The sequence below is a fragment of the Pelmatolapia mariae genome, linkage group LG15, assembly GCF_036321145.2.
Source record: "Pelmatolapia mariae isolate MD_Pm_ZW linkage group LG15, Pm_UMD_F_2, whole genome shotgun sequence".
Lineage (NCBI taxonomy): Eukaryota > Metazoa > Chordata > Actinopteri > Cichliformes > Cichlidae > Pelmatolapia > Pelmatolapia mariae.
Genome location: NC_086240.1, coordinates 2,965,165 through 3,028,095, shown reverse-complemented (window position 1 = coordinate 3,028,095; position 62,931 = coordinate 2,965,165). Strand labels below are relative to the sequence as shown.

The following is a 62,931-nucleotide window of genomic DNA, read 5'->3' as shown; positions in this document are numbered from 1 at the left end:
GAAGGGGACAGAGGGGGGGGGATGCCTCCTCTGCACCCTGGTGACACACCCCTACCCCAAGGCCCTGCATGTGTGGGTGATTGTGGTGGAGCGGAAAGAGGGAGGCGGCTGGAGATGGGGAGGGAAGGAAGGGAGGGGCAAGCGACCCCTCCCTGGGGCCAGCTCCCCCGCTGACCACAGTAGGCACCTCCATACTCTGCGACCCGCCAGGGAAAGGGGGCCCAGGCCCGTCCGGACCGGGGCCCAGTGCAGCAGTGCCGCCCGGCCCCACAGAGCTGTTTTCTTGAACAATTGAGGTTCTGAAGACGGTTTTCTTGTGAAATGCTCGTAGACGGTCCATGACGAGGCAAACTTGCTCTCAACCCGCATGGAAATGTTGTGCTCCTGTCCTCTTGGATGCTGGGAATTTGGAAACAGAAAATTTTAAATTGCAAGAGCTCTTAATCTACTAATACGAATCATCATTGCTATAAAACACTTGGCTGGACAATATGAACCCATGAAATGTCAACAAGGAAAAGAAAGCCGTTTTTATTGTAATTATTTTTATGTTGTAAATGCCATGACCATAACCAACAATAACAAAAATGTAATTGACAGAATTTCTATGATGAATGTAGGCTATGCAACAAAAGTGCTTCCTTAGAATACGTATGTTAGGTCACCCCGTGACCCATGAGCTATATGAATTAAATTAATACACCATAAGAAAGTTTAGCAGGAGCAGGCTTGTGTGGCACTGTGCCCTGTAAACTTCAGTGCACGATGTGACGCAGATGCAGTTTTGACTCATCACAACTTTTAAAGCAAACTGTAAATGGGGCAAAGGCAGGGAATTCCTTCAAAACATAAAACAGGATCAATTTTGCGCCACTACGTAGATAGATGTGCTTCACACATCAGATCCCGCCTGCCTTTTCCACTCTGCTGGCGAAGCGGGAAATACTCCCTCGGTTCATGCGATTACACTCATCTCCAGGAGCGCCGGGTAATTGCTTGAGTCAGCACAGAATCTGACGTAGGTTTGATGAAGACACACGTACAGAAACGACGGGCTAAGTGATGCGAATGGGCATTGTGAATCAAATGTGCACTTATGTTCGCTCGTGTAAATGTGCAGGCTGAGCATTAAGCACATTGCGCGGTGCTTAAGCGGGCTGAAAGGCTGTGACTAAGTAAGCGTATAAGCTGTTACTTTAACTCTCCTAAACCGATTTCTTCTCTCTCAGTCCCAGCAGCATTAGCCTGTGCAGCATCCTATTTATAGGACCCAGTATTGTGATCCATATGATTAAAACAAAAAAGTCTTATGTGACTGATTTTAGCTAACTCAGACACAATTATCTTCTTCTTCAGGCTGACACAAAGCTAGAAGCGGTGATCCATGATTACTATCTCCAGACGTGGGTGGTGATATATACGCACACCGTGGGATTATTTTGACATGCTAAGCCGAGCTGTTGATTGCTTTTTAGTCACAGTGTGCTGGGTGAATTCACCAGCGTGAAAATCTGAGGCGGTTTAATACACTATGGTTTCTGATTTACGTGGATCTTTTTTTAGGTCACTTATTTCAAAAAGATTTAAGTGAAATGTGATTTCTAGAACAGGCCAGCAGTTTATATACATCATCTGCCGACTGTAAGCTAAAACATTTAGCCGCAAAACAAATTTTATTTTTTAAAATTATTTTTCTTTTAATTTCATTTAGTGGTTTAAGCTTTGTAGATATGACTTTTTCATCTCCCTGCCATAATATTAAAATGTTTTCTTATATGGACTCCTTTTAAAGCCCTGCCAAGGTTTTTCAGTCAGATTGAGGTCTGGACTTTGGGCCAATGCATCACCTTGATCCTTTTTCAGCCATTCTGTTGAAGATTTGCTGTTGTGCTTGAGGTTGGTGTTCTGCTGTATGACCCAGTTTCAGCCAACCGTTATCTTACAGACAGATTGGCCTCACATTAGACTCTAGAATACTTTAATATACAGAGTTGAATCAGTGGTTGCAGGGTTCAAACCAAACCCAAATCATCACCCCTCCACCACCGTGCTTAACAGTTAGTGTGAGGTGTTTCTGCAGATATGCTGTGTTTGATTTTCACCTGACGTGGTGCCCTGCATTGTGACAAAACATCTCCACATTGGTCTCATTTGTATATTTTTTTCAAGTCTTGTTGTTTGTTAAGATGCAACTTCAAAACCTAAGCTATGGCGCCACGTTCTTTCTTTCCTTCTCTGAGAATTGCACAGTCTGAAGATTTTGTCATTTTGTTAACACACCTGAGTGTTCCAGTCCAGCAAAACCTCTACTTTTATAGAGATGCATTTAATTGGCACCACATGGCTGATATTTACAGTCCAACCTGGAGGTTCCTTCCTATGGAAGGATTTACTTAGATTTTAGAGAACTCTAAAGTGTTCTTTTTCACATGGCTCGATTTCATAAATATCAAACAAGTGATAAACAAACTCCTAAAATGATGAAAATAAATAATAAAATAATAATAAAAAATATTATTATTATTATTTTATAAATAATAAAATAATAATTAAATAAAACATAAATAGCTTTTTTTTTTAATTCTCTTTATTCTTTCAAATATTAGATCATTTATTAGGCTACAAACAAAGCGTTATATCCAGGACTGCTACAGTTCAGGCTGAATTAATAAGGCCTGTGTACTTACAAATGATGACCAGCAGATGGTGCTCAATGACAGCTTCCAAATTTCCCACCATTCCTTCTGGCCTTTTTCTTTAGAGAACTAAAGTACGGAATACATAGACTGGCTAGAAAACACCCTAATGGTTTCTACTTTAAAACATAATTTTTTTTTATCAAACATTTAAACGAGAGTGTCGTCTGTTTTTTGTTTCCACCATTTCCTGCAAGACAAGATCGCAAATTCTGATCTAAGGAATCCAATAATCCTCATCTGACCTTAAATACCACTTTCTTTCTATTTGTTTGATACGATCCAGCCACTTTTACTGCTACGGCTGCTTCATACCTGTGCATATTGTTCGCAATAACCTTCAAGCTTGTCTGCATTCTTATCTTAAAAAGAACAAGCAATCATATTTTGGTCCAGGATCTTGGCTCTGTGTAAACGCTGGAGGCTGGGGGCCGTTTGATGTTGTTATGGCTGGCTGGCTGCCGCCTCAGTACTACTGGATCTGCAGGCCCCTCTCATGTCCAAAGGTATTGTGTTGGCTGTTCTTTTGATTATATTATCAACAGAGAGAAAATTAAGACTCCCACTAGACATGAGTAAACAAACAAAAGTTTGTAGAGTCTGGTTCATCCAAAGAATGTCAGCTATTCAGACTTCTCTGAGGATATTGATGTCCAGTGTTGGGATTATCATGCCGAATATTATTCTTACTTGAAAATGTTATCAGTCCTTGGTTTGCGAGAGACATGAAAAGCATGAAAATACTAAAGAGGGAAGGACATGTATCCCAAACTTGCCGAACCCAGTTTTTTTAATCTCTTAAGCTGGAATGTGACAGCGAGGGTTGTTTGTTTTCAGCTGAAATACATCAGTAATAACTGGATATGTCTTTGTGAAAATTTGACCGGGCATATTTAGGTTCATCTCTTTGAAAAACTGTCGTGAAGATACCTTTTAAAATCTTACGTATTGATTGTGATTTAACTTGTGACAGGATTATATCATGCCTAGAGGATCACCTAATTATTTTTTCCCAATCACCACAATATTGTTATCAAGCCAAGCCAATGCTGAAAACTGCATTTGCTTTAGCGGCCACTTGAGGCCTCTTGTCCTGTTGCCTTTCATATTAAATTAATTGATATAAAACACAGACTTAGCTTCTGGGTCAGACACATGAAGCCAGCATGAAAGTGACTTAAACCATTCTTTTTACAGGCCACCAGGGGTGGTTGCAAAAAGACCTACAGTCCTATAGTATCTACAGGCAAATAGCCCTCTGCAAAGACATCTGTAACCACTTTACTGAGGAGTTCATGCCCTCATTTTGGGTCATACTGTACAAAACATGAAGTTTATTTTGTAAAATTTGGGTATTCTAGGCATCCGAAATGAGGAACAACACACCAGTGAACTTGTAGCTTCACATGTCATTGGTGTCACCTCATCAAAATGTGACCTAAGAACCAACTGGTGATGCCATGGTAACTAAATCCCTCTTTAATGCTGTGTATGGTTAAAATGGCAAATATAACAACTTTGAAAGGCATATTTATCATACTGTAAGCATGCCTATGGGTAATTTCACCAACAACATTCTTGACAAAGAATGTCACTTTCCGAGTCGCTGTGAGTCACTCTGTCTGCAAACTGGTGACTCAGAAGTTTTCTGTGGTTATTCTTGCATCTAGAAAGTTTTCTTGACTTCTAGTATTTTTGTAGTCTGCAAATCAAGCTAGCTAGCATGCTCCACCTTCCCATGTCACTGTAATAATCGTAGTGTATACTCGTCCTTAACGGGTGGGCTAACCTCAACAAAACCTTTCCCAAGCATCATCACACATGCAGCGACTATTAACATTTATACATTTTAAAAAAGATTTACTATAGATGCCAATTCTTTGGATTTTATGATTTTTTGAATATGGTGTTCCAACATGCAAAATGAAGCTGGCAAATGTGTCAACCAGTCACTGTTGACAACATGCAATTGCCATTAAGTCGGCCTGCTGGTGTTAGCATTTAGCTTCAAGTGCATTTGTGCTTAAGTAGTTTTATATTTGCAGGTTTTTCAGTCTGTAAGAGTGGAAGTACAAATTGTGTGAAGCTCCTCTTTTTTCAGACTCTCCCTGGGATAGAGGCTCCATTTTCAGATTAGTTTTGTTGACCACCTGAGAACAAGGCCTTCCTCTGTGTCAAGCTGGTCAAGGAATGGGATAATTCAGGCCTGCAGATAATCCATCAGTTCCACTGATCCTTTGGTATTCTCCAAGTCGCATAGGTAGAGCTGCTGAGGCATGTGTATGGGTCTGTTCGTGTGTGCAGACATGCATATGTGAATTAGCGTTTAATTAGGTTTGTGAGCGCGTCCGTAACGACCGCTTTACTCGACCTTACTGAACCCTTTTCTGTCTCGGTGAATATATGTTTGTTTGTGTGGAGTTACCCACGTCACAAGCGATCGGCGGGAGAGCTGGGGATGAGGCTGCCTGTAACAGGAGCAGCGAGGCGCTTGAAGGACCGTGCTGTTTGCAGGTCGACAAGCCGCAGCACACCCAGCGGAAATCTCATGTTCCTGCCAGCCTGCAAAAGTAAACAGATCTGTAACCACCGAGGGCTGGCACCAGGCCTGGGCCACCAGCGCTATAACTAAAGGAATGAATCACATAACACACACACGTTCACGGCCTAAAATTAGAGTGCACGGCAAAGAGCGTATTCAGAATCCTCCACGCCGGTCCGGTCTTCTCACATTTCGTGCGTAAAATCAATCGCCCTAATTTGAAAAACAATGATTTTTGTCAGCTTGAACTTCTGTGCAACCACAGCACACTCCCTCTGTGACATGATCCACATGCTCTCCATAAGCTGTGAAGTGTATTCACCCAGTTTTAAACGCATCTGCCCGGAAAAAACTCCTGCTTCATTCAATATTCCAGATAACATCTTTCAGCTACAAAGCTTTGAAACCTCCCCTCCCTTTTATCTTCCCTTTCCCTCTCTGTTTCGCTCTCCTCTGTTTTCCCTCTCCCTGCTTTCTCCTCTGTCTACACATCTGCGGTTATTTATCTGTTATTCTGTGGGAGCAATGTGGTCAACATGTGTCTGGCTTCCCTCCACACAGCACTCATCTGTAGTCAACTTAGGGATCACTGGACGACCATAGTAGATCTACCAAACTCTAAGTAGATACTCTCCATGAAGATGGAGACTGATTTTTATATGTTTTTTTAAGCATGTAGACATGACAGTAAATCTTTCTGTAATGGGGGCCCACTTTTAAACCAATATTCTTTTGTTTCTTGGGTGAATGTGGGCAGTAAATGAAGGTTAGCCAACATGACCTACAGGAATTAGGGGATCTGAAAGGAGTATTTGGATTGCCTAAGCCTATGGATTTGCATTAACCTGACCTTTAAACTTTTAATCTCAATGTTATTTAATCCTCTGGAAAGAGTATAGCCTCAGACAATGTTATGGTACGGGTAGGTCAACCTAGGCCACAGCAGAGATGGCTGACATTGATGGCGGCTGTCAGCTAAGGCATGCAATGGCTTAAGAGGTTAAATTCACGTGTTTAAGAAGGTATATTTTTCTAATTGGTTATTCAGAAAACTAGCTCATTGTATGCAATTAATGTGGTTGAGTAGAGCCTCTCCACAGTCTGATGTCTTTTGCTGACATCCAACTTCAGGAGGCTGTGGCTCAGGAGTTTGAGCAGGTTGTCCACTAGTTGAACAGTTGAAGGTTCGACTACCAGCTCCTCCTGTCTGCAAGATGAAGGATCCTTGGACATGATATACGAGATGCCGCCAGATGCATTTGATCGAGTGTAAATGGGTCAACTTTCCTAGTAAGAAAATGCTCTGTGTGCTCAAATAAAGCAGAAAGTGCTATATAAGTACCACACTATTTACCCATTTTCTGGAACATCAGTTTAAAGGATTTTCTAGCCAAAAACCACCATCAAGCTCATTCTCTCCCTGTCTTGTAAAGTCTTTCAACTTTGGGCCCAAACCACAATTGATAAATCAGATTCGTGAATGATGCGTCATCCTCGTGAATCACAACTAGGACGGCTACAACATGTTTGTAAATCGTGACCCATGCGTGGCTCGATGAAGCTGTGGCTGATTGTTTGGAAGTCTTAGAGAAAATGTTAGTATGACTTTTGACTTGTAGACGTGAAGTCAACTCTTGAGGCAGACCACTGTTACACTGAGAACAAGCAAACACAATCAACAGAGTAGGCTGATGAAATGTTGGACTGTGATGGTGCAAGCAGTGACTCTTTGCTAACATGCTAGCAAGGTGCCTCACTCAGTATGTACTTGGTGACGGAGTTGGGGAAATTGGGTCCAAATCAAATATAGTGCCCAGTCGCTGCCCAGTTCATTATCTATATCTGTTTAACTGCTGGGGAATGCAGATATCTTATGAGCCAGTCACATGGCTGCAACTCGATGCATTTAGGTCAAGGTGACCTGCTGAAGTTAAAACTCAGCATCAGAATGGGAAAGAAAAATGTAGCATGGTTGCTGGTGCCAAGAGGGTTGGTCTGACTGTTTCACAAACTGTTGATATACAGTGATTTCTCCACACAATCATCTCTAGGGTTTCCACACAATGGTCCAACCCCCCCTCCAAAATATCCAGTGGGCATCAGTTTTCAGGGTGAAAATGTCTTGTTGATGCCAGAGGTCAGAGGAGGACAGAGGGGCAGGGATAGGGATAGCTCAGTAGGTAGAGTGGTTGATCAGAAGGTCGGGGGTTTGACTCCACTAAACGGCTACCCTGAGGTACCCCTGAGCAAGGTACCGACCCTACACACTGCTCCCCGGGCGCAGCATTGGTGGCTGCCCACTGCTTCACTGGGTGAATGGGTTAAATCCAGAGGAGTAATTTATGGGCTCAAAATGTGGTCATAAATATTTTGTACTTGTAAATCAGTTTTGTACTTGTAAATCAGGATTTGTGTGTGTGTAAAAAAGATTTGTGTGTGCGTAAAAAAGATTTGTGTGTGCGTAAAAAAGATTTGTGTGTGCGTAAAAAAGATTTGTGTGTGCGTAAAAAAGATTTGTATGTGTAAAAAAGATTTGTGTGTGCGTAAAAAAGATTTGTGTGTGCGTAAAAAAGATTTGTGTGTGCGTAAAAAAGATTTGTGTGTGCGTAAAAAAGATTTGCGTGTGTAAAAAAGATTTGCGTGTGTAAAAAAGATTTGCGTGTGTAAAAAAGATTTGTGTGTGCGTAAAAAAGATTTGTGTGTGCGTAAAAAAGATTTGCGTGTGTAAAAAAGATTTGTGTGTGCGTAAAAAAGATTTGTGTGTGGACTTAGCCAAAAAAACCCTGCAAGTTACACGTACAAATTTTGACCCTATTTTTCTTCCTTTCATCTGATTGGTCAATGTCATGTCAATCACAAATGTAATAATCCAATCAGAGAACAGATGGGTTTACCTGTCGGAGGGGCGCTTTTTACCCTTTTCTTTGTGGTCATTTTAGCCTTTTTGGCCAGGGTGAAGGGAGTATCTGCCATCAAACAGAAGACAGCCGCATATAACTACGACGGTGTTTGCTAGTTCATCTATGTGCATTAATTTAATAACGTGGTTAGCCTACTCAACGTAAATTACACACGAACAACATTAAGCTACTCACGCAGAGAAGAACGGCTGCTGCTGCCATCATCATCCTCATCATTTCTGCTACACTGGCAGGGCTAGGGGCCAGGACTCTACTCTTCGAGTTTTTGGGGGATGTTGCTAACTCCGGGTCCGATAACAGGCACCACACCCGCAGTAGATGTGCTCGGTGTGAGGTCTCACAGCAAGCTATCAAATACGGCGCATTTCTCGGCTTTAAAAAAAACCGCTATGCGTCGCCAGGTGTTTCATCAGATTCGAGGTGTTACCTCCTTTGACAGTATCACAGTATCAGCTTAAAGCACTTGTTGCAGGCTGCTGAGTTTGCATCTTTTGCTGCGAAGTACAGCCAGACTTTTGACCGCTTCGTCTTGGGCATTTTTAATCTGTAGCTCTGCTCTAAAAGAACGTACGTACCTGGGCCCGCCTACTATCCTCGGAAACGTAAAATGATTGGCTAGAATTGGCTCAGGAAAAAAAAGCACCGAAATGTGCGCTGCTTTTCGGTCTGGTTACTACCGTTTATGTCAGATGGCACCGGACACCGGTACCCATCCCTACTGAACACACAACGTGTCGAACCTTGGAGCAGATTGGACCACACCAAGTGCCTTTCCTAAACTAAGAACGAGAAACTGAGCTCACATAGGCTCACCAAAATTGGGCAATAAATGACTGGAAGAAAAGTGTGATGAGTCTTGATTTTCTGCTGAGATATTCAGATGGCAGCATCAGAATTTAAGCATGGATCGATCCTGCCTCTCCAGTGGTGGTGTAATGTGTGTGTATAGGGGGGATTCTTGGCTGTAGATTTCAAATCTGCAGCACCTCTGCGATGCTGTCATGGCACTATGGACCAAAATCTTTGAGGAATGTGTCCAGGACGTTGTTGCGTCTTTGTCGCAAAGGATGAAGGTAGATCTGAAGGGAAAAGGGGGTCCACTACCAGCAAGGTGTACCTAATAAAGTGGTTAGGTGAGTGTATCCTTCACATGTTTTGGACTAAGTCTGTAACCTACATAGTTTTTTTTGTTTTTTTTTAAATTTTAGATATAAAACTGTATCCACTCCAGGCATTAGTAACATATTGTTGAACTCTTACATACTGTTTTCCCCACATTCAGTTTGTTGGGGATAAGGTCACCCTCGTGGGCCTTGGCACCCCTAGAAGTGTCTGGATTAGGATCCAGGAATTTTTTAAAGGATTGTTTACCATTACTAGATAGGAGAAAACTGCACATTCAGAATAATTTCTTTCCAAATGCATATCGAATAGAAATTACTAAAAATGACAGACATCCTCTTTATATTGCTATATCACAAGCTGATCTAGATCCACATGACTGTCTGGATACAGGATTCAATTCATCAAATCAAATCAAAGTTTATTTATATAGCACATTTCAGAGACCGAAGTACACCAAAGTGCTTTCCAATAAGATCATAGTACAAATAAAATCAATATATAATAAAATTATAAATATGAAAATATAATAAAATGGTTACATAATCCAATGCAATCCGGATGCAAATTGCCCTAATTGACCTTAAATACAAAATCGAACATATTTGTTTTTAAACGTGATTTAAAAGACTGAATAGAATCCGATGCGCGTATATGGAAAGGAAGTGTATTCCATAACCTAGGTGCTGCAACGGCGAAGGCACGATCACCTCTGGTTTTCAGGCGAGACCTAGGTTGCACTAAGAGCAGTTGGTCTGATGATCTTAGTGCTCTTATGGGGCTATACGGGCAGAGAAGATCAGCTAGGTAATCAGGTGCCATATTATTTAGAATTTTGTAAGTAAGCAATAAAACTTTAAAATCAATTCTAAATTTAATGGGAAGCCAGTGTAAGTTTGCCATGCATGTTGTTGAGGGAAATTTCAGCCTTGGCGGAGGCGTGCAGTCTCAGGCTGCTCATGTTTTTAAAGCATTCAGCTTGGCTCTACTACACAGTACCTAAAGAGTGGAAAAAGAAACACCACAAGAGTCAGATGATGAATGCAAGGTCTTTATATATATATTTCTTCAGTATAATTGCAACATATTTATAGAGTACTGCAGTAGAACAGAATAAAACACAGACACCTGTTGTTGTTTCATGTAGTGATATGAGGCAGGAGGTTTCCCTTTAGTTAATGGGTGCCTTCATTATTCAGTCTTACTAGTGCACCATGATGAGAGTAGAGTCATTTCAAAGCTTCAGCAAACTTAAAAAACAAGAACAGACAAATAAATACTGTACAACACCATATATGTAATACTAGATTCAGAAGTCACAAAAAGGTCATGCTTTTCTCAACAGAACAGTTATACGTATATATGCACCTTCATATAACAATGCAGCATTTCTGGCGAGTTTCCCTTCACAATAACACTCTCATCAACAAATGGCAAAAGTAAAGTGCCTTTTCTTTAGAATTGGTGATACCAAAATGCAAATGCACGATTGCAAAAATGCATCTGGATGCAGACTTCCTGAAAAGATAAAGGTTTGGAGCAGACATCCATAGAATTAGACTGGATAGAAAGGACAAGTGGCACATGAGGTCATTTTGATAGGCTGTTATAGGAATGAGGATTGTTTAAGTGATGTGCAGTGTTTAAAAACCTCTGTAGCTACAAAGCCAAAATATATTCTGAGAGCGGTTAAACAGTCGGTTTATCAGTCTCACAAGCGACACCTATGAACATACACCAAATAACGGTAAGAGACTATTACCAGTATCCTGCGTCAGCCTGTTTATGGGTCGCTACCTGAATGACCTCTCAGGGATGTTTATTTGAGAAGCAATGTCCTTTCTATCCAATCAAGCACTGTACATAAACTCAAAGACCTTAAACAACAAACCACACAATTCATCAACAACAGGGATCAAAGGACTCCAACTGCACTAATGCATCATCTGTTCAGCAATTATTGATTACACACCCAACACGCTTCTACTAATCTTTACCCACAAGACTGTACAAGATCCAATAGTGCTCTGCTGTCGAGGTAAATGAGCAAATTTGTTGTGATGGTCAGCTAGTCCCCCCCTGAGAAGATAGCAGAGACACAATCTAAAAGAACGTAATGTTTTCCCCACATTGCGTGGAGATACGGAGGTGGGATTTACACAGGCACCAACAGTCAGACTTTTGTTTTATCTCTTTGGCACCCAGATCACATATACTTCCTGGCAATGAAAGAAAATGTGTGGAAACACTTGAAATCAATCGGTGTAAAATAGCATTTGAAATCAAATGTTCTGTTCTTTTATAATTTCTACCTGAAGACTAATAGCATAATTCTCTCTAGCAAACTAAGCATTTGCAAATGAATGTTCCAAATCCTTTTAGCTTAGTTGTCTGGCTGAGACCTCAAATTTCTCAATAACCTCCTACTACAGTTAAATAACTCAGAGGACTGGCTGAATGAATGTGTCCTGTGAAACTAATGTCTTGTTCCACTTTATAATGCCTTTGTAAAACCTGAAGGATTTTATACTGTAGCAGCATAGTTAGTTATCACCTGGACTGTACAAGCCATGTGCTTGTTCCATCAATCAATCAAGCTCATATTCATTATATTTCCTCATGTAAAATCTACAATAAGCATGATCAGGATGTTTTCTTAATGTTGGTGTTGTCAATCACAAGCGCTCAAAGATAGCATCAAAAAAGCCAGTAGGCAGACATCATGCTTACACACACCCAGGAGAGAGTACTGAATATAAAGAGAAAGAGCTTGGTGTCATGCCAGATGTGTAACAGGTTGGCAAGTGATGAGACAACAATGTATTTTTTGTTTTAGTTCAGCTTGGTTGAGGCCGATATAAGGATACTGTGCCAAATCCTAACTTGAGGAAACCAGACTTCACCAATATTCCTAAACCTCCGCAAAACTCCTAACCTGTAGATTTCCTTCAAGTCATGTCTATTTAATTATTTATAGGTGGCTTTGATGTAATATTTCATGACTTTTAAGGTAGGCTACCTCCCCTCAAATTAGGTTTGGGCCCCCTGACTCTCTGAGTGAAGTGGTAGTTTTGGCTGTGGTCCTTCAGTACTCCCTGGCCTCTTCGAGTTCATTCATGAACACATCCTCATGGGGGTTTTCTGGGCAACTCAGTCCATTGTTGGGTGGCCGCACCGCATGGAAGCGACTCCAGTCTCCCTTGCACAGAATCCAAGGCAGCACATCCACTTTGAAGTGCAGCTCGGGCGAAAACTCGGTGCTAATCAGGTTCGGCGTGCCTGCGCCTTTTCCTCGTGTGATCAGCCTCCCGCGGTCGTCGTAACAACAGTGCTGTGCCGCAAGGGTAGTCGAGTCACTGGAAAGTGCCGAGCGGATGCAGCTGCGCGCTGAAGGCTTGTAGATGTCCAGGCGCTCCTTGGGGCCGCTGGCATCGTGCCAGCGGAACGGCCGTCCGTGAGCGTCATCATAGACGCTGACCACAGTGTACGCGGCTTCGAAAGGGTAGGAGCAGGGGCAGTTGGGCAGCTCAGACAAAACCTGATGGAGGTACCTCTGCAGGAACTCACTCTTACAATTGAGCCATTTCTCACAGCTGTCTACATCTGTTGGAAAGAAGACAGCAACACCGCATTAATCTTTGCCACTGCTGAGAGCATGAACAGATGAATGAACAGACACCATGGAGTCAAGTCTGAATCCTATACCTGCATTTGTATACATCTGCATTACACCGCTGAGTAAGCCCAATCTAGATACACAGTTCCAGTATATATCTGATTGAGAAACCTTTTTTACGGTTATGGAAAACTTCCCGAATAAACACTCACCTGTTCCAAAAGGCTCTGTGCCATTTTCCATTTCGAAAGGAAAAGGCTCTACCACAGTGTTGACATCACCTACATAGAGAGTGATAGATTAGCTGATTAGTGAAAAAAAAGCCTAGAAAATCTGAATAAAAATCTGAATCATTTAATGCAGGTGTTCAAGTAAAATATGCTTGGAAGTAAAATATTACCCGGGCAGGGCTCCAGGTCACATTTAGAAGCTTCTGTCAGAGTACAGGAGTACCCACAGGACTTGGTCCTCTTCCTCTCACCATGTCCACATGTCACTGAACAGGGAGACCAGGGTGTCCAATCATCTATGTCTTTCTCTGTGGAAGAGAAAATGTAAACATCAGTGTCAGGAACCCAAAGGTACACAAGTAGTGCTTAACAGATTTTAACTTCACTCATTTATTTGCTCTTATGCACACAAACATGCAAACGTGTTTCAGCCTTGTGGCTTTCATCAGAGCATCAGAGACTGAATATGTAAGCATTTTCTGTGAACTCAGATTAAGTTTTTGTGACTCATTTCCTACTGATCAAAACCTATTCCACACAAACAAGAAAAAGCCTATTAAGATTAAAGCACAACAGAATTTACACAATGGGAAAAGTGTCGTAGAGATTACGAGAGGTGATGAGAAGATTAGAATAGCAGCTCTGCACCTTCCTTTTGTAATAGGTGGAGCTAATTGGAAGCAGCTTCGAAGTGTTGATAAATAATTACAAGCACAAGAGGAAGAACCGGCAAAATACAATAACACAGTTTTGTGTTGCTATGAACTAAACACGCACTTCGACAGGCTAATCCAAAATGAGCTTTCAAACCTTCCTGACTGCCTCAGTCCAATTTTCTCCTGGTCTAACCTTTCCCATGCAAACCCATGTTCTTTTTAAGAAGGCTTCAGTAAAATTAGAGAGAGAAAAGCTGTGCTGTGGCTGTCCGCCTCCGCGCCATGCTTCCTTGTGGTGTTAATAACACTGAAAACAAGTCATTCTTGATTAAAGGCGAGGTGGGTGCAGAAATACCAGCTTGGGTGTAGCGAGCACCCAATTTTACTTTGTGGGCGCTGCCAACTCGCCATGTGGCCATACAGGAATGAGGTCTCAGGAGAGTCTTAATTATAGAAGAAGCTAAGGCAGACATCCTTGATTTATGTTCACCAAGCCTTTAGATGTGACCACTTTATAGGCATTGTTGCCTTTGCTCGCTCGTCTATACGCACAACAGTTAAACAGATGGAGCCTATATACCGATATAAAGGATAGAGGAAAAGCGTTACAGTAAAACCTAGTTTTAAGCACCTGCTACTGCATTACAATAAAACAGAGGAGTTTTGTGCAGCGTCAACCTTCATAACTGTTCAAAAACACAAATAGATTAATTGTGCACAAATTTGTATCTATGGGAAAACCTTTGACGACTAAAACTTTCATGCTGTGGTGAGTCTATGGCTGTGCACTGAATTAATTTGCTTTTCATTCACTGTACAAATCTGACCTCTTCTCATCTCGCACTATTTACTATTTTTACAACTGAACAAGTTGTCTGTGCAAGCTGAGACACAACACTAGTTATGTGGATCCTTTAAAGCCCCCCGAAATTCTTGAACTCGCTCAAAAGGCCAAGCCGCCGAGGGTACTGAGGACCATCAGGGTCTGAGGGGGGCCCGAGGGGTCCCGGGGAAGGATGAAAGGCCCGGACAAATGGCCGCTGTCATTCTCTGTTCCCAATCTGCCCTCTAATTGTCTACAAGCAGAGGGCTGTTTTGTCCCAGGGAACAGTGCCGGCCTCACGCTGCCATTAGCAAAAGCATCAGACCCATCTTCAAAAGGCAGGCCTCTGCGACCAGCACAACCAGTGTCAACTTCAAAGTACCCATAACCCACAATGTCCTCATATTCAAGTGCTCATGCAGCCTCACTTGCTAGCATTGTTTGGATCTCTGTGACTGTGACTACTTTCTAAGCTACACTTCTTTCTCCAGCTCTACTTCAGGACCATCTTCATCGCTTTCAATATGATTTACTGAGCTATTTAGTGTCCAAAGGTTCCTTTTTTAAGCCTTTTTTTCCTTTGGGAAACAGAAACAGTTGTGTTTATACGGCCTTAGTTACACACAGAGAGTGTACCACTTGGCAAAGCCTACCATAGTAACTCTGCATTGGATCCCAGCCTTCGTTCCAGCGAGTATCATAGTCTCCGCCTACTCCGCTGGGTAAGGGCTCCTCACTACCGTAATCCAAAGAGTAATCTTCCTCCTCCTCTTCTTCGCCAGTTTCCTCCATGCCCGACCGGCTGTTGCTGTCCTCGCTGGAATCGGTGTAACTCCAAAACAGGGGCCAGAAAAGCTTCTTGCCTCCGAGCAAATCTACTGTGGATGAGGGAGAGGAGGAAGAGGAAGGTAGCCAATCTTTTTCCTTGGCAAGGTCCATCTCCACTTCCATTTGAGGATCATCGACTACTTCAATGGTCACCTGTGTAAATTAAGAGAGGGTCCCTGTTCATCAGACAGAAGGCACAAACACATTCACCAGTATCACTGATATCACTGTGGACAGCATGAACAACGCTTAAACGAATTATTTGGAGTCAATGAAAGATAATCAAATATTATCCATCTGAAATGTTCAATATCGCTACAATAAATCTGCTTTTGCGGTTATAAAAAAGTACAGCATATACTTTTTGCAGCTTTAGTGCTTGACTTACAACTCTTCTTAAGAAATCAACCATGTCAAATCCTTGGAAGGGTATTTTAGTCAGGAAACCCGCTCTCCGGATCTAAGTAGGCCAGTCAGACGTGAGCATGAGCACTCAGTCAACTAAACGATCCTCTCAGGGAGAGAATGCGAACCTTTATTCTGGATAACTACCTCTCATTACCTCGATATGACTCATCCTAGATTCACAGTACTTCCAAGGGCCCACTTCAGCTGATGTAAAGACCAGACAGCAGTGAGACTAAAGAGAAAAGCTATGTTTCTGTAATTGTTGTAAAATGAATAGTTAGAAAGTAGCTTGAAGATCGAGTACTATGGTCATTTCAGTATAGCTGGGTATATTCTTGCTGTTATCCTCGGCCTAGGGTAGGTCTTGTAGGTCTATGTTACATAAAATTTCCTCGGAAATCAAATGTCTCTGTACTTATATTGATGTACAGAAGATCGGTAAAACCATGTCTCGCATTCTGAATACTCTGACCAAACTGGAGAAGATAAGTGCCTGCAGAGATCATAGAAAAGACTAAATCTGTGTCTTCATCTGTTTGTTGTAGACATTAAAGGGTTTCCTTTTAGCCTCTAGACATATAACATAGAGGTAATATCACGTGACTCCCTTGTCCCTACTAACCTGTATGTTGGGGTTCTGTGAGTTAATGTCAGCATTGGCCAGGTCTGGAAAGTTCTTCAGATCCAGTATAAAAGGTTTGGTCTCCTCCTCAGGCTCAGGTTGTGGAAGAACACCAAGGGAGCGGTGCTGGGGGTGAGACCACCTCCTCTGGTGGCTGTGGGGCTCAGGCAGCAGACTCTGAACCTGGTTCTGCTGCTCCAAAGCCTCAGAGGCAAACTGGACACCACCACTACGAATTGACTGGCCATGAGCCTGACGGAAAGAACAGGTAAATGCAGGTTACAGTGAGCACAAGTTATCTACTGGAATAATTTAAGAAACTAACCAAAAGAACACTTGACAGAAAAACTCTTAAGGTGCGATTCTGCTTGCAAGGTGACAAAGTTTGCAGACACCACCAGTGTCTGCTGCTTAAGGGCTGGTTGCAGAAAGAAAGATCTATTATTAATAGTGGCTTACTGAAGGGTCTAAAAACAATTAGTGTTCAGTTTTCAGGAAGAAAGCCTTTACACCATCCACTGCTTTGCAGCTTGGTCAGCAATTCCAAAAGGCCCCTGGGCATCCACTAACCAGCCAAGTCATCACCCAGCCTTCGGTTCATTTTCTTTTTTTTTTCCCACAACAGTCATGCCATCCAGGCCGTGGACAAAGAGGGTCCTGTGCCAGAGAGAGATCCGCTTTTAGCTTTAATGAGAGGGCCTGGGAGGCGTGGGACCCCTGGGCTGATGCGAGTGTGTCTGAACCTGCTGTGCTGCCGCCGCTACTGCCACTGCTTAATTTGACCTTTCAGGTTTTACAGTTACTAAGAAGGAAGGCCGGCAGGAAGAATCGCTGATCTCCGAGATTAATGGTGATTAGTGGTGACATTATAATAGTGGGTAGTTGCGGAAACATGTACCAAATGTAGAATGTAGTCTCTAAAATGTGATGCTGTTTTTTTGCTTAGTCTGTTTTAAATCTAATAGGACACATGACTGTTTCATGACAGCCACTGGTAAAGAGAAAAAAAACAAAAACCCCTAATGAACCCTTGTCTGCCATTCGTTCATGTTTTTGTCATCCTGTGAAAGAGCTAACTGGCCCAAACATATGATTTGACAAGAATTTCAGATTGGACCTGTGCCAGTTTGTGGTACGCTCAGCACAACAGTGGCAGTCGGTGGGCTAAAGAGCAGAAGAAACGCTTTAATGAATGACCAGTCAGTTCATGATTTATGGTTATGGCCTCGAGAACAGGGCAGATTTTCAGGGACCGCCTGTGATCATCCCATAAAGAACTTATATAGTCAGTCAAATCCAAGAATGTGAACACATAAAGCTGGTTAGGAGGCGGCGCCTGTCGGGGATGATAAATGATGGATAAAGGTGAGCCCTCCTCAAATATGTGTAAGCTGGTGGTGACAAACAGATACTTTTTTCTGGAAACATTTAGGTGTTTTCTTTGCACTATTTGCCACATTTCTCGCAAGAAATGACACCAAAAGTTGACTGAAAATAGCGATGATGCACATTTTTTTAGCAAGAATTTTAACATTAATTGTAAGAATATAAGTAGCGGTGAGTAACACTACAGTTGTATTTATATTACTAATGCAAAACAGTTATGTTTACTGGATTTTAGAATTTTTAGATGAACATTTAATGTTCAACACAACACCCCCCACACACAGATCTTATGATTCCGCATCTTCAACATTACATCTCATGTCTGATGTGAGATTTCACTGGTAAAAATTCACCACCACGTTGCTGCGTTTGTCCCTGTACCTGACCTTAGTCCATACAGGTCATAACGGGCTTACACAAACCAAACACAAACAAAATTTCAAGTCCAGAGTCATGAAAGAGACCGCATACTTTCACACCCTCCTCATCTCGTCCTGTTACACATCTGGATCCTGTATTCTTTCGCCCTGTATATCACTCTCCTCCTCCTCCTTTTGTCCTCCCCCTCATTCTCTCGGATCGTGATCTCCTCCTCTTGGTAGTGGGGCTCCTTCTGATCAAAGGCATCATGGCTGATGGCATGCAGTGCGTTTTAACAGGGACACTGCATGATGCACCGGGGGTACTCGGCTCTGGCCTGGGGACTGGATTTTCTTCTTGAAACAGCCTGACAATACACCCTTTTGGCAAACCGCAGCGTCCTGCTTTTAAGTGCCCGGAAAGACTGAATGTTGGGCTACTGTCACTGCTACTGCTGCTGCTGACACACATTTAGGTTAGGGAGAGGAGGTCCGGAGACTGGATGGGGTGAGCCAGAGTAGAGGGGTAGGGACAAGATCCGGTTGGGGTTTGGGGGAGGGGGGTATGCAGTATGGCAGCCCTGATTTATGCGCCCGCAGATATCAAAGGGTCCTGCACTTGGCTGTTTCCAAACCATTACAGAAGAACAATAAACTATGGACTCTCTTTGATCACCATCTTTGTGTAAATGGAAAGAGGACAACAAATGCATGCCTGGTAGAATCAGGGTGAGGTAGTGGAAGCTGGTATGTGTAGTGGGGGTACAAAGCAGAAGAGGGCAAACAGGTCCCAGTATCTGAAAAAGAGGCCACTTCAACACAACGCCCCTCCCTCTATTCTCCACCGAGGCATGGGGGTAAAGGCAAAAACAGGAAATTCCACATTAACACAAAAAAGAGCCAACGTAAACAATCAGATGAATGACACTTGACCTGAGCTCCAGTGTGAGAGATGCCTAAGGCTTCCCTTTCTCTGGTTACATAAGCATCTTCTTACTGGGCACCCTAACCCATACTGAGCTTGTCCTCCTCCTCCCGCAGTCTTCCTCTGCTAATCTCCCCTCTTCATCCACCACTCACACATGCAGGGGGGTCACAGGCAGAGAGAGTCGCCAACATTTGGCTTTTTGGTGAATGAAATGAGCAGTCACAGCAGCCACAGTAAGATTTTTATTTTCTTCTTGTCACTAATGAGTCCCTCCTTGTGTCTTTTTGCTTTGACATCAATCAGGCAGATGATGAGAGAGAGAGAAAGTCCCAATAGGGCATCCATGGGAGGCCACACAAGAAGGAGAGAGTTCAAAGGCAAAAACTGAACCCTGACACAAACACACACAAGCGGACTTTGATATCCAAATATGTCCATGTGTAACACAAACATTCCCCTTTGACACACCGCACAGTGTGTGTGTGTGCGTGTGTGCAGATAGTTTGGATTTATGATAGCAGAGTGAATGCCCAGAGATGGCAAACCTTACTATACATGGAGAGAGCAGTGGAACAAAAGAAGGCAACAAATTTCTAATGTGGAAATTCTCATTTCAACCCATTTAGTTGATTAAAGAATGACTGGAAAAAGAGGGTGAGCACATTTCATTAAGGTGTTTGTGATTTTTAAATTTCAGCAAACAAAATTACAAACAAATGCACAACATAAGTTTTAAATGTTGCAAACAAAGTGAATAACTTAAATAATTTGCACCAAGCAGTTATATTACCAAGAGGCTGAATGGGAAATTAAAGCTAAGCACTAACTTTCTGATATTTTATTGTGCTTTAGTTTTAAAATTATGTTGGTACAATTTTATAAGCTATTGTAGTAATAAAAGGAACAGCACTCAGGAGACATTTTACAACCATCAGCAAAAACTTCAAAGCATTAGCTAATTGCCTGTCAGTGGCAAGTGTGATTTATGGCTTTTTCTAACTTGTTGCTAAACTCTACGCCACAAAAAAGCCAACACACACAAAGGGAAAAGAAAAAGGAAAAAATGGAGAAGAGAACTTACTTTGTGGGCAATATTCTTGCGTCTGGTAGGTAACCCTGTCACCACACTCACAAGAAGTATTGACCAGAGCACAACCAGCATCTGAAATCTTCTCGGGACCTCTTGACTCATCTTCTCCACTTCAAAGCTTCCCGTGAAGCTTAAAGGCGGTAAAAGTGCTTCACTGTGCACTGTGTGTTTTAGGTTAGATTACAGCTTTACAACAACCACACAAAAAGCGCTTGTGTCCTTTTCGTGTTTTCTTCTCTCCGACTTTTGGCTCAGGACATATAAAAGTTTTCAGCCTCGTCTATCAAGAAGTGTCGCAACTTTAATAAGATGCGCACGAGCGTCCGCAGGTATCCCGCGCGCTATCCATTCCTGACACCAGCGCCTCGCGCAGCAACTGTCAGTCCGTGTGGCGGCTCGAGCTCGATGCTGCGCTTCTCCATAAACACCGCGGGACGGAGGAGCTTTAAGTAACAGAACGAAGTTAAATACCCCACGCAGAAACTCCCCGTCCGCACTGTCGCTCACTTATTCAGCTACTTCAGAGTGTGACTCACTCGTCGTGGGCGGGTGCTCACTTCCAATACATTGACATCTGGAGTTCATAGTACGCTGTGCATTTTGCTAGCTGTCTGTCTGATGCGTTCATCCATTATCCAGCTGAAGTTCATCCACCGGCTCTAGAGAGGGTGTGCGCGCGCACCGCCCAGCCAACCGGTTTCGGTAAACTTTCCTTTTACGCACGCATTCAGGGGGGTTGATGCTGAGGGAGGAGGGGGCAGGATGCTCATTGCTCACAGCTGTGCGGAGGGTGGGTGCGCTGGGCACTGAGGTACATGGTAAGGTTTAGTTTGCGTTGCAGACAGCAAGCCACAAGGCGGACATGCTCTCACGTGTTACTGGGAAAAGTCTTCAATCTCGAATACCAATGGCTTAAGGGAGGAGTGTCAAATATAAGGCCCGGCAATAATTGTTTTTTTTTTTGTATTTTCATAAATGTTACAGCTTATCCTCCTGATAAAGACACAGACATTAATACTACAATGATGAAGTAACAGATAAGCAATTAAATGATACCATAGAAATGTCTAGTTTTACTGTGTCCACGGTAAAATAAACAAAAATAGGAAATTTCCCAGGAATTAACAAAAACTTTCTTTATAATTACAGGACAGTCTGGGCAGTGAGGTCGCAGACTTCTCTGTAATTTTACACATTTCTTACAAATTTAAGCCCAAAGTGACAGATTTCTTTCATTTACTACATCTTTATATAGGTAAAGTGAGATGTAGTTGAAACTGCACTTTTTGTCCTAATAATGAGATATCTCAGAGATAAAATGTGAAGTTACACATCTTTATGCTGACTAAGGGTATTCTCACTTGTCCTCCTTACTTAAGATCAAAGCATGACCCTCGAATGTAAGATGAGCTTGACAACACTGTTAAGTGAATTATTCAGCTTTAGCTCTGTGAAATTTTTTAATCAATTTAAATTTGTGTCACTGCTTTAAAAGTAGGTTAAAGGGCAGCCAATGACTGGACTGTAAGGAATGCTGACTTGTAAGGCAAGAAGGCTTTGTAACGTATTCTTCGTGAGCTGTGCCTGCAGTCTGCGTGTTTGTGGTAAATAAACACAACGTCTTTCTAGAAGTTGATACAAAGAAAGTGATTTAATCTTTGCAGCACCGTTTCCAACAGCACGGTCAACAAACATCATGGCTTTATAAACTCCTTTAAGTGGTTTATCTCCAACCCAAATACGATTCCAAAAGGCAAAAGCAACAGATAAGTTTCCACTGGTCACTGCAAGCAAGTTTACAGGTATTGTAAGCAGCTCTGCATTTGAATCATTTCTCCAGACATTAAACCTGCAGTTTCAGTGAAGGGAAACCAGGCTGAGAAAAACAGCCGTGTTGCTGTTTGCAATTACATTTTTTTTGCCTCCATGGACAGAAATGTGAAGACTTAACATACTGCACGGCCCTGCAGGAAACTGAGTTTTATGTCAGGGTGCATACAGATCATAATGAACTGTTCCACATTTTATTGCTTGTTAACAGCAAATGCATCACCGATCTGTTAGTCAAACTATTTTTTTGTGAAGACAGTACTGGAATGATACAGACAAAAAAAAAAAAAAAAAAAAAAAAAAAGTGACTAATGTATGATGGATGTACAGTTTAAAAGACCAGCAAATAGCAGTCATGCTGTGCTGAAATGCCCAAAACATTAAACACACACGTCTCTAAACTTGTGTTTCGAGTGTTTGCGGGAATTGGCCAGACGCTTGCCAGGTTTCTTACTGGCTACACTGACACTGCAGCTCACATCAATGAAGTGATGGAACATTTAATAAAAAAAAAAACAACAACAAAAAAAACAAACAAACAAGAAAAAACAAAAAACCCCACACACCCAGATGAACAATGTTTGACAGTGGCTTGTAAAGCCACATGTTTGGGGTGACCTCACACAGTAATGTTGGACCAAAACAGAAAGCCAAAAAAACAAATGTGACACAAAAAGCAGGTTGATATGGAATGTCATTCCAGAGGATGATAACATCTGGTGAATGATAAAGTGTGGGAAGGAAAAAACCAAAAAGAAAACCCCAATGACATTTGGACTATAACCAAACAAACCTTACAGGTTTTCAGTGACTACGTCATCTGGACATATAAAACGCCCGTCAGTAGTGCTGCACTGAAGTTAAGACATGTAGTCAAGTTGAAACACACTTTCCACTCAGATAATGGTTTCCACAAATAAAAGATCGCTAACGGCCGACAAACACATGTTAAATAAATAAAGTTGTCTGTATATCAGATGAGCCCTACATCGTCATGCATACAGCGTGCTGTCGTGCTCAGATTGGCGATTCTCATGAAAGCACTTGAGTGAGAACGATTTCAGCAGGTGAGAAAGCAACAAACAAGATAGAAATCACATGTAGCTCATTAGCTTATAGAAATGTTAAAGACACAAGGCTCAAGTTTTTGAGTGCAGGTGTAAACAGTAAATAAAGCTGAAAAATATTTCTAGAAAATATGCAGTTAAAAAAAAAATCCTTTGTCTTCCTCTCTGGAATTCTTTCCCTGTTAAATGTTTTCATTTGGAACATCTGCTTTGCATTTTAACAGGAAGGCTAGAAAACATATCTATACATATACTTAGAACCTTTGGTTGGGTAAAAGAACCCAATAATCTCTCTGTTCAAGTAAAAGTGATTAGGATTAAAACAAAAGCAGATAAATACATATAGTATACACATGCTTATTCCCGTGAAATAATGCATCTCTCACTGAGGTTTGGGATGCTACCCTAAGGCAGTATTACCAACATTGTGATAAATAATATTTACATATATGATCGTTTCCTATCGAGTTCATCATAGCACGAGCTATGATCAGATTTTAAGAGTGCAAGAGCAGGAAGTCATGGCAGAGCTTCTTCTACCTTGCTCTGAGTTGTTTGAATTACAAAGAAACACCACACTGCTGCTGTTATTGCACAAATAAGATACACATTCAATGTGCGCACAAGAAGAAGACTTTATGTTAGACAGATGCAGTCGCAATAAGTTAGGACAAACTGGGAGGCTCTGAACGGACTTTGTAACAACGGGCACGGACGCATGTGGCTGATTTTGGTCGCGGTGAAGCTGTTGGGACTTTGGCTTTGAGTCCACTGGAGTTTGATGTGAACAAATATGGATAACATGAATGCAGAGACTGGCTCAGACAAAAATACGTGGGGGCATAAGACGGATGTCAGACGAGAAACGCTAAGGGAGGGGCCGGTGAGTTGGGAAAACACGCTCGGTGTGACAAGAAGAGGACAACAAGGCTCAGTCCTGAAGAAGACTCTCCTCGGACATCCACCCAAGCGAGGGAAGAGGCTGCTCACGTCTTGAGTATTTCAGCTGCAGGAGGTCGCCCACTTCACTGATGGCTTCCAATGCCTGACAAAGCAACAGGAAGAATGCAGTTAATCTCAATCCAAAATACAAGAGAAGATAGCCCCACAGTAAAAAAACAAAACAAAACGATGGTACACATGCCAAAACTTAAGGGATTCAGCCAGACTGATAAGACTGGCTTTGATTTTTAACACGTCAGAGTGCTGAAGGAGGCGAGGAGTCCAAAAGCAGAGGTGAACAGAAGGCTCCCTGTATAAACCACAACTGAACACTTCTTTCCACCAGAGACTGTATCAGTGTTGCAACACACTGCAGGGCACCTGGAAACAATTTACCTTCCTCCTGACCTTTTTTCTGATTCCACGCTTTGAGAAATTGCGAGGCCTGGCTTTTCCAAAGACGGAAAAAACGGCTCCTAGAAGCTCTGCTACAAAGGCAGGCCTGATGCCGTTTAAACGGACTATTACAAATGGTGTTGACAAGCTTCCCAGTAAGATGAATGAAGTGTCTTTGGAGAGACAGAGCAGCTCAAATAAAAGTCTCTGCCTGAGTCACGCTGTAATCTTTAGAGACAGCTTGGCCCTTCTAGGTTCCTTCAAAATAAAAGGACATATTGGAAGCATTTATTATTCGACAGGCACGCTCACACATACATGGACTCGAACGCAAGGCACAAAAAGCTGTCAGTGAGCGGTCAGGCAGGCTGGTTGATTAAAAGTGCAGGAATCCATGATCACCCACAGTGGATCAAAACAAACTCTTAAATCACATTGAGGGTAAAATTAAGTCTTCAGCAATCAAATAGTCTATCCTGTAACAACAACTCTTGAACTTGCTTCAGTGGTGAAGGAGACCACTTAGAAGAGATCAGATGTGCCCCTCTCTTTATGTCTTTGATGATATTTAAGAACTTACTGGAAGCTGCAGATCAGAAGTGGCAGCATTACAATGAGGGAAGTGATTTTTGCAAAGCCCTGGTTTTAGGTCGTGCTTTACAACGCAACATTTCAAACTGTTTTTAAAAGAGTGAACAATATTTTCAACTCAGTTTTGCACCAATTCTGCTTCCATGCGCACACAGACACTTTTAGAGTAAAAACAGCCCATGCTGTAAGTATGAGTAAGGGGGGGGGTTAAAGGAAAAAGAAGATAAAAGTAAACTTTTGTGTTTCATCAGTCGACACTGGTAAAAGGCTTTTACTATTAGTAAAAGGAGAATGTTAGAAATGGGACTCACTGTATCGAGCATCTCTCTGGTGTGAGCGGCTGATACACAGAAGCGTGCTCTGGATTCGATGATGGGCGTCGCGGGAAAGCCGACGACCACTGTACCGATGTTCCTCTTCAGCATCTCCCGACCGAAGGCCCTGATAAGCAAAGGAAACTTAGACAAAGAGCAGTGTGCTGCTATTCATACGATGGATCTACGATTAATGTTTTCATTAAGTAAAAGGTTATATTAAAAACTGAGCATATGCTCTTGTGCAGCTATACCCCCACAAAAAAACAAACAAAAAAACCCCCCACAAACAAAATAAAAAACACACCCGATTTTGGCCGGCATGTATAGCATCAGCGGTACAACGGGGGAGTCATCGTTGCCATAGATGATAAAGCCCATTTCGTGCAGTCTTCTGCGGAAGTAGGTGGTGTTCTGTGAAAGCTGTCGGAGGCGATCAGCACCTGGAAAAGGTAGACAGAGATCCAACTGGGCTTCAGAAGAGTTATTCACAATTTTGATTCAATCTTTTGAGTCAGTTTACTCTCTCTTTACTCCCTGAGATTTCTTCCTCTTGAAGAACTCTCAACTGATTCTTTGCATTTTTGTCAAATTAAATATTATAATCTCTATTAAGTTAACTTTTTTGCAATTGGAGACCTCAAGTATTTACCAAGTAACATCTCCTGGCCTTGATTAAAGCCCCTCCACATCAATGGTGCAACCACACAGGTGTTTTCACTAAATCTGCCTGATAAGCCCTCTTCAAGTACAAATTGTTCCTGATTGGCATCCCCCCACCCCTCACTCCCCATTGCACCTGTCAGAACAGGAAAACCTACACTTTTATGGCACTTATTAGTACATGAACTTCAGTGATCTCACGCATTCCAGACAACCTGAGCAGACGTCTAATCAGCCAGAGTGAAAGCACCTGTGAGGGTGTGCTGCTCCTTTAAACCACACCGTTCTGGTTACTGGTGCTTGCAAGCTTCGTAAAATTTCATTATCTGCTCTTTTTCTGCGGCCAAGTGAAGGAAACAGTGTGTACTTTACAGAGACCCCTCCCACCACCACTCATGACGTCTTTATTCCTCAATTTAGCCCGCTTTTGAGCACAACTGATCCAGAGTGAAATACGCAGTTGTGGTTCTAACAGCAAAACCATGTCAATAAAAACAAACAAACAAACAAACAAACAAAAAAAAAGTACAAAACTCTCAAGAGGGCCACATTGTTTCCAGCCTTCTAGTTATTTGAAGACTAGCTTTGAGGCCAAACAGAACTAATATTTTACGGTCAAGAGGTCAACATCAATCATGTGTCAACCTGATACATGTTGTGGATTCACTCACTGAGTCTGTCTGAGCCTCCAGAGATAGCATCGTAACCCAACAAATAACCATATGGCACAAAGCGCCAAGAGCAACACACATCTGCCTGGCTGTGCTCAAAAATGGAGCAGAAACAGCAGCTTCAGAGCACTAAGAGACACAACAAAGTCTGACATTATACTTAACCACATGCTTCTCTTCCAGTGGGATCCAAAGGTATCCACAGAAGAATGGAAGATTCTTTAACCTTCTTTGTATACGGATGAAAGCTTTGTCTATCTTCTGCTTTTAGGTCGTCTACATATATTTGATTAATATAAGCTTACAGGCTTTTAGCAACAACAACAGTTTCGTAGGCGGCTCAAATGTCACTCTGACTTTGTGTCAGCGCCTGGATCTTCAAAGGGTTTCATTTCGAGGGCTGACGGGGCTGCAACCAATCAAACCATAATAGTTACTCTTCTACAAGGAAAACTAGCACATGCTGCAAGGTCAGCTGGTCTGGCCTACTCCTCTCAGACTAACTTACAGGAAAAGTTGATGACACTGTAGAAAGACAGTAAAATAAAGGTTAACACCAGATGTTTATTCTATGCCTAATGAGTTTCATTTCATCTTATATCAGCATGTTTTGGAACTCCAAGTCAGTCAAGCCCTGTGAAGAGTAAAGGGGTCCCACCCTGCAAGAAAACAAGACCCTATCATCTATTTGTGTGTGTGTGTAGGAGAGTCCAGCAGAGTTTGATCTGCACAGACCTCTGGTCGCGAGCACCATGCTGCTTTGTACCCACAGCATGAAGGAGCACAAACATATACAAAGAAACACACATCTGAAAGCCATAAAGGGGGAGAGGGGAGGGGCAGAATAAAGCCTTCCATCAGCCTGGACTGAACTGGACAAAAGAAAGGAACCGTTAACAACCAAATGGAAGAGGCACAATCACACAAAGTTCAGAGCCTGACCAACATATGTTGGTTTGCCAAATGTTCTCAGCTAACTTCAGACCAACACAGATATATTGCTATCAGTGTATATGTTGTCAAATATGCAACTGGGCTTGGGAAGAGTTCATTTAGAATGAACGTTGTAGGTGAGCTTATTATTAACTCAACGTGTTGCAGCAGATAGCCACCCTCCTCGAGCCAAGACTTGTTCTCATTATTTTTAAAGAGAACATAATGCAGAAAAAAGTGCCTGGTCTGACACACCTTTATTTATAGGTAAATATTTACCAGTTAGCTAATAACACTGGCTTTTATCTCTTAGCTGTGATAAAATATAGACCGTATGAAGGAGTAGAAAAGCTGGCAAAGTTGATTAGAAATTAAATAAAAGCAATACCATAGTAACTTTGCATCCAATAACCCACCAATAAGTCTGCAGAATAATATCTGAATGACTGGTCTATACTGCCATCTTGTGGTTATGTCAAATAATAGCAGGAAAACTGACCACAAACACGAGGTTAAAATTTCAGTGATTTCTTAAGTGTTGCAACCAAAACAAAACTGCAGGGGAAAAACAAACAAACAAACAAAAAAAAACCAAACCATACCAAAAACCATTTGTAATTAAAATTTTAAAGATTCAACTTTAATATTTGATTTGCCAAGCTAATTAACAAAACTTCTATTTGCAATTTGACCACCAAAATGTTTCTGCACAACAATAAATAAGCAGTTATCAGAAACAGTTTATGGATAAAAACACCGTCTACACTTCCCTTCCAGTATTCCAAACAGCTTTGAGCAGTTTTTCACCTACCCAGTGTGGTCCCATCTTCTCCCATGATGATCTTCATAGAGGTGATTATCTGCTGGGCCACAGGAGGGGACATAGAGGTGGCATACATGGCGCTATGAGAGTGGCGGCGCAGATAGTCAATCAGCTCCTGACAGAATGCAATTAAAGTGAGGGGGAAAAAAGTATCACTAGGACAGTTGGGACATGATTTTTTTTTTTTTTTTTTTTTAACATGGCATACTTGAGTTTTTCAAACCGTCGTTTCTAGCTCAAAATGAAAGCATACACTCAATCAGATCCTATCTTGTAAAACAGGAAGCTGAATTCCACTTTACCAGTAAACACTGTTGGCCAACACTGAATTTAGCAATTTAGGAGTTAGGAAACTGCTCAAGCTATTGACTATGAGTAAGTGTCTCAATACTGTAATAACCAAGAACCATTGCTTTGACTACTTCACATTGCACAGACTAGACTTAGCCTTCTGAACACTGTCAGCAGTTCACTAACCTTTTTGCCTCCAATATATCCCCCAGCAGCCCCAAAGCTTTTGGTGAATGTTCCCATCATGATGTCAACATCTTTGGAATCCAGGCCAAAGTAGTCCACCACTCCCCTGCCATTAGGGCCCAGGGCGCCGATACTGTGAGCCTCGTCCAGGTACAGGTAGGCCTTGTAGCGCTTCTTCAGAGCTATGACCTCCGGCAGGCGTACGATGGACCCCTCCATACTTCAGGATTATGAAAAAAAAAAAAAAAGAAGAAGAAAGAAACAAAATTAAACGTCTGCAACAAACCTAAAGCCATTATTAACAAACACCCACAATCTGAACCAAAGCACCAGAAGGCTACTGTGTAAAGCAGTTAACATTAAAAGGTACATGCCTAACGCTTGCAGGGCTGTTTATGCATAGCTGATAATCTGTTTGAGAGTACAGTCTATTTTAGCTTAGTTTTAGCTCTAGAAATCCCTGTGGAAATGAAACTCCATTAACATTGCATCAGTAAAGGGCACTGACTCTTTCAGGCAGTTGGTCTGAGAACTATATTGATCAACAGGATTGATTGTCTTTATAGTAAATCCCTTCAAAGAACAAGGAATATAGTACACTTAAGGAAGAGTGGAAAAACTTTCAAACTGCCATGTCTGACAAATTTATTAATTTATTTATTTCTGAAATCTTTCCAAAACATATGGGTGTTTTATTATGCAAATAGAAAACTGAAACAGCTAAATAGTCCTTATTCACACATAATCATCATCATCATCATCTGATATGAAAGGTCATGTTAGGACATAGGTAGATGTTACGAAACACTAAAGATAATGAAATATATGCCATCGGTCAAGCTAAATAAAGACTTATGGGTTCATAGTCGCAAAACTTTGGTGTCAGGTGGCTGACAGGAAACAGTGTAATGTGATACAGGCTCGAGTACTGTAACAGTATTACTGTACTCAGAAACTACATTTTACGGTATGATTTTCAGGCTCACTGTTATGGCAACAGAGATTATGCAATGAGGTCATGATGTACCACAAACAACAGCACAGACCACCAGAGGTCAGTTGTTTAACAGACAGCTGCTATGTTGCTCAAAGACAGATCAACCAGCCCGCATGGACAGATATCTGTATTAGTCCCCCCCCCCTCCAAAAAAAGAAGCTGTGGTTGAAGTTAACATATTAAACTACCAATCTGCCAACACCACCTATGTGTCATGATATCAGAAGTGGCTAATTGTTATCTCTTTGGGTGCAGCTGTCTGCGTTGGCTAGTGGCAGATGGTCATGTAACAACTTACACCCAACCACAACAGTATATTCATAAAATATTAATAATTAATTTGACTTGCAGTATTTATGAGGTTGAAATGACTAACTATACATTACCAGCTCACACACCATATAATCTATGCTAATTCGTTAAGGCAGTACATTATTTCGTTTAGGCAAGTGTAATGCTTTAGAATAGTATTTTATCATGCTGAAGAACCACAAAAACTGCTGTCTGCACCTGTAAATGCCCTCCACCACAATAAGAATTTTCTTCCAGGGTCGGTGGGTTCTTGGCTGCCCGTGCACGATGGCATCTCTCAGCAGCTTCTCAAGGCTTTGCATGTCTACAACACAAAGGAGTTTGCGAATAAATGTTTAAGTTACTTGTTAAATCACTGACAGTAAGAACAAGCCATGTAATGAAAAGACAATCGACTTTAAGGATTAACCTTTTCCCAACAGAAATATGAGAGCTGTGTTAAATGAATGAACAACTGTGTCAATATTTCATGATCACAGAGCATTTTCTCAGAAGCCACCTGGCCTGGTTCCTGCCTGCTGACTACAAGTCATGATCTCAGCTCTGTGTGTGTGTGTGTGTGTGTGTGTGTATCTGTCATGTTTTTATCCTGAACTGAAAAATAACCACACCCTATGTGTTATTATTTAGCACAGGAAACAATACAGTCGATGTCTAACTGCAGAAATGAGTGAGCAAGTGTCCACAAAAAAAAAGTTTTGATTTTATAAAAGCAACATGTTGAAATGTACGCACACACCCACATTGAATGTCTTTGCTATCCTTTTGACTTAACAGGAATTATAGTTAATTGTTGGATAGAGCTGAAAGATCCATTCTAATCCTTTGTCTCCAGTGTAATGTCATGCTTTGGGTGTAACGCAAAATACAGCTCAACTGCTTTCAGGTCAGAGGTTTAAAACTGGAAGTCACTCACTGTTGTGTTTGAAGACCCGAATCGTGGAGCCCGACAGACGAGCACCCAGCACCAGCGACGTATGATTCAGCTCGTCACTCAGGATGAGACAACCCTACAACCGCAAAGAGAAATGCATTTCTCAAACGAAAGCGACAAAGTTTACACATTTTTTCAGGTAACTTTAGCAGCTCACCAAGTAGCCAGAACAGCAGAACACCATTATTTCTCCAGACATTTATATAGCTCAGAATTTCAAGAACTGTCTTTGCTCATCCTTGTTTAGGGATGGAGCTATTATTATTTAGGTTACACTTAACATAAGCCTTTAGTACACGAGGCAAATAGTACAAGGAAAACATAAGAAGTCAAGTAACTGACACACTATGCCTGCCAATACCAATTTTTATTACACTGAAGAGTGAATTAAATATATGACAGATTCCAATAAAAACTGGGTCGATAAATGTTAAGTTCATCCACACTGAAAGCAAAAAAGACATCATCAAAAGCAATACCAACCCATTTAAACAAAACAAAACAAAAACAGATGACATTACATAATGGCAGCCTGCCCAGCTCTTAAAATCAACACACCCAAACGGTTAAATACAAGTTCCTCTAGCCAATGAAAACCCGAGTTTGTTACAACATCATACTATGAGGACACAAGGATGTGAGCTAGTAGAAACGTGACAACCACGGTTAAGAATTTATTAATGTTTATGACAAGAGCAGTCTGATTAAATCTAAATTTCAGTCTCGATGTTATTTCCATCCCCATGTTTGCCATTAATGGTCATAAAGACATATGCTCTGACTCACAAGGTACAGTGAGACGCGCCTATCAGCACAGATTTCTACCTCCCCACCAGCTACAGAAGAAAAGCATCACAGCTGGAACAACAGGAATTCCAACACTCAGATGTTTTGAAAACTTGTTCCCAGAAACTAACGGCTTTTAGAACAACCTGAACTCTACAAGTGTGGCTATCCATCTGAAAAAAATACCCTGTTTTTTTGTTTGTTTGTTTTTAAATCCTGTCCCCTCTGGCAGCTTCTGCAATCATAATTATGATCTGAATGCATGATTGTGCCAAACACATTTTGGTTTTCCCACCAACACAAGTACCCCAGGCCCCACACCCAGAGACACCGATAAAACCTGTCTGACCAGGATGTATTATGAATGGAGTGATTTTTTTCCAAATCTTTTGGCAAGGCCTTTGTAAAGTATTTAGTTTTACATTTATAAGTGAAATTGGGCAGTAGCTGTGTGGGACGGCAGGATCTTCAGCTGGTATCCAGTAAGCATCCCATTTTCACTTTATACAGGAAGAGGTGGGTTTCCTCAGCAAACATTGCTGTTACCAACACTCACAAAGGGCTCAACGTGATAATATATGTACAGACTACACTTGAGTGACAAAGGAAGTGAATGAAATTCCTCACCTTCCCCATGAGAGCAGGAATATTCATGGAATTGGTTGCAAAACCCATGCCAAAAGCCATGGCTGACTCAACTCCCAGAAACCTGGCAACCAATTGCTCCATTTCCTCGTGGATGTCCAAGTTTCCTGAAAAATCACAGCAGCTCTTCAGGTTCCTCTAATATTTAAATTACAGACTTTTCTCTAAGTCACGCTGCCTTTTCCATCATATCAGTGAAGTCAGCTCATTTCCCTTAAGCTACCCCCCCCCCCCCCCCCCCCCCCAAAAAAAAAAGTAAAAAGTGGTTTAAGCGGAAGTGGAGAGTCTGGGCAATTCCACTTTTACTCATAGTGGAAAAAAGCGTCCTTGAAGGATGATGAATCACAAGAAGGATTTCACAGACCAAATGTCAACATTCAAAAGATTTCACCCCTTACCCATCTCACAGCGAGTGCTGCCCACTCCTGCTCCATACATTTTTGTGACCTCGAGAGCAGCATCGGCACAAGCTCCAGTGTTCTCAGCGAAGCCGAGGTAGTTGTATGAGCCCATGTTGATAACGTCCTTCACCACTTTGCCTGTATGCCTGACGGGAAGAGACAGAAAATTGGGTTTAAAAAAAAAGTTGTTTCTTTAACCTTGTTTGCTCATTTTGCAATGCAAATCTTTTTTAGTGTTTACATTTCAACTTCCAATGCTATCATGCACTTTGGAACAATAAACTATTATGTTATCAATAGAATTTGGCAGGTATGCTGCATTTTTAAACCAATAGATACTAATCAGAGAAATATTTTTAAAGAATGATAGTCTTTAAAATAAGCAGAGCAGTTTATTGACAGCTACTGAACTAAATTCAGTAGCTGTCAATAAACTTTTCAACTCTTTAATTACAGATCACTTAACATTATAAAGACCCTACTGTACCCTATTGTAGGTAGCACGAGCTAGCACATGCTACCTACAATAGGGAGAAATAACAACATCCCCTTTAACAGAAAGAAACTTACAGCAGAGCCGGGCTCAACAGCTGTCTGTGTAACACAGACAGACTTTATGAACAAAAGTACCGGGCCACACCTGTTTTCAGCCCTACTGCCAAATGCCATACGCACCTGGCTTTGCAGTCTGCCTTTACAAACTTTTGTGATATAGTCAGTCATTCTAAAGAGCTCACTGAATTCCAGCATGGTACTTTGACAGGATGCCACCTTTGCAACAAGTCAGTTCATGAAAGTTTTCCTTCCCAGACATTTCATGAGCAGCTGTAAGTGGCATTATTGCAAAATGGAAGCGTTTAGGAACCACGACAAATCAGCTATAAAGCAGTGGACCTTTTAGAATTACAGAACGGGTTCACTGAGTGCAGAGGTGCATAGTAGGTAAAAGTTGCCAAAGCTCTGGTGACTCATTAACTACAGAATTCCAAACCTCCTCTGGCATTAACATCAGTACAAAAACTGTATGCCAAGAGATTCCTGGCAGAACAGCTCCTGTAGATGTGATGTGTAGGTGGCCCAGTACTTTCATGCATAAATATGTTTGTATTTTAAGTTTTACAGAAGTAAGCTGCTCTTTTAGGGCACTGAGTTAAAGCACTCTGAAGTAAACACAAAGAAATAAAAATGATGAATTGGGTATGAAAATTATATGAATTATAAACTCAACTCACTCATCTAATTTTGGTTCTGCATTATTGTCTAATCATATTTTCCTAAATAGTACCTCTGGAAATCTACAGGTGTAAGGGAAATACATTTGAGACATTTTGAGACTTTAAAGGACCGACTGCCAGTTTACTTTGGGATGGCAGCATGTTCAGGGATGATTTCTCTTTCATACTTTACTGTACTGAGTTGTGTAGGGTGTATCTTAGGACATCATGTGACAGAAAGCAGTGGTTTCAACATAACCATGTGAATCATGCCTTGCGTGCCTCACTCGCTATCAGAAACACAAGGTCAGTAAACTGTGAGTGTAAATCAGTGACACAGAAATACACACCTCAGAGAGACTACGTCACTCTCATTATCAGAACTGCAAGGTCAGTGACTTAAAGTGCATATTAATGGAACAGACACACACACACACACACACCTCTGAGGGGAGTAATGACCTTCATGTGAAACATCTCTATTCAAAATAAACACATGGAGACAAAGAACCACAAAAACAACACAAAAAACAAGCGACTTACTCAAATGTCCAGTTGTAGTCGTGAGTTACTCTCTCTACCAAGTCCACCTTGGCACCAGGAACGCTGCAGATAGGGCGGTTCCAATTGTCTCGGATCCGCATGTACAAATTCCTGGTGTAAAAGTTTTCAAAATCCTGATAGAGGGGGACAAAATCCTGCAGAAAGAAAGCGAGAAAGTGCAGACGATTTCTAACATTATCTTGACAGTTTAAATTAGGAGCCATTTCTGAACCAGATGTAACGGGTGTGCAATCAAGAGCGACACTGACTGTAAATGTAAAACAACATAACATGAACACCAACTCTTTTCAAACATCAAATATCCTAAATTCAAACATAAAACATGTTGCAATAAAAGTAGGACAACTAGATTATTTTGTCTCGTTTGGAATTTGTCCCCTGAATTTGTCTTGTATGTGAAAAACTTCAGTATACACTTCATTACCTTCTGCTCGTCTCTCTCACGGGCCACATGGCACTTTTCAATGTTCCAGTGTCTAAGGAAATCTCTGAGGTAGCCAAAGATGGTGAGGATACCGTAGCCCATGTAGGTAAGCACAGCAACCCATAGAGGAGTCTCCTCGAAGGATTCCACAAATGGTTTCTTGTACAAGCTGGAATTATGGGGGACATTTTGGTTCTGGAAGCCAACAAAGAAAAACAGGAAGTTAGAATCTCAATTTCAATTAACAGGTGAAATTTAAACATCTTTGTACAGATTCAACCAGCCAATCTGAGTATGAGATATAGATTTAAGACCATTTCACCAGATCTGTTCGCTTACTACTACTATACTAGAACTCTAAAACACAGCGTGACAGAAAGCAGACCCGGTCACTCCAGTTTAAGCTGGGCACAGACTCAACAACCACAGGTCTGGTTTGCTTTAAAAGTTCTTGGGAAGACTGTCAGAAAGCTAAAGGTTACACAATAAGTACATATATTCATGGACACTGAGGCATTCCTGTGTCCCTGCAGGCCAGTGAGCAGTACACTCCCCCCAAGCCCATTCCCTCTAGGGCTCTGAGTCATTGAGCTTTATGAATAGTTATATTGATCTTGGATTGTGAGGTGATATAAATGTGGTCATAGATTGGTGGAGCAGTACAACACTGAAAGAAAATAATAAAAAAGCTTGCGTATTAGATTTTTTTGGTTTCCTACAAAACCAACAGTAAACCGATGAGGGCAGTTACTCATTATATTGCTCTGCCCTGCAGCTTAGCAGCCATATCGCATATGAGCAGTCATGCCTCTCCGAGAAACACCTTTGAGCTTATGACCAGGAGAGGAGCGCGCATGTGTGTGTGCACAGGGTGTGTAACTAAACCCAACCACACAGGTAAAAGTTCACTGAAACAGCACTGAGAGAATAGCGCTCTGGCAGCCATGTTTTCTGAAAGCAGTGAACACAAAACAGTCCTGTTCAAGTGCACTGTTCAAACAGACTGCTGCATACCGATTCCAGCCAACGAGACTAGATATAGTTTGCCTGGCTTCAGATTGACTCTGTTTAAAAATAAAATAAAATAAAATAAAATAAATACACCTGTAAACACACAGGCCCATGAGAGGTCCCATTTGTTTATAGACGAGCATCACTGAAACTGCACCCAGAGGAACAGCCAAATAACAACCCTTTATGTTTGCTCTTTCTCATGCTTGTTCTGCAGTTCAGCAGATCATATTACACTGTATACATAATAAGAGCAGCTCTTGGTGTACGGTTCACATCAGACACAACACATTAGAACAGTCAAGCTCTCCATCTGCTAACTTTTGATTCGGCTCATTTTTACTGAGTAATTGTCAGCTGAAAGGATCTTTCCCTCTGCATGCTCAAATCCTGCTTCCAACCATTCTTCCATAAACTCGTCATATTATGTGATTATCGATCTGTCACTGAAATCCAGTCTTCCTGTAAAATGTGTTAAATACTGCACTCGATCGACAGGGAACACTCATTTCAACTAGCTGATTGAAGGAAACAGTTAAAAAAAAAGTGCTGCTAAACGAGAGCAATTACTCGCATCCCTATTCCTCCATCAAACACAGGTCTCACCAGGAAGCAACAACAAATTCAGCGCCTTATCAACAGCAAGCAGAGTGCCCTATCAAAGCAGGGACAGGAGGATGCTTTTTCACTGTTTACAACAATTCCAGTTTATGTGTAAATACCGTGTATACCAATGACCTAGGCCAATCACCCCTTTTGACATTGCCAAATAAAATTAAAGAGGTCCTAATGTGCGCATTTCTAGCTCCAAGTTTCTTTTTTGGGTCTCCATTAGCTCTTGCTTTTTGCTTTAAACCATCTTATTACAGGCCCCACCCTCACAAACTGAAGGTTTGAGGAGCAGGTGGGTAGGGCAGCAGTCAGCCCTGTGTCCCCAAGATGACCATATCCACTACCAGTGACTCACACAGAGGCAAACTTTTCTAAACTGATCTTTCGGTTTACAGCCTTTACCGCCACATACATTCATTTCACCATTTGCAACTCTGACCATGTTAAAACGAGCATCCATATACATCTTTAAGGATTAAGCTGTTAATATAGCCACAAAATCTGGATCTAGTTATGTAAATGCATTAGTGTTGAAATCAGCATTCTACAGCTGAATGCTGTTAGATTAATGCTGTCCCCCTTTTGTGTTTAATTTAAACAAGCTAAAAACAACAAACACAAGGCAGACCTCCACTACCACAAAAAACACACACTTTCAAAAAGAGTTTTTTTTTTTTCTTTTTGTGGGTTTCATTCCTGCCTTGGGAATGAAAGGGAAGGACCCCACCCTTCACAGCCTGAAGACATTCCTCTCCTGCTCAAGTGTCATGTGAAAGTAGTGGTGTCTTTCTCTCCCAGGAGACTGATAAGTTTCTGTGGTAATAACTCAGTAGGACCTCAGTCTTCTCATACTGGGGTCAGCGTACACAAAGGCCTGTCTGATTTCACCTGGCACAGGTGCAAGAGGTGAAAAACAACAGGGTGTAAAGTTACAGAAAAAAAGTCTCCACTGCAGTCAGGCCTAATCAGGTGGCATGTTCCCCTTGACAGCATAAGTATATGTAGCCTATAAAGCACAATAAAATCCAATACAAGGTAAAACCACAGTAGTGACTTTCTAGATTGGAATATGTTAAAGAGAAATGCTTATTTAAAAATAAAAAGTAAGCAAAAGTTCATTTTAACTTAAACAGCTAGCTTGAGGTTTATAGTATTAGGCCTAAAAAAGTAGACTGTATGAGATCACCAGAGAATGCATTTCCTGAAGAAATTGCAGTGTGAATGCTGATAGCTTAATGTTTTGAGCGGAAATGTAATAGCTGTTGAATGTTAAGTTAAAAATATTGAATGAGCTGAAATAGGCCGAGTCATTCAACTGAAGGCTAAAGTGTAGAACTGTTAAGAGCTAAAGTTCACACAGAAGAAGTAGTTTCAAAATTGGAATTTAGCTGAACATCTTTAAAATGGAGATGTGAAAAAGCTGACTAATAACAAAAGAAACTTTGAATCACAAAACATCTGAATGAATATTGAAAGTTCATATCCTTTAAATCACTGAAATGTGGGGAGAATCCACTACAGACATACACAACAGTGTGTTCTTTATGTTCCTGCTGTCAAAAATATGGCCACAGGAGCAATTTAAAAAGTGGGGTCTTTCCTGCTGTTGAGACAAACTCCTAACTAAAAATACAATACAGTATGTCTCAGTTGGCTAGAATTTACTCCCTTCACTTGGATCCACAGGTTAAAAAGTTTACATGTGTTAGTTTTGAGAGATGCATTGTTGGAAAGACAACAACGATGGCTACGTTTTGAGGGTAAAATGATAACTGTAGACCAAACTCTGTGGACACAGCAGCAGTTGAAAGATGATTTTAAGATGCATCTTTTGATCTATGCCACTCTGGCATTTGGCTTTTCTCACTGTAATTGCCAACATTCCGTCCCATAGACATCCATTATAAACTCTGAAACGGGTGAAAAAAAGCACGAAACTTAAACTTTGAACACCACAGACCCCATTCAAACTTTAAAAGTTTGAATGGGGTCTGTAGGTCAACGTATGTGGAAGTAGTTAGAGATGAAAGATGAGTAAGTTGAAAGAAGATTTGAACAGTCTCCCCACTGAAATACAATATAAATTTTTGTTGAAAGTTGAATAATTTGAAAAATATAAAAGTTAGAAATGAGAAAAAAAATACCAGCAGTAATGTCCAAAAGAAGATGAATCTAACGGTGGTTGAACGCTTTTTCTATGCTGAATGGCGCTGAAGGAGACAGCGTAAAACAAACGTACGGAATATGAAATAATAACAATAATAATAAAGATGTGAACCAACTGCCCAGACTTCAGTTTTGGCTAACGTCATTAATATAGCAGCTAACTCGTGAGGTCACAGTCATATGGCAGCTACTGACGCTTGCTGTGGAAACACACTCTCTCACAGGAGTATGTGGCCACAGTACAAACAGAAGTAATACAAACGAACGGCTCACAGGCTAACACTAACAGGATTAATTCAAACTATGCTGAAGAGCTGTTTGTATATGGACGTGCCCTAGCAGTTGACGGTTGGGCCTTACCTTGTCTCTGGGGCGGCGATACTTCTGTGGCTGTTCAAACAGAGAGTGATCCTTCACGAAGCCATTTTTACTGGCCTTTTTACCATTCGAGGTCCGGTGACAAATGTCTCCATTTAGCAGCTTACTCGTAGCACTTTCCGTCATCTTCGTCGACCGGCTAAACCTACAGATTTCCCGGTTTGAAGTAGCTTAACTTGACTAACGTTAACGTGAAGTCTTGTATGAGCTGAAGAAGAAGACGCTATTCAACGCCCACTATGAACCGTGAAGACACGAGACTGCCGGAAGTCCCCGCCCCTCAATGGTGTTATTGGCCAATGCGGTTACTCCAGTACAAAGATCGTCTATATAAGTCAAAACTATTGTTCCTACCTTTTAAACAAAACAACGAACGATAAAATGTAAAATGCATTTATATATATATATATATATATATATATATATATATATATGAGAAAGAGAGAGACAGATAGAGAGCGAGAGAAGAGAGAAACGAGACATAGCAGGAAATAAGACATAGCAGGAAATGTATATAGGCAGTGATACTGCCTATATACATTTCCCGCTATGTCTTATGTAACAGCTGCTGTTCAAATAACAAGAAGAGTGATGATAATTACTTTGGGGTCTTGGATTCATTGCAATTAGCATTTGTCACGTTTCTCCCAATTTTTTAGGTAAACAATTCGCCATTAAGCTCACGAAACATCATCTGCAAGTTTCGTTGGCGGGATTTAACGAAGTGATGAGATTGCGTTTTATTAGGAACAGTGTGAGAGCTCTTAGTCTACTCCTCCTCCCCTCCCTCTCTGCTAGGTCCACCCTCTCGTTAGCGTGGGACGTCCTAAAGTCCGGGCCTTGGAAATAACCCAGAATAACCTTCGCTTGGGCGTCAACTGAGCACCTTTTCCACTGACGTTTTTTATGGGCCGAGAAGATACAAAACAATCTTCAACGCGTCTGCTACTGAAAAAAAAGAAAAAAGGATGAAGGTTATAATAAAACTAGACAGAACAAGTTCTAAACTGACTAGTATTTCAGGTGGTTGAAGAAAACAAAACAACCCCCCCCAAACTTTTAAGTTTCGGTGTGGAAAAATATTGGTGATTGATTATGACTGTGTTATTGCATTAAACAAACCGAAGTGTCCCTGTAAATGATGACATCAAACCTTTTACCTAAACTAAATTCGCAGATAACACAAACTTTATCTTATTGAATAAACTACCTCTCACCTTTTAATAATTTGCTATAAAACCACTTACGTCACCGTGTATACTGTGCAATAAATTTATTCCACTATTAATGCCTGAATTACTTATTACTTCATGGGAGAAACACTTCCAGTGACCATATTTGAAGTACACGGGCAGGGAAGAGATCTCTGTTGTGAAAGAGTGCAGCAACAATGGCATTTCCTGGACACACAGCCAGGGTTTTGTGGTGAACGTCCTTGTTGTACTTCCTGTTCTTTTCCTGTTTGGTACATGTCTTGTGGGGGAACGTGCCTGTCAGCACACAGTGCTGGATAATATGTGACTGTTTGTACAATCCTCCTGCTGTAAGGCAGCATTATGCTCCTTTCTGGCTCAATTATTTGCATGTATTTGTTTGGGTGCTGGAGGAATATTTTCATGTGGAAATATTATCAGGGCTGTTGACACTCTTTAAAAACCCATTCCCACTTTTAGCCTCCTAGATGGCACTGTTGGGCTATGGAAAGGTTGAGCCCCATCTGTTCCTGTACCTGCAGTCAGAGGTTATATGCTGGTGCTGTCGGTTAAATATAGTTCAGAGTTAAGCGGCATCGGTGTGTTGCTTCGGTGTCACATCTGCAATTAAGACACTGATGATAAAATCTGATGATTTAATTCTCTAATCAATGGTCAGCCCTCCTCTCAAGGTGGTAACCTTGTTTGTGGATTAATGGAACATCAGCCTGGTCAGCTCTTACTGCTGTGCACAAATGCAGTTAAGCACCCATCCATTCCAACCCTGATAAAGGTGATAAGGATCCAGCTTTAATAGGATCAGAGGCAGGGTTAAGAGGTACAGGGACGTGCGCTCATGGATGCAGATAGTGCAAGGAGCTTTTACGTTGATGGTATTCGTTCTGATGAGACTAGAAACCATATTCACGTAAAATGAGCAAGCAGTTTGTTTGTTCTTGGTATGACCTCTGTCTGCTGGTAATTATTAGCTTTATCCCCTAAACAGATCTGATGCTTTGGATAGTCGTTACACTGTAATTTGTTAATAATTCAAATTCCAAGTTATGTTACGTGTTATGATAAATATGGAACAGATTCACCTCTGAGATATAATCTTAACAGTATCACAGACCTTTTTGTTTTTCAGCTGCTACATATTGCACGTCCAAGGGTTCCCAACTAAAGCAAGTGAGGCAGCAGTCCCAGGTACTGAACTCTAAGAGCTGAAAAGATATTAAAAATTGACCTCCATTCCTGCCAGGGGTGCCAGATCTGTAGTTTTCCTAGAAGAGTGGGTTAAATAGGGTAGAATTAAAATGTGTACCCTTCTCTTCTTCTTTCAGCTTGTCCTGTTAGGTGGATTATATACCTCACTATCTGCATGTCCTCCTTCACTGCATCCATGAACTTTCTCTATGATCTTTCTATTTTCCTCCTGCCTGGGAGCTCCATCCTCTTATTCTTTTAACGGCATATCCACTACCCCTCCTCTGCACATGTCCAAAACATCTCAGTCTTGACTCTTTAACTTTGTCTCCAGCTCACTCCCAGTGAAACTCTTAGCACCTTCAAATCTGTATACTCAAATCCTAACAAACTCCCAATTAGAGTTGCCAACTCTACTGGTATTGGGCTTTTTCTTTTAGTTTTTGATTTATTTTGGCTAGTTGTGATTGGCTGTTAGACTGATTTGTCTCATGCCAACCCTGATTTTAACAGACACATGGGCAAATGAATGCTCAAGAGGCCTGATTTTGTATATCTTCCATAATTTGGATGACCATGACTTCATTTTTTGACTTTGTATCTTACTTAATACAATGATTAACTGGTCAGTGAAACAAACAAGTCCATAATTACTCTCATTGCCTTACTTGTAGTTATAATATAGTTGTCCTACACAACACTATAGGAATGAAAGTAGCAATTAGTTAACAAGCTTCCTGTCATGATGTGCAGTGTGGCAGGCAGGCAGGAGTGGTGGACCCAAAATGCAAGACTCAGACACGGAAGTAAAACTTAAAGCGCAGCTTTATTGCTGGGAAAAACCCTACTTAACTAAACTCACCAAAAGACAAACAAAACTCTGGACAGAGGAACTAAGGACTAAAACACTGGAAAAGAAATACTAAACCGGAGCGGGAGACAAAACACACAGCAGGTTGAGGGTGAACTGACGTTAACAACGCGACAACAAGAACTAACTGACAGGGACTAAAATACACTGGCAGGCACATGAGGAAACGAGGAACAGGTGGGCACACAGCTGGGACTCATGGACATAACGAGACACAGATCTACAAAGTAAAACAGGAAACACACAGACTATTTTACAACACAAACGCGAGGACCCGAACGGAGCACAGAGGGAAGACACAGGTAGGGGTAATAAACACGCTGACCAAACCCAAAGAACTAATACAAAATCAGAATAAACTAGAAAATGATAATAGTAAACACAAAGCGCTGGGTCACCAACCCAGGACCATGACACTTCCAGCCTTTGAGAGTTATTTAACTTTTCTTACTATTGCTACATACAGTTTTCAAGGCTGTTGATATCTAGCATTTTTTTTAATCTTAACAAAATGTAAAGTTGCTTCTATGTTCCTGAGCAATAAATATATAATGAATACTGAAGTCAGTGCAGATCTTAAACTTGCATTCTTTCTAATGGCCACCAGGTGGCGACTCCACTGTATGCAAGAAGAAGCTCCAGTGTGCAGAAGTGCATGACTGAATGACACAGCAGGCTGTTTTCTCATTGACGAGTTGCTACTGAGTGAGGCCTAAGTCACAGTGATTATTCCCATCGTACATATACAGTCTATGCTAAGATTAATGGGGAATTTGCCAGATGGGGGAACGCTAAGATCCTATCTGTCGATGCAATGGCAGAAAATGACAACTTGTATTGTGAGTTCTTGTTTTCTTTATGAACTGGCTGTGAGTTTAACTGACCCGTGCTGTTGTTCGTCTGATGTTAACATTTTAACATCTGCAGCCCGCTTTAAAATAATATGGTCTGTTATGGGAACTGATCAAAGGGATTTTTTCATCCTCTCCCCATCTCTGGTTAGACATGAGGATCTATTATCTATAAAATATTTGAATCTAAATGCAACATGAGAGTAATTATGCCTGTGAGCATATGTACCCCAAGCCTCCTCTTTCAAGCAAACATAAACTTTCCAGCCACCTGATATTCAGCTTTAGCCTACTCATGCTACCTGTTGGTGTTTTTTCAAAATTTGCCAAACAACAGCTTCATGCTCATCATGAAAACGGAAAATTATCCTTGTAATTTATTCATATTCAAAAGGAGAACATTGCACATAGCAACTCTTTCCCTGGGCACCTGGCTGATTGGATACCTGCAGTGACTCAGACATACTATGAATGCAAAAACTCTTTACAGATATTGATTCTTTCACTGATCCGCGGTGCTATAAAACCTATTTGCCTGCTCTTGTATCATAATCCAAATACCTTATTATCATAATCTACCCCAGCGTGATGCCCCAAGAAAACTTCCCTGATGAGAAAAACATCATAATTACAATATCTCCATTGACAAGGTCATATGTCCGTGCCAATGTTCTTACAGTGTAATTCAAACAGGGCATTATTTCCCATTCACCGAAGATGCATTCCTGCTCTCTGCTGCAATTTCCCCGCTTTGATGTCATCTAATGAAATCATCAGGAGAATCAATCTCTCCTCCTATTCCCACGACAGCCTATTAAGACCCAGCACTAGAGGAAGTCTAGGCAAGCAGCCATTTTTAACTTCGGCGGTGTCTAAACGCAGGGCGATAACAAATGATGAAATCAAACTGGTACACAAGTAAGAATATAAATGAGTATAAACGAGGGTGCTCGTCGCTAGGAATTACGCTCCGCTTCGCAGAGAATTTGCAAGTCATATCCCAATCAATGATCCATCCCGGCGCTCACTAATAATTCCTGTAATCAATGTTTCCAACAATCATGTAGGGACAAAGTGTTAATTAGAGCACTGCTTGTGACACTGTAAACGGCTAAAGGGAGAATAGTCAGTATGGGCGTAGCATGGAGGAGGATTAGGTGATACTCATACGAGCAATATAGCTTACTCCACCATTGTGATTCCTTGTTGCTTGTTTTATAAATGAAGAGATCAGCTGCTGTGGTTATAATCCATCAGGGAGCAGAGCAGTCCATCCCATATGGGTGAGAAATTAGAAAAATCTTGTGGCCCTCTTCTGAGTTTTCTTATCAAGTTAAGTATACATCAAGCAACCACACAATATAAGACAACTATTTAATATTGTAGGCAATGGGGAAAGAAAAAAAATCCATACGCACACCTCCACAATGTTGGATGGATCCTGTCGCCACTGTGCAGCAGCTAGGCTGCTTTCTGACTGACACCACCATTAGAGATTGTTACACCTGTCTAAACCTTGCCTCTGTCACAGATTATCAGCAGAGAGAGCCACTGAGAAGAGGACAGAGCCTCCTTCATGGAGTCAGGTAAGGCAGGCGGGACAGACAGATTGACAGGTGGACTATTTTCCAGAGAGCAGCAGACTCTGTCCACCTCTACACCGCTTGCATTATGAGGAGTGAATTCTGGCGTGAATATGCGCAGATGAGGAACTAATGATAAGAACGTGATTGAGGGGCACGGGAAAGAGGTTGCTCAGGTGTGTGCTGCTGTTAGTGCTGAGTGTCAGTTTGACATATTCAATTTCCAGACTGTGTGGCTTTGTAAACTGTACTAACCCTATAAATATCCCAGTATGTGTTTGAGTGAAAAACCGTATCAGGCCCAAAGGGGAATATTTTTAGATTACAATATAAAATAAACATTTTAAGTAGAAGACTGCTGGAACATAATGTAGGTCATGTTTTTTATGCTAAATGTTCAGCGTATAAATATATATTTTTTCTGCCAGTTAAAGACGGTATGAATATTTCACATATTACAATCAGCATTAATTCTTTGACATTTTTAATAGCACAGAAATAAGATGTAAACACAGCCCTGACACATTTTAAACTTACCAAGTTAATTAATAAGTAAGCAGTAGACAAGGAACAACACCTTAATTTGCAGTCAAATGTTCCCTTATATTTACTAGCTAGGTGCTAATTTGATCTTCCAGGCTAAATCCAAAACAATGAGCTAAAAGAGGATAAAAAGGGTCTGCAAAGCTATGGTGGAATCATGGGAAGGCAACAGCAACTCAAATCAGTCATTACAACCAAGATATGCAGAACAGCTTCTCTGAATGCATAACTTGTCAAACCCTGAAGAAGATGGGCTTCAGCAGCAGAAGACCACACCAGGTGTGTTCTAAGCCTTTCTGCTTAGAACACGAAAGTGAGGATGCAATTCACACAGACTCACAAAAACGGGACAATAGACGTTTGGAAGAACATTGAGTCTTGATTGGTGCTGAGACATTCAGATGATTGGATCGGAATTTGATGTAAACAAAATGAACCAGTGAATCCATCCTGCCTTTTATCACCAGTTTAGGATGATTGTGTTGTTGTAATGGTGTTTGTAGAATTTCTTGGCATTTTTTTTTTGCCTCCTTAGTGCAAGCTGAGCATTGTTTAAACACCACAGCCCACTGAACATCTACATCTCTTTACGACCACATCATACTGATCTTCTGATAGACGGTTGGAGCACGATCATGTGTAATGTCATGAAACTCAGATAATCTCAGACTGTTTTTTCCACAGTCTCCAAATCCCAATCCAATAGATCTCCCTTGGGATTTGGTGCAATGGGAATTTCACATCATAGGTGTGCGGCCAACAAATATGCATTATCATCATCTGCTATCATGTCAATGTGGACTAAAATCTCTGTTATGAATGGAGGGAGTTCTGAAGGCAAAATGTGGTGGTCAAGTGAAAGTATATTTTCTAGATTATTGCTGCTGTAAATCAAATTTACATTTCTTGCACTTTGCCTACGTAAATAAAGAACAATCCATCTCTGAGACCATAGAGAGAGTAGGGATTTTTGACCTTTTGTCCTACAGAGTAGATAAGCCATGCCAGTTTCATGGCAGAGGGGGAATGGATCCAGTGTTTTCCGTGGATGCGGGGGTGTTTCTCTGACAAAATGAAAAGGTTGCCTTCAATACTGGAAGAGACACAGAGGGAGACAAGATCTCTCTCCGGCCACTGTTTCCGACAGGTCATCAGCAGCAGGCTAGAACATTTATCACCAAACTTATTGCTTTGCTGCCACCAACAGGAGGAAGGGGTGGGGTGGGGATCACAAAAGGAATCACAAAATAAACTAAGCTATCCTCCTTCAAGTCCAACGAGTGGAAAGATGTGCCGCAACAACTCAATATTGTTTATTATTTCTGGGTTTGTTTCCTTGTGGACCACAGATAAGGAGCTATCCATCACGGTCCCGGCTGGTGACCTGAGGATTCCATTATGTCCCGACACAATATGTTCACGGTTTACACTGAGCAGCACACAAAGGCAATGCCAAGGAACCAATTTCCTCTTACCTTCATGAATAAAGAATCTCATTCATCTTCCTCTGTGCACATCCATAAAGGCAGACAAGAGTGGAGTGGAGGCCCATTATCAAGCTGTCCTCAGTGCTTCCGCAGTGGTCTAAGCACAAATGCGGCTGAAGGGAAGCACAACTTTCCTGTTGTTTTGAGATAGGAAAGTTTAAATTGTGTTGACTTTTGGGTTTTTTTACAACATTTTTTTTTTTACCTTCTTTCTTTTTGTGCCTCCACAACCACACGTGAGAGTCGTGACTACACTTGTGATTCAGTTACCCTCAGCTGGTGTCTGTCATATTGATTTCTTCACACTGACACTCATATCAAGCCTTCACAATAAACCCCCGCTGTCCCTAAAGCACCTCTCACACTGGTGGCTGAATGAGTTTCTATCCGTCCATTCAACATTTATTCGTATACAGCTTGTTCCCCTTTCGTGTCATTGTTCCAGATAATATAACATCATATCAAACATGTTCGAGACAATAGAGTGATCCTAAAAATGATGCCTCACGCAGAAATGAAAAATCAGGACAGCTCTCAATATTACAATATCTGAGCCCTCTCCTAACACTGACTCATGTTTTTTTTATTATTCAGCTCATTTCCTCATGAGCAGAGGGGAGACTGTGACAAACCACCTCCTTTCCCCCACACTGGTGAAGAATTGGATGACTTTGGAGCATGTCGGGTTCTTTCTTCACAAGTATAGGTCAGTGTTAAATCACATCAGAGCCACATTGCTGAAACTGAGCGAGAGTTTAATGTGTTCGCGCCTGGTTTCTCAGTCGGTAGACGAGTTCGGGTCTTTCGCAGCGTTTTCCTCTGGTCCGAGGGGAGGTGAGAACTGTATCAGCACAGTGAGGAGAATGAATTTTAAACTATAGTCCATTCAACCTTTATTTTATTTTGGACTCGAATTTCTTCTGCCATATTCATTACACATGTTTATACCTAGTTAGGCTCATACGAAAAATAAGGTTTTCATAGGAATCTATATGTTAAGTACACCCCATGATTCAGTAGGTTGTAGAACCATGTTTAGCAGAAATAACTTCTGTATGACTGTATCACATTATTGTGGAGCAGTTTTGGCCCACTCTTCATTACAATGTTCGTTACGACGAACCACTTGTTGTTCCTAGAGTATTTAAAAGTAGAATGGGAGGCAGAGCCTTCAGTTTTCAGGTCCCTCTTCTGTGGAACCAGCTTCCAGTTTGGATTCAGGAGACAGACACTATCTCTACTTTTAAGATTAGGCTTCAAACTTTCCTTTTTGCTAAAGCATATAGTTAGGGCTGGACCAGGTGACCCTGAATCCTCCCTTAGTTATGCTGCAATAGGTGTAGGCTGCTGGGGGATTCCAATGATGCATCAAATATTTGCTTTTCAGCCACCTTTCTCACTCAACATGTGTTAATAGACCTCTCTAATGAATAATACTTGTTATTAATCTCTGGCTCTCTTCCACAGCATGTCTTTATCCTGTCTTCCTTCTCTCACCCCAACTCGTCACAGCAGATGGCCCCGCCCCTCCCTGAGCCTGGTTCTGTCGGAGGTTTCTTCCATTGCAACAATTTTTCTAGGTTTGCTGCTGTGCTTGGGACCATTATACTATTGCATGACCCAGTTTCGACCAGACGTTACCTGTGTGCAGATGGCATCACATGTGACTTTAGAATACTTTAATATACAGAGGATTTATAGACCAAATCAATGACTGCAAGGTGCCCAGGTCCTGTAGCTGCAAAACAAACCCAAATCATTACACCTCCACCACCATGTTTAACACCTGATATGACGTGTTTGTGCTGATATGCTGTTTGCTTTATTCAGATGCAACTTTGCAAAGCCTAACTGTGCTAACATGTTCTTTTTTTGAGAGAAGCTTTCTCCTATCAACCCTCCCAAACAAGCCACAGTTGTTCAATCTTTTTTCAATTGCACTGTCATGAACGTTAACGTTTATCATGCCAACTGAGACTGTAGAGTCTGAGTTGTGGCTCTTGGATTTGCTGCAGTTTCTCTGAGCATTACACCGTCTGACCTTGGAGTGGATTTACTGGGACGATTGTGTCATTGTGCTCAAACACGCCTGAATGCTTCAGACCGACAAACTGCTTAAACTGCTGCTTTTACAGAGGTGCTCACACTTAACATCCTCTTATGGAAGCGGTGAGGCAGTACTTAGCTTTTCATGGCTGCAAAGAGTCCTGTGAAAACTTTTTTCTTTACAACTACATATGCAGTTTGGATCGTCAGTACCATTCCTACTATAGATGTAAATGTGTACAATGGTCTTGTGTTATTTATACCCTTAATATATATCGAGTATCATTTCAGGATCTGTGCTCAGTTGAAATATTAAATAGAATAGGAACAAGCTTAAGGGCTGACTGCAAATTTATCATCTCCATTTAAACCTGTGAGTACGACCCCAAGAGTGCATAAATACAGGACTAAGTATTATTGCAGATGACCTTCAGCTCAGCAGTGAGCTGCTCACACTAAGCCTCCTGTGTAGCTGTGGCTTAAGGCTATAATTTCTCACCTGCTGGTAAAAAGATGTGCAACATAACAATCACATTCAGAACCTTGCAGGAGTCAATACCTACAAACAGCGCCCACTGAAGAACACATTAGTCTTGTGCATGTAACCAATGTGTGTCCCTTTTCAAGCATCAGTGGAAAATGGCATGGTGCAAAGATTTTGGAGTCCGCTGGGCTGTGTAATGCCATGCTGATTATTTTCCAGAGCCGGGGAAAATAAAACTGTCAGGCTGCATAAATCATAATTAATTGTAATTAATTGAACCAGTTTTAGCCTAATCATCACATAAATCGCACAGCCAATTTCCAGTGGGGGGGGGGGGAGCCCTGAAAACTACTCACACACTGTAATTGATGGCTTTGCTGAATGCATTTCAGACTTTTAATCATCTATGTAAATGGGCTGCATTACTCAGGAAGTGATTAAAATAATGGAAATCTACTATGTACAAACTATGGCAATTACACAACTAATGGACTTCCCACTATGTTGGAAAAGTTTAGAATAACTGAAGCTTAACCGGACTAAAAATAACTGACAAGGAAAGACAAGTCAAACTTGTTTACTAATTAAAAAAGCACAGCAGTTACACACGATATGAAATTCAATCCATTGGTAGTAATGTACAAGAACTATAAATCTGGCTTGATTTATATCTTCTAGATACATTTAAGCTGCTGTACACATCTGCCATAAAATAGGGACTGTGCTCACAAATGTACGAGGGGTTTAAATAAAACACTGCCATAACAAACAAAAGGAGGGAATGTGAGGAGAAAGTGAGAAAAAAAGGGGGTAAATACTGAGGAATTCTTGTTGAGTTTATTCTGTAACCTTCAGCATTACATGTTTATAAAACAAAAGCAGACAGTGACTAAAATCTACATTTTTTCAGGGTCAGTTATTACCATTCCCAGCCACATGTGAAATGAAAGAGGTTGCACTGTATAAAGAGTAATGTTTCAGATGCGGAGCCCACTCATACTTTGCCTCACAACAAATGCTCAACATGGGTTAATAAAGTCTAATAGACAAAAAAACAAACAAAAAACAAGCGTTTTACACAGCCTTACACCCTCTTTCACACTGAAAGAAGACATCAATCTTAATGTCCAGTCCTGACAGATACTTGTATACCACAACACCCCTCAACCGCTGAGGGGATGCACCAACTCCCCCTTCATCCTCATCAGATCCTCTATATGAGAAGTGCACCGAGCTGCTCTCACTCCTTCCTGCGCTTCTTGTCGTGGTAGTCATCCTTGGAGCGGTTGCTAGTGGATGGCCTCTTAGAGCCGCCGTGCTGCTTGGCTTGCTCCAAAAATTTATCCAGACCGAAGGGATCCTCCTCAAACTGAACAGGTCCTTCGCGCCTCTGCCCGTGGTCGGCGCCTGAGAACTCTTTGTCTGGGGCAAACCTGAAAGTGGACAGGAAAACAACTCATTACCAATCCCTACCTGATCTGCAGGTGATTTAAATGGACTCACTGACAAGGGGCAGAACATTTTGAATGAGAAGAAAATGACCCTGAAAATATCATGGAGCAAATGTCTCTGGTAAATGTACGACAGTCAAAAATTGTTTTCAACATTCTGTTTTGCACAATGGTCTCGCACCCTGTGACCAACCAAACATTCCTGAAGCACAATGACAACCTGGTGACTAAACATATGGGACAGGCTATGCTCGACTAGCCGAGTGTAGCACTGCTGCCTCAAGGACGAGACTTCCTGCTGGGATTCATGTGCATGCTTGTCTCGTGCCTCAAAATAAAATTAGAATAACCTTGAAATTTTTTAGGTCTTTGTCATTTAAAAAAAAAAAATAGATACTCCCTTGGCAAAAAGGTGTAGGCTTAGCCATCTTGGTAGCAGCTTAATTAACAGTTACTATGCTTAGATTCCACACATTTTTAAAAGCAAAATTCAAACAAGACAACAGCGACGACTTCAAGTTATTATAAGTGAGAAAACTGCTGGCGATGTGAATTGACCAGCTCCGGGAAAAATCAACTCCCAATGCGAGCGACTGAAGGAATTACCAATGAGAAGGCAGGATACCACTAGCTGACATATGTTCAGGTATAAAAAAATATATATCACAAAGTTATCTAGGTAACTGGAGCCTGGAATGTCTGCTAGCAACAAGCCGTCAGCACCAAACGATGCACAATGAGCAACCCACGTCCTGTGCAGACGGAGCGTATTGGAATACCAAATTGTATCCATGGCAGAAAGCTCTGAAATAAGGTTCACGGACCACATGAGGAAGTATGATCACACATCTGTCACTGTGTTTCTGAGTTATGTTGTTAATTACTTGCTGGAACAATACGACATCCAGATAAAGCTGACACAGATACCACCACTTCAGCTGTTTTACCCTTTTAGACATATTAAACATATCTCTGAAATGGCCTCATAATGAGAATATGAATATAATAAAGTAAGTCCAAGGTGTTCTTGATTTATTGTGTTCAGTTCTTCCTTGGGTCACTCTAAATTTTGTGAAATTTCCTAGATGTGTTGTCAACACATTATGTTTATCTTAAAGGAACATTTTTGTAATCATTTTCTTCCCAGAACAGTTAAAAAAGGTGAACAGGTCAAATCTGAAGGAAGAAAAAAAAAAGAAAAAGAAAAAGTCCTCATACCTGTTGTTGTGCATGAGTGAGTCCAAATCATCTGCGTAAGCATCTTTGTCTATATTCTTGCTGGGCCTGTAGATGTTAGAGGCCATATCTCTGCCACTGCGGAAAGGCTGGTCATACACGTTGTACGTCTCATCTTCACCACCAGCAAAGCCACTGTCCATACCCTGAAAAGAAAGAGGGAAAAAAGAAAGATTAAGATCCAGTTTGATCTGGAACTGAAACTTTCTGAAACATTTATCTTCACAGCAAAAAACCCCAAGATGTGAACGCTGGAAGAGTGGAACTAAAAACATGTGGGAATCATTCCAACCTTGCTCTGATTGAAGAGTCTCTGGTCATACTGCGCCTCGCTGGAGGAACGAGGGTTGGGCTTGCCCAGAGCGATGAGCTCACTGACGTCCCTGTCCTGATCTCTCTGCAGCTTCGACCTGGGACGCGGAAAGAGGAAATCAAAAGGATGTTCAGCAGAAATCAAAGACAAGATAGAAGAAATGACTCATGGAAAACTTTAGAGAAAGTTTACTTTAACTTTCTTTAAAAGTGCTGTAATAATTTGAGTGCTACAGCTTCAAAAATTTAAAGAGAATAAAAGTGTCATTTCAATGTCATGTTATATAATACATAAAAATATATTGGAAAAATGCTGGGAGAAACTTGCATGCCTGCTTAAACTCTGTATGCTGGCCTTAAAGCTTAAATATATATTGAAATGTGAAGTTTTTTTATTCAGTTCTTGGTGACTTTAACATCTTGATTGTCCTTCAGCAAACAGTCATCTCAAAGTGAAGTGAAAAGTAATTTTAAGATAACAAGGTCTGTGCTTTCTGACAGCTGGAATTGTGACTGTAATGAGCTCTCCTCTGAATTTCACTTTCTTCCCTTCTCCAGGGACCCACAGTTCCATCAACTGACAACCTGACGTGCAGAACACATGACTTAACACACAAATGCACACTGGCGGCGCATCCCCCATGCACAAACAGTCTGTGGATCCTGAGCGCGCTGCTGGATCCTGCTGTGTTTGTTCAGTATTAGCTCTAGCTCCATGAATGATTCAGCAGTGCGGACTGCATTCGTGTGTGCGTGCGTGTTTAGAGGGAAAGGGTGGTTGAGTTCACATGCGGTGCGTTTAAAGTGCGTGTCCAGCACCTCTTATCGGGAGCAGCTCTGGAAATGTTCCTGTCGTGCTGCCTCTCTTTCCTTCTGTCATGGCGGATCTCGTCACGCTCCCTGGCCTCGCTGTCCTCGCCACCTGCCGCGAGAGATGGACGGATGGGAAGAGGGAGAGAACAGGGTGCAAAGAAAAAACGAATAATAAAGAAGAAGAGAGAAGCAAGGGGTACACATGAGGTGAAATGGTGCAACAGAAGTGTGGGGTGAAAACAGCAGAGGAACAGGGCGGGGCAGAAAGAGAGAACAAGAGAAGGTTTTATAAGTAACCTTAGAATATTTGAATCAAAATCACAGCTGATGGATGAAGCATTTATCATAGCAAAAGTTCTATTTTATAATCACAGTCAATGTCCTGTAGCTAAACAGTCATTCAAGGAGTAAAAAAAGAAAAAAGAAGAAAAAAAATAGACACGAAACATTGATTTTTCCTCTCAAAAATATACGTGAATTATCAGTGGGGAAGCAGGAACATCATTTCACAGCTTACTGGTCCTGTCAACACTGGCAGACTGAAAAATGTTGTCATGATTTATGCCGGTCATGTTCCCGATTTGGAAGTGGTGACAGCACCGATAACAGAGTCCGCTCTACTTGCTCAGAAAAGCCTCACACAGATACATCCATGAATATTAAATAAACTTTATATTCCTGGCTCTTATCTTCAGGGCTCACCTTTGTCACCGTGACTTTTGATCCCTGCCCTGCGATCTCGAGCCATTTGGGCCAGCTCCCTCAGCTTCTCCTCCTTCTTTTCCTTCTCCTTCTGAGCCATCTTCTTCTCTACCTGAGCTCGCATCTCCACGGCCTCTCTGGCCTGCGGACACAATCAGCATTTAAATATAACCAACGAACGATCACTTTAAAGCACAACCTTTCAGATTCCCTTTGACGATCATGCGTTACCTTTCTATCAGCAATATAGAGGGCCTCAGCCAGCTTGGCAAAGTTTTCATTGATGTGAACTGTTTGAAGACCCCTCCCATCAGCAGCCAGACGTTTGTCGAGTGGGATGGTGTAGCCCTGAGAGCAATCAAGCATAGTGAGGAAAAAAAAAGTGAGCACACGTCATGTACAAAAAACAAAACCGACCCAATAACTATTTCAGATGTCATGTTACCTTAGCGTTCTTCCAGTTGGAGATGCACGGTGGAATCTTCCACTCTTGCTGCTCCTTGACCGTCATCTGTAACAAAACTGAGAAACTATCAAACATAGTGCAAGCAACTCGATTTAGGATGCAGCGTTAAAATGCCTGAAAAGCAGGACATTTGTTTGAGCCAACTCTACCTTTCTGCTTGGAGAATGCATCACAGGGGCAGGGGGAGAAGGCGGTCCACGAGGAATCTTCTTGTTGATTCTGAAGCACGAAGAATGACAGGCAAAATATTTTAGATGTTTAAAAAAAATTAATCCTGTAAGACTTTTTAACACATTTTACTTGGAGGTCCTCATTTACTCCTTACTTTAAATTTCTAGGGTGATCAAAACACCACACCCATAAAAGGGACACATTCTACAAAATAAACATCTAGATATCATAACAATGTATTAAAGTGTCAAAACAGATATTAAAGGTTAAATGAACACATTTCAAATTACATAAATTAATGATGGAGATAATGTTTACTTACTTAAAACGTGGAGGTTCCATGGGGTCTTTCTGCATTTCCACCATGCGGATCACCCTCTGTTTGGCCCCTGAATTAAACGCCACTCCCTGTTGGGATGGGGTGTACCTTGAAAAGAGGGAGAGGATGGGGGTAAAGTGCCAGACAGACAAAACTTTATCCTAACCCACACTGACATCCGTTAAAGCTAAAAATACAAGCATGTAGTTGCGTGGCAGCAATAAGAGCTTTCTGAATTCTCCAAATACTTCAATAGTTCATTTAATAGCCCCTTAAACAGCATCCTGTATGAAAGGAGAAAACATAATGCTATCCCACAAGTTAGTGATACACCATTTGACCATTTATACAAACAATTAACATAACTGCAGGTAATGTGAATGATAATTTTAAGTTAATCTTCCATTTCACATCATGAGTTAGTGATATATTTTATCAGCTAAACTCTGATCATCACGTTTTTCTAATAAAAAAAAAAAATCAGCTTCTTGTCAAGTTGTTGCCTTGCATGAAATACACAGATCTATGCATGTTCTCAGAATCATGAGTCAGACTAATTGATCAGTGTGTTTAAGGTTCTGCATAATTCTGCTTGCATCAGTACCGTCTGTTCTTGTATTGCAGAAATTAATCAATAACTAACTAACTAACTAACTAAACTAATACAGTCTAAGTGCAGGGATTACATAGTACTTGGTAATTTCGATAAATGAGAGAATACTGAATGTTAATCATACGTTTTTGATATAAGGGATAACTCTGGTTTTGTAGGCTGAAATTCAAGTGAATCCAGAGGAGAGCTGCATTATTAACAAAGAGGTAATTTTGGGGGTATGATCTGAGTTGATTCCTAGACTCGAGTAGTTATGTTAGCTAGTGTACATCATTAGCTTACTGTTAATAAGCTATACCCAAAAGCTGTTGTATCCACATTAAAAGAATTTAAGAACGGGAGTAGAACTGAAAGAAGGCCTCAGGTCCATGTACTACAGAGCACTACAGAAAGTGGAAGTCAACTTTCCGACCCTCCTCCCTGACTGTGTGCAGTGTTGATAATCTTCTGACTAATACATACCTGATGTACTGTGCAGGAGCTTGTTTGTCTGCGGCTCTTACAGGCATGGCAGCAGCGATTTTTTGAGACACCTGCTTCTCCAGGGCTGCGCGGGTCTTCTCTGTGAGCTACAAAAGGATGATCATGTTTACATTCCAGATTCAAGAAATGCAATACAGGAATTGTTTGAGATTATAAGCAGTCACATGACACAAGAGAAACTGTACTTCTCAAACATTTAGTAGTAAGAAAGCATCCTGACTGGAAACAACATGAATTGATGAAGGTTGAGCATGGTGCAAAATCGGGAGATTAACAATCACCAAGAACACTGCAGGCTTTGATCTACTGAGAATCAGTAATATCTCAAGTACACTAAAACACTACAGCCTGAACTGTCTTTTATTTTCTTTAGTTATTTATTCATTCATTTACAGGGCTATCATATAGCCCGTCGCTATATGATAGCCCTGATAGCCAAATCTATCTCGGGCGGGGCTGAGATAGATTTTGGTCGCCCGACTGAAGATATCACTAGCCCCGGGATGTCGGGCTAGTGATTTTGCGAGCCCTGATTTAGGTCTTTATGGTTTAGTTTGCAGGAGGATTAAATAGACTTGAATCAGTAATTTTGTTAGACAACTAAAACGAATCTTAAAGATAAGCAGAGTCATCCTGGTGTCCAACACTTCTTACTAATTAAGTTTAAAAAGTCTAAATACAAAGTTGTCAAAACTAATTATGACAAATTGTTTCACTCGCTCAGCAACTTTACTGGGACAAAAATATACATTGTCCATTTTTTCTCTGACATCATCGATACCTCTGAAAAGCACTTTGTGACTGTTGTTGGTTTTGAAAACGGCTTTATATAAAAATTTTACTTACTTCTTTGGTAAATGGTTCTAAAAATGACAAGTGAGTACTCAAATCTAAAGTAATTCTGAGGGCGACCTGCTCTTACCTCTTGTATAGCCTCCTCATCTGGCTTCTGTAGTCCTGGAGCATCTTCATTGAGAACTTCCTTTGGAAGCAGGTCTGTGTATTTACTGAAGATCACCTATGAGCATGAAAAATGAAACCAATAAAGGAATACCACTTTTTAAAATGAAAACAGAGCCAGAGATGCAAATAAACAAAAGCCTAAAAGTCATTTTCTGGCCGTGTGAAAGCGATGTACATGACAGAGGTTTTATTCAGGCCTTAAAAGAATTGCTGATTTTTATATTATGATTTAAAAACAAATCCTTGGATTATATTGAGAGGATTCCTGCTAACTGTCGAAGGGATAAAATGCCCATATACCTTATCCTTTCCCTGTCCTTGTCTGGCAATGGCATCATATTTAATCTTTCCTTCTGCATCCACTTGTACTGCCAGGGCATTTGATGTCTTCTTCTTTCTACCCATCTCCAGAGGAAACTGAGCCACATGGATCTCTGGGAAAGCACCTCCATCTCCAAAGTCCTGCAGAAACACATATTTTGCAGTGAAAACTCAGGGTTGATTTCATCTTCAAACCGTAGAGGTTAGACAAAAGGGGACCCAACTATAAGCGAGCCAAACAAGAAACCTTATCCCATACGAGCAAGAGGTTTTACCTCGAGTGAGCGAGGTATCCAGCCTTTTCTGTGTCCATAAGGAGGGGGCTCTCTACGGGATGCAACCAGGGCGGTAGAGTAGGACTTCTGGGCCCGGAGCTTCTCCTCTGCCTCCAACTGATCTTGGGACAGCTGGGTCGGCGCCGGTAAAAAGCTGAACACAGGAATCCACATGTAAGTCTCAAAGTGATGAACAGTAACACAGGCGCTCTAAGCCCTGGCTAGCATTAGCCGCTAGTGACAACAAGTAGCTTCGAGGTTAATTAAGACACGCGTGTAAGTGTCAGTTCAAATAGCTAATGAACAAGGTAAGTTAAGAGAAAATGTTAAAGAAGCAAACTTAAACACGTGGCTGCCTAAACTACGTCTACACAACGAACTACATCATATCGTGACCACAGCTGCGTGCTGATAAGCTAGCTATGCTAAATGTGGAACTCGCGACATTTTTACTTGCTAGCCGTAGCCGTTGGCATCGACTAAATCAGATACAGAAACGACAGCGTACATACCACAAATATCAGTGTGATACATTAATCGTAGTCTACACACCAGAAACCAATCGGTTGAATCGATATCTTATTTCCTAACAGTTTCGCAATTTATAACTACAAAAGGCTTTGTCGTGAAGCTCACCTCGTCAGAGACATCTTCCCGATTCTTCCTAAGCAATGAACTGCACATGCGCGAAGACAGAACAGACATGCGCAGAATAGAACAGACGACAACCACTATAAACAAGAAACGTTCTGGACAAAGTATATAGGAGGAAAGTAGAAGGGGCATTTGTAAGGTCTAGGAAACGATGGCTGGAGAAAGAAGAGTAGAATTCTTCATACTTTTAAGTTAGAAAAGTATCATGCAAAATTGAAAACAATTACTCATTTAAGAATAGAAGAAGTGGTAACTGATAACCTGAAAATGATAACTAATTCATGTTCATCCTATTATATATATATAAAAAACTTTATACGCAGTGATGCTCTGACCTTTTTAAACTCTTTACAAAACACTCCCAAACTGGAAGGAAGGTGAGGATTTATGTGACACTATTAAATGTCAAAAAATCTGTGAATGGTACTCCTAGCCATTGATCAATGGTATTTGATCAGTGATTGTTGATCAATGGTCATGACAATGTGCATGTTAATGATTAAGAAACTGACCTCACAGCCTTTGTTTATTCAGTGGGCTGGTTTCAGTTATTGTGCAAATGTACTGTTTATAAGGTTGGGGAAACCTGCAGTCAGCTGAGACTGAAGAAGTCACTTGGATGAGTGATGAAACGTTTCTCCCACTGAAAGCACTATGTCCAGATGAACAGATACAACCTTTTGGAATCTATAAGAAGGCTGAAAAATAACAAATGGGACAGATAGCTTGTCATCTGAGTTCTATAAATGATTTCATCCTCAGTTATGAATGTATATCAGTTGATGCATTACCCTGGCGTATGACTCAAGGATTAATTACTCTAATTCCCAAACCTTAAAAAGATTTGCTTTTAATAGACAGCTGGCGTCCTATTTGCTTATTGAATAATAATTACAAAATTTTGGCCCTTGTCTTTGCACAGAGAATCAAACTGGTGTTAGAGTCAATAACTGATGAAGAGCAATTTGGCTTTTTACCTAGCAGACATATTTCCAATAATATCAGGCTTATCTTGGATATGTTGAATTACTCATACCTAATTCCAGATAATGGCTATATTCTGTTTTTAGATTTTTTTAATGCCTTTGACACGGTTGAACATCAGTTTTTACATCATTCACATAAAAGCCTTGCCTTTTTTGTAGTTATATAACAATGCCAACTGCTCTATTAAGCTTAAACATGGGTCATCAGCCAGATTTAATGTGCAACGAGGCATCAGACAAGGCTGTCCAATTTCACCATATCTTTTGCTTCTTGTTGCTCAGCTGCTCTGCTCACAAATAAAATCAAGCAAATACAGGGCATTTCTATCACTAACAGGACATTTCTCATTGATCAACTTGCTGATGACACAACATTGTTTTTAAAACATAGCACAGGGATTTCTTCTGCAAGTATTTTGTTAGAATCATTCTCTAAAACTTCTTTTGCCTTAATCTTAAAAAGTGTGAATTATTTTAAGGAGTGTTTAAGAAGTGTTTTATTTGGAATAACAGTTATATTCTCTGTAAAAACAAATCAATTTTTTGCAGAACTAGTTTGATAATAACATTCTCATGGCAAGCCAACTATTTAATCAAGAAGTGCATCTGTTTACTTATGCTGAATTTTTACACTACTATAAAATTCCTCTTTCTCCGAAATGATTCTCTGTTGTTTTTGACGCTATTCCCACAGGATTGTTTTCACTTCTTTGATGTGTAACAGGAAATAGAGCCCAGCTTCTGCCTCCTCAGGTCTCTGGAACTGAAATGATTCAGACTAGTTTTCTACCCTTTTAACCACCTAAAACAAGAACCAGACAACTCAGAATCTGTTTCTTCAAGATGTGCTGTTCATGGTTTTATTTTTGGTGGCTATTTCTTGATTTTATGTACTTAAAAATTGACAGTAGGTTTTCAAGATCATGTAGTAACAAACTGAATAGAAAAAGGTCCTCCTGCATGCTAGATTTATAGAGTCCTAATGCAGTGAGACAGTGTGTGGGAGTTATATTTACATTGTTGTGAAAATACAAAACTATACTCACTGCCTTTATAAGCCATCTGTATGGTTTTTTTTTTCAGTTGGTGTTGTAAGTAATACTTGCGGCTATCAGTGGAGTCTCAGGCAAGCCAGTAAGTGCAGACAGACCAGACTGTAACTTGCTGCAAAATGCATTTGGAGATTCTGTATTGAGTGTACGTGCCAAGCAGCAACCTGAAGGGCTGAAAAATGAACCCGGCATAGACGTGTCAAAAACTGCAGTTCCTGGCTGCGAATCAAACCCCACAGATGCTCCTGTTAAAGTGCCTACATTTAAAGCAAGTATTTCTTGCATGTTTGATCCATTTTTGTGTAAGAATTTTGCAAATTTAATTCATTGCTAAAATTCACAACTTCATTAGCAGCTTGGCTGCTTTAAATGGCAGGTGCGGGCACATGTGGCTGTCGATGGGAGCTTTCTGCTAGGCTTTCTGCTGTGCGCCAGTTTTGGTGAATTGCACCTTTCTGGCTCCAAAAACCCAAGTTAGCAAGTATTTAAACATATAACAGAGATCACGGAGGTTATTTCCATCTTTTATACCCTACAGTCAATGATACTTGCTTCATGACGCTGTTTTTGTGCTAAGTGTTGAAAATGGCAGCACACATGTCCTTGACATCTGTCATGGCATTACTATACTTGAAAGTTTCACAGCCCTGATGTCCCCCCTTTTAGAATATCATGTGTTTTTGAAGCAAAGTGTAACAAAGCAACCTGGATTTAGGTGGAGATGAAGGCTGAGGCAGAGTATAGCAGAGGCAAGAGGTGCTTATTTGTCCACATATGCTGTAACTCCACAGACAATTAAGGGCAGGTCAGGCCTTCCAACAGTAACACAGCACACACACTGTCTAAGGACAAATGGCAGCCTTAAATACTCTCATCTGTTAAAGGACTAAACCATTATTTACTCACAGGTGAGTTTACCAAATTCCAATATTCCACCATCTATAGAGAACCCACACTTTAATAAATAAACATATACATTTTACCATTTTCTAATAACAATGAGAACTATGATATATTTTAACCTTACACCTCAGCACCATCATAAAAACACCAAAAGAACATGTTCCCCACACTCTCTTAACCCATCGGCTTTCCTGGAACCTTTAAACGATGTCCGGACTCCCGGGAAAGCATTTGCTCAAACACCCTGGAGAGGTCACAGAGGACTTTTTACATCAAAACTTTTACCTCTAGACTTCGCACATAAACCTTTGCCTAAGTTTTACTAAACAGTAGACCTTATTTGCTCCCCATAACAATTCTTTACCTCTCCAGGGCAACCACCACACTTCTCAATGAGGAGCAGCTATGCAGGCCCTGGAACAAAAGGCTACCTGCTAATTATTAAACTACTCAATAAATATTCAATAAATAAACTTCTTTTGTGCAAATAGTTATTGGTGTGCAACTCTATGCCTAAAGTGCGGTGTTAAATAAAATGCTAGTTAAAGTGCTTTTAATAAAAATTGCTGAATGGACTGACAAGTCACTGATAAATTGCAGCCCTTTGCACCAACAGTCCAAGCTGCACTTACATGTTTCTGTTTTTGTAAGCACTGATTCTACAAAGTAGAGTAAAAGCACAAGCAGGAAAAACAGCTTACGTTATCTTGTGTAAAGCAGCTGGAAGGAAACCCTCAAGCAATCACGTCCTAGTTCCCATTTAAGCCTATATGTTTCACTTTTTTACATTTGTTTCAAAAACGTGCTTTGCCCAAGAATCGTAGGATTATGTCAAAATAATAGAGTTTGCTGTTATATTGTATGTGATGAATATCTTGGATCAATCCTTCTGACATGATGATCAGCCATAAAGCAATACGGGACATCCCCACAGGTGCTTGTAAGCTTTCTTTCCTCCCCTTCCTCTGTGTCTCTCCTGTGAGGCAGTCTGTCAGTCCCTCAGCAGAGACATAGTTTATTAATGTGACACAGGGTAAAAGGACACGTCAAAGGAGATCAATCATCGGGCTGTGGCACGGGACAAGAAAGCTTTTAATAAACCCAATCATCTGGGTGCTTCTCCCTCTCGCTCTTTATTTAATGTGCCTCACATTTGGCATTGAGGAGCCCTACACCATTCTGTGTGCACACCCTGGATATGCTGTATCAGGATTACTGGTGGAGAGGTCATTGTTTCACCACTCAACTGAAAAACCTCCGGGGAGCTTCTAAGAAGTGCTGTAGACGCATGACAAGCAGCATTTCTTTGTGAACGACGGGGGATGTTTGAATTCAGTTTTTAGGTTACGCTGACAGAAGTGGTCACGATACATTTTTCACATAAGTAGTTTTAATGATTGAGTGATCCCACATTCCTGGCCGTTGAATGAAATACAAGTGGCTGCACAAATCTCTTCAGTGGGATTTAAAAATGAAAATGACAAATAATTCAATTTTTTCTCTATTTTGTTTGAAGAGCAACATTTAATGGAATATATTCCTCAGCTTAAGGTCACACAAAAAGCAAAC

General features: G+C 41.1%; 3 protein-coding genes across 3 annotated transcripts; all 3 read right to left on the bottom strand.

Moving 5' to 3' along the window:
- Positions 1–10,329: 10,329 nt before the first annotated feature.
- ism2b (isthmin 2b) lies at positions 10,330–20,876 on the bottom strand. The gene is made up of 6 exons (XM_063496102.1): positions 20,219–20,876; positions 16,465–16,716; positions 15,260–15,587; positions 13,298–13,435; positions 13,110–13,178; positions 10,330–12,884 (listed from the first exon to the last, which is right to left on the bottom strand). The coding sequence occupies exons 1-6, from the start codon at positions 20,327–20,329 to the stop codon at positions 12,367–12,369; spliced, it is 1,416 nt and encodes a 471-aa protein (XP_063352172.1). The 5' UTR covers positions 20,330–20,876; the 3' UTR covers positions 10,330–12,366.
- A 983-nt stretch (positions 20,877–21,859) lies between these two features.
- On the bottom strand, positions 21,860–39,620 carry sptlc2b (serine palmitoyltransferase, long chain base subunit 2b). Its single transcript, XM_063496129.1, has 12 exons — positions 39,361–39,620; positions 35,212–35,406; positions 34,767–34,921; positions 33,007–33,155; positions 32,591–32,715; positions 31,160–31,253; positions 30,442–30,547; positions 28,935–29,154; positions 28,446–28,572; positions 25,675–25,810; positions 25,365–25,494; positions 21,860–24,169 (listed from the first exon to the last, which is right to left on the bottom strand). Exons 1-12 carry the CDS (start codon positions 39,502–39,504, stop codon positions 24,056–24,058), a joined length of 1,695 nt encoding a protein of 564 aa, XP_063352199.1. The 5' UTR covers positions 39,505–39,620; the 3' UTR covers positions 21,860–24,055.
- Positions 39,621–50,771: 11,151 nt separating this feature from the next.
- On the bottom strand, positions 50,772–58,457 carry snw1 (SNW domain containing 1). The gene is made up of 14 exons (XM_063496150.2): positions 58,404–58,457; positions 57,768–57,921; positions 57,472–57,633; positions 57,131–57,226; positions 56,188–56,294; positions 55,116–55,220; positions 54,772–54,841; positions 54,602–54,667; positions 54,388–54,504; positions 54,157–54,298; positions 53,461–53,563; positions 52,622–52,739; positions 52,312–52,475; positions 50,772–51,075 (listed from the first exon to the last, which is right to left on the bottom strand). Exons 1-14 carry the CDS (start codon positions 58,415–58,417, stop codon positions 50,883–50,885), a joined length of 1,611 nt encoding a protein of 536 aa, XP_063352220.1. The 5' UTR covers positions 58,418–58,457; the 3' UTR covers positions 50,772–50,882.
- Positions 58,458–62,931: the final 4,474 nt, after the last annotated feature.

Excerpts from the sequence above, each read along its gene's own strand:
- ism2b (XM_063496102.1), bottom strand. The coding sequence starts at position 20,329 with ATGAGTCAAGAGGTCCCGAGAAGATTTCAGATGCTGGTTGTGCTCTGG. Across the intron at positions 15,588-16,464 it reads CACAGAACCCCAACATACAG|GTGACCATTGAAGTAGTCGA; the intron begins GTTAGTAGGGAC and ends TAATTTACACAG. Across the intron at positions 13,436-15,259 it reads TCCAATGCAGAGTTACTATG|AGAAAGACATAGATGATTGG; the intron begins GTAGGCTTTGCC and ends TCTCTTCCACAG.
- sptlc2b (XM_063496129.1), bottom strand. The coding sequence starts at position 39,504 with ATGACGGAAAGTGCTACGAGTAAGCTGCTAAATGGAGACATTTGTCAC. Across the intron at positions 35,407-39,360 it reads ATCGCCGCCCCAGAGACAAG|AACCAAAATGTCCCCCATAA; the intron begins GTAAGGCCCAAC and ends GTTGGCTTCCAG. Across the intron at positions 25,495-25,674 it reads TACATGCCGGCCAAAATCGG|GGCCTTCGGTCGGGAGATGC; the intron begins GTGTGTTTTTTA and ends TTTGCTTATCAG.
- snw1 (XM_063496150.2), bottom strand. Across the intron at positions 53,564-54,156 it reads CAAAAGTCACGGTGACAAAG|GTGGCGAGGACAGCGAGGCC; the intron begins GTGAGCCCTGAA and ends CTCTCGCGGCAG. Across the intron at positions 52,476-52,621 it reads GACTCTTCAATCAGAGCAAG|GGTATGGACAGTGGCTTTGC; the intron begins GTTGGAATGATT and ends CTTTCTTTTCAG.